Below are 70,680 nucleotides of genomic sequence, written 5' to 3' on the forward strand. Positions count from 1 at the left end.
CTTTTTTTCTTTTCTTTTCTTTTTTTTTTCTGAGACGGGGTCTCTCTCTGTCACCCAGGCTGGAGTGCAGTGGTGCGATCTTGGCTCACTGCAACCTGTGCCTCCCGGGTTCAAGTGATTCTCCTGCTTCAGCCTCCCGAGTAGCTGGGACTATAGGTGCCTGCCACCACGCCCAGCTAATTTTTGTATTTTTAGTAGAGATGGGGTTTCGCCATGTTGGCCAGGCTGGTCTCGAACCCCTGACCTCAGGTGATCCACCTGCCTCGGCCTTCCAAAGTGCTGGGATGACAGGCATGAGCCACCACACCTGGCCAAGAGCTAGAGTTTCTAACTGGCAAGTAATTTTCCTTAAGGGCAGGGACCATGCCCAGCATCGCCCCTCCCCAGCGCTCAAGCTCCAGGAGGACGGAGGTCCCCCAATAAAGTGTAGAGATCAAAACTGAGGAAGTGATCCCAGCAGTTCTTGTCCCGCCATGCTTTCACTTTCTTACCAGCTATGTGACTTCATCTCTTTGTCTTGTTTCCCCAACTGTAAGATGGGTATAATAATTCCCACTTTTTAAGGTTTACTATGAGAATTAAATAAGTAAAATCTTGTAGGCCTCCAGGAAAGTCGATCATAACTAGGGAATAGAGTGACAGCAAAGGAAAAGCAAATGCCCATTCCTGTTCTGTGGCCCACATTAGCTGGGCGGTCAGATATAACCTGTCCCACTTTGCACCTGGCAACTTGATGTGGGATCAGTTTTCTGAACCAAGGCAAATAATAAAATCAAATGGTGTGTGCCCTCCCAGCTAGGTGGGTTTGAGATTGGGGTCTCCGCTGAACATTTAACCTGCCCTCTGGGTTAATGTTGGACAAGATTTATAGCTGGACTTTAAGTCTTCTGACGCTATCCTCTAAATGGTATAAAAATAGAGATGGAGTTGGGGGAGGTGCCCAAAGGCGACACTGTAGGCACAAGTACAGCAGCAGGGCAGGGGTGCTGATGAGGCCAATGTGGAACCAGACTCTTCCCTATGGGGAACCTCCTGCTGACACTGCCAGGTTTGTGTGTGTGTGTGTGTGTGTGTGTGTGTGTGTGTGTCTGTTGTGGTTTTTTTTTTTTTTTCCTGAAATGCCCAGGCCTGTAGGCAGCTCTCTCCTGATCCCTCCAGTCTCTATAGAGAGGAGCTCCAGCACTGGGAGCCTACTCCAGGGCAGACCCAGCCCTCTAGGCATAGTAGGTGCTCAGTAAATACAAATTGGATGGACTAGGGAGATAGCCCCGAGGACACTGCCAAATAAATAACAAATTGTGCAAGCAGCAGGCCGCTGTAATTAGACCAAGGAGGACAGTCAGTTATTAATATCAGACACGTGGCAGGGTTAACAGCCATTGAGGGTGGGTACAATGAAGAGAGTCACTTTCTGCACCCTCAGGGACTTCCCTTGTGATGGCCTTCTAAAGAGGGCTGAACAGCACCAAGTGCCCTCGCTGCCTCTGGATCCTGCTGCCCTCCGCGTGCCTTGGTGCCCCACAACTAGGGCCCTGGTCCCTCCCATGTCCCCCTCCCTCCTACAACCCCTCAGCCCCTTATCTGCCCAGCCATTATGATGCCTATCAGTATGAAGCCCAGATGAGAGTTCTTTATACTCGAGCCTTATCTCCCCTGTGGGATTCTAAACTACCCAAGGGCAGGATTTATCCTGTGCCCATTACTGTATCCCCAGTTTTGGGAGCAGGGCCCCTGTCCTGTAAGGTCTGCTTAATAAATGGTTGTTAAAATGGAGAATTCCAGTGGGGAGGACAGGGAGCATGAGGGAGAGACTGGGAAAAAGAAAAGGAGGTTAGCTCGAAGAAGGGAGAGAGAGAGGAGGGAAGGGGGAAGGAGGGAAGAGAAGGAACAAAGGAAGGAAAGAAGGGAGGGAGGAAAGGGGTAAGGGAGAGAGAGAAGAAGGGAAAATAGCAAGGCTATATTATGTGTATTCATGGGATCAGGAACAGAGGCCTTGCTGTCCTCGGTGCTTAGAGTCTATTTGGAAAGATAAGGTGGCAGGTAAAGAGCCCTGCCCCTGCCCTGCTGCCCTGCATCTGCTGGGGCTGGCTGGTGTGTCCCTGGCCCGTACCTGCTCTCTGCCCTTCAGCCCCGGCTCCCCTTGGCAACTCGCCTCTGAGGAGGTACTCCTGGGAGCCTTCCAAGGGGTGGGGGCCGGGCAGGAACCCAAGCCAAGCCAGGGAGCATGGCCAGGAAGGAGTCAGCAAAGCAGATGCCGCCCCTCTCCTGCTGTCTTGATTAGAGAAATTGAGATGTTAATAATATTCTGAGATGCAAGGTGCTAATTAAAGTTAATTACTGTTTCCTTGTGAAGTAACCTCTCCTCGTGTTTACCAGGAACAAGGCTGCCAGCCGCTCCCCTGGCTTGTGCCAATCACGATGCCCGCTGCTTGGTGTACCCCTGCACTCTCACAGGTGCCCTCAGCTGCCCCAGACCAGCCTGGCCCAGTCCAGGCAGGCACAAGGATCTGAAGTTCCCAAGCTCTGCCTCTTGGCATGGCACCAGACCAGTCCTGCCAGGAAGCATGGGGACACATGGGCATAAGTGACCCCTGGGGCCTGGGGACAGGACTAGTGGCCTCAGCAGCTGGCACCCCTGTCCTGTGCCTCCTCCCCTCCTACAGAGTCTTGACCTGTCTCTTTCCAGTTCCTTGACCTGAAACAAGTTACTTAAACTCTTAGAACCTCAGTTTTCTCATCTGTAAATGGGGCTAATAGTTCCTACCTTGTACTATTGCTGAAAATCAAATGAGACACTGCCTGTAAAATGTTTACCACAACCACATAGCTGGAATTTAATAAACTCTCAATTAAAGACAACTGTGATTATTGTTGTCTTTGTTAATAATCATCCCTCCCAAATCCCTCTCCTGTGTGGTCTGACTGCAGGACTAGGGCTGGGTCACCTGGGTATATACATGTCCTCTGTGGATACGGGGACACCACCCAGCTACGCTGCACACATAATCCCACACCAAACCACACATTTGCGAAGCACACCCCCTACCCACCTTGTGGAGGGCCTCCCCCTTGCTGGCACCCTGACACATCCTCTTCCCACGGCCCCCTCCCTCGTGTCAGCCTCACCCAGAGAAGTAGAGAGAAGAGGGGCAGCTGAGGAGTAGAGAGAACCCAGAAGTAGAGTTCTGCAAAACCGTGTGTGTGTGTGTGTGTGTGTGTGTGTGTGTGTGTGTGTGTCTCCACTCTTGTGTTCCAAGCTTTACAGGGTTTTGGGGGAGAGGCCACCCCCTTGGGCCAGATTACCATGACAACCACTGCAGGTGCACACCTCCAGTCTCCTCTGCTCCCTCACCCCCACCCCCACACACATAGCCACTCTGCCCAATTCCGGGGAGACACTGCTTCTCAGGGGAATCTCCCCACCCCCCAGCCTCCAGGCTATCTCGCCTGTCCCTTGCCTGCCTTCTCAGGAAGTCCCTGGGCTGAGGAGAGGGCCAAGGAACAAGGTGAGGCCCTGTGAAAAGATTACCCCTCAAATCCAGTTTCCTCTAGGGGCTTAGTGCTAATGAGTTAATATTGCCATCACCTTTGATTTGGGAAGATGGAGGCTTCCGAAGGGGCCTCCCTGGGTAGAGCATGGGTAATCAAAGGGTCAGGAGCTCCTGTGGCTTTGCCTCCTTCCCAGCCAGAGGAGGATCCCTGGCTCTTTCTATAAGGGTGGCCTGGCCAGCCCAGCCTGGGGCATTTCCTGTTTATGGGCTTAGAAGGGCAAGGGGAGGAGATCTGGGGATGAGAGTGAGTTGTAGGGACATTGGTGGTACCAGCAGGCCCTGGGAAATCCTTATGACTCAGCTTCTCTTGGTGGGTCCCTGCACTCTACTCACTGTGGCCCCGGACCTGAATTTCAGGTTTCCCCTTGCCCTTGCCAAGGACACACTCTGTCCTTGACTCCCTATTCCAGGTTTGCCCTCCTCCTACCCAAAGCCCCTGCCTCTGGTGCCTCTGGGGACCTGAATCCCTTCCCCTAAAGTCCAATGCCTCCTGGTTCTAGCTCCATCTACTTCCATCCCAGGTCTCTCCTCTTCCCCATTGTCCCTCCCAACCCATCCCACCCACTCTCTTCACCATCTAACCCTCTTTCCCTCTTTTCACCACAGTTCTCACCTACAGCCCTACTCATCTGGAGCCTGCCCTCCTTCTCCCTCCCTTATCTTGCTCTGGCTACAGAATCTCTAAGCAGAATTCCTTCCATTCACTTATTCATGCAACAAATATTTTTGGTGGTGGTAAAAAAAGTTAAACAACGTTCTGGCCTCCTGCAAACTTTTATTCTAGTGGGAAGAGGCAGAAATTGAAGGCTCAAAAAGATTAAATAATCATAGATTGGAATACGGTCAAGGAAAGGGACAAGGGGGGCCTGTGACCAAGATTGAAAGGGACACCTTCTATTCCCTTACTTAGATATGTTGTCAGGAAAGGGTCATAGGCAGCAGCCCTACAGGAACTACCCTGAGACAGAGGTTTGACAGAGACAGTCCCCCAGCTCATCTGCAAGCAGGGGGCATGAAAGCCACTAGACTCGGATGCTATCCCCCTCATTCCCACCTGTTCTGCTGGACACCTTCCTCCTTAGTCAACCATGACAGAGACATAAATTCAGGAGACCTCGACCTCCTCCCTACCACCCCAACCTCTGCCTCTGCTCCCAACCCACCAGCTTTTTCCAGCTACTGGGGTCTCCTGATAAGGCAGAGGGAATGAGGGTTAAGGGTTCCAGTCCTTGGGAGTCATGCCTTTTTTTGTCCCTACAGAGGGGGGGACATTGAACACAGGGGCAAAAAAAGACATGACTGTGTAAACATACAGCCTAAAAGCCGTAGGAACTACTACAGCTATAAGAAATGAAATATACATGTGCTGGGAAGGTTTTGGAGGGATCTTGGCCAGGAAAGGGTTCACGAGAGCAGCTTTCCTGAGTGTAGCATTTTGAGGGTTGGGGGGTAAGGAGGGCATTGGGCATATGGAACAGCTCCAAGCCACATGGAGTCACGCGCATATGCACAAACATAGCTCAGGGACTTTGCCCTTCCCAGCGCTGCAGCCCCATGAAATATTTAGGTTTCTGGACGCTGCTCATCCCTTATTGTCCCCCTCAGCAAGTACGCTTCCCTTACATCATTTATGGCTGTCCCCTTTCCTCCCCTCTGAGGCCTGCAGAGAAGGGGAAAACAGACCCTAAACTGAAGAAGTGTGTCCCTCCAGACCTTGTGGGCAGAAGGCAGGATCCCAGCCTCATCCCCTACACGGGGACACCATAGTGAGTAGCCCTGGGAGCCAGGCAAGGGGGATGGGTCCAGGAACTGAGAGGCAATTTGGGCCCCCAAGAATGGAGAAGCAGTGGCAGGAGGAGGGGATTGGAAGATGCAGCTGTCCTGGCTCCAGAAGGACCCCGGAGAAAGGACAAGAGTCTGGAGTGATGATAAAAGCTGCCATTTATTGAGCCCTTACAATATACCATGCTAAGCAACTTACGTGCATTCTCACCTTAAATCCACACTGCATTTTTGGAATGTATTATCCTCATCTCATAGTTAGAAAAAGTGATGCACAGAGAGGTTAAGTAACTTGTCTGAGACAGTCAGCCCGTCCAGCTCCAGACCAAACTCACACACACACACACCCTGACCTGTGTGGGTATGTGGAGGGGAGTCGTGCCAGGCCAGCGTCCACCCTACTCTCTCTTTCTCCCCAAAGACAGGGCTCCTTTCAGTATAATCCCCTCCCCCTGCTCCTCCTCCACTCCCCAGTGGATTGGCCTAGATTAGCAATCCTATATCCTTTATCTGTTCCATACACAAATATTGGTGGCCAGAGGTCAGGAGACTCCCAGGAAGGGGAGAAAGGAAGGTGAGGAGCTAGACAGGGTGACCAGGAGAGAGTGAGAGTGAGAGCTAGAGCTAGAGACAGAGATACATGGAGACAGACAAGAAGGGGCAGAGTAAAAAGCAAGTGGGCGTGAGGGGGTGCTAGTGGCAGCTGGGAGGCTGTTAGAGAGACCCATCAGCCTGTATAGTCACAGACCACCCCATCCACTGGGTGGCGATGGAATGGATGGCAGGTGGTAGAAGGAACTCCCACCCCCACCTTCACCCAGCTTTGTCTCCACCCACCCTCCCCCTTCACACCCCTGCTTCTCCTTCCCCTCCCCCACTGTCTTCTCCGGAACAATTCTGATTAGACTAAGTGACTAAGAGGTGGTTTCGGCCCGAACAGCCAATTAGGCCAGGAAGAAGAGAAAGTAGCTTCCCCAAGTCTTCCACCCGTACCCACCCACCCCCATCTGCCTTTTTCACCTAGACCAAGTATTCCTATCCCAAGACTACAGACTGTCAAGAAAGTTCCCTTGATTCTGCCCACTCCTTACTGCCCACTGTGCCCCATTACCTGTGTCCAGACAGCCCCTAATCTACTGCTTAGTCCCCACCCTGAGCTCCTCTGTCCTCAGGGCCCGAATCCACTCACGTCTTCCTGGCAGGGTTGTAAGGAAAGGGTAGGGCTGTCCTTGGGAGGTTATCTTTCTAAGTCTCTTTATTTCTCTTTCTCCCTTCTCCCTCTCCCTCTCTCTCTCCTCTTCCTCTGGCACTTATTTCTAACATCCGTGGACCAGGCCTACTGGTTGCCATGGAGACGCACGGTGCAGCTGGATGGTGAGTGTGTGTGAGAGGAGCTGTGTGCGCTCTGCAGCAGGGGCGGGCGGCTGTGTGTGAAATGTATCCATGTTCCAGGAAGCATTCTTTGAGGGGGAATCAGACAGGGATCCAGGCCGCCTCCTTGAAGTGAGACCCAGGCCAAGGGGGAAACTCCAAAAGGCCTAAGCCCCTAAACCCCTTGGTCATCTTCATCTGGGAAACATCCACCCCTTGGCCCCTGCAGGTCAGATACTAAATTCTGTTTCATCCAGGATCTGGAATGGCAGATTCTGGAGGGGCCCTAACCTGTCCCTCCTGCCCAAGAGGACTAGGAACCCCAGAACCCACTGGGAAAATAGCGGGCTGAGACCTGTCCTGAAACTGGGAGGGGGGTTGGGGGCAGCTATAGAACAGGTGGAAGATTAAGCTGGACAGATGGGCTGACTGATGAAGCCCACATCTCCCCAATATTACTCCAGGGGATGGGGTTGGAGGGGAAGGGGGTTGGCCCAGAAGGATGGAAACTCCCCTCCATTTTTTTCTTTTTTCTTGAGACCGAGATTCAATCTTGTTGCCCAGACAGGAGTGCAATGGTGTGATCTCGGCTCACCGCAACTTCCGCCTCCCAGGTTCAAGCGATTCACCTGCCTCAGCCTCCCGAGTAGCTGGGATTACTGGCATGCGCCACCATGCTTGGCTAATTTTTTTGTTTGTTTTGAGACGGAGTCTCGCTCTGTCACCCAGGCTGGAGTGCAGTGGCGCAATCTCGGCTCACTGCAAGCTCCGCCTTCTGGGTTCAAGCCATTCTCCTGCCTCAGCCTCCCGAGTAGCTGGGACCACAGGCGCCCGCCACCAAGCCTGGCTAATTTTTTTGTATTTTTAATAGAGACGGGGTTTCACCATGTTAACCAGGATGGTCTTGATCTCCTGACCTCGTGATCCGCCCGCATCGGCCTCCCAAAGTGCTGGGATTACAGGCGTGAGCCACCACACCTGGCTGTATTTTTTTTTTAGTAGAGACGAGGTTTTTCCATGTTGATCAGGCTGGTCTCGAGCTGCCCGCCTCAGCCTCCGAAAGTGCTGAGATTACAGGCGTGAGCCACCACACCCGGCCAACTCCCCTCCATTTCTACTCACTTTGCCCAGAAGGTTAGAAGAAAAGAAACCCAGGTAACTGCCCTGAGGAAGCTTAGCATCTTAGAGTACTGTGGCTATGCTCTTTTCTCCCACCTCAGGGCCTTTGAAGGCAATTTCCCTGCAGTTTCCTTGTATCTGGAATGTTCTTTGCCAAGCTCTTCAGGGTTATTTTCTTTTTTTCTCTCTCTTTTTTGAGACAGGGTCTCACCTTGTTGCCCAGGCTGGAGTACACTGGCCAACCTTCAGGTTTCCTCAGGGAAGCTTCCCTGGCTGGGTAAAGCAGCCCCCTCCCCTCCCCCACCTCCAGTTATCCTCCTTCTTGTCCCACTGTTTGTTTCCTTCACAGCACTTTAACACAATCTATAATTATCTCATTTATTTGTTTATTGTCTGTCTTTTCCTCTAGAATGCAAGTTCCCAGAGAGAGAGAGTAGGCATCATGCCTGTCTTATTCAGCACCATAATGCTAGCACCTGACACAGTGCCTGCCACTTAGTAGGTGTTAGACGTGTGATAAATAAAAAAGTGGACAAATTATCTCATTGAAGCCCCACAATAACCTTTGGTGACGGTAAGCACTATTATCCCCACCTTACAGAGGAAGAAACTGAGGCTCAGCCACCTACCCAAGGTCATGCCACTAGAAATAAGTACAGCCAAATTTCTAACGTAGGTCTCTCTGACTCCAAGTTTGATGGAAAGTGGGGACCATTCTTTTGTTTGTTTTCCGAGATGGAGTCTTGCTCTGTTGTCCAGGCTGGAGTGCAGTGGCACAATCTCGGCTCACTGCAACCTCTGCCTCCCGGGCTCAAATGATTCTCCTGCCTCAGCCTCCCAAGTAGCTGGGATTACAGGTGCGCACCACCGTGCCCAGCTAATTTTGATATTTTTAGTAGAGATGGGGTTTCCCCATGTTGGCCAGGCTGGTTTCGAACTCCTGACCTCGTGATCGGCCCACCTTGGCCTCCCAAAGTGCTGGGATTACAGGTGTGAGCCACCGCGACCAGCCAGGGACCATTCTTAACCAGCCTAAACTGCACCTGGTTCCTCTTCCTGTCTGCCTGTGTATCTCCACTCCCAAGCCAGGCATCCCCAGAGAAACCTGGGGCAGGGAAGGGAGGAACACAGAATCTGGAAGAATGTAAATCTGACCTTTTCTTTTACAGGCTTAAAATCTGTAAATGGCTCCTCTCCAAACCCTCAATCCAAGCACTTTAAGTTGACCAGCAGGTCCTTAGTTCTGGCCCCTGCCTTCTTCTCCAACTTCTCCTGCCCTCCTGAGCCACCTCACCTCCTCCTCCACCCCCAGACCCTGGCACATACTCCTCCTCAGCCTGCAAGGCTGACCCCTTCCTCAGTAGCCTATCCCTCATTTGCCCTTTGAAACTCAGCTCTGGCACCACCCCTTCAGGAAGCCTCTAGACTTTGGAGAGGACAGCGCCTTTAGGTCTCCTGCCAGAATTTCCGGCTCAAGGCAGGGCCGAACACAAGATGTGGTCATTGTTTACCTGTCTGCCTTTCCCACAGAGACTGTGTGTCATTCTTGGGGTCCAGTACCCTGTGCCGGTCTGGCACATGGGAGGGGCTCAGGAAATGTTTGTAGAATGAGTTAATCAACCAGTGACAGGATTCTGGTACCCAGTCGGCCACCACATCTCCTCCAACTTCCTTAACTCCAGACATCTTTTCCTGGGCTAGGCCTTAACAGAAGGAACTCCTCACCCTTCACTGTGGGGTCAAGTCAGGGGTGGAGACAATGCGGGCCCCTCCCCCGCTGATTCAGCGCCTCTCCTAATGAGGTGAGGCCTCAGGTTTAGGAAGGGTTGCCACAGCCACTGGTAGGGGGAGGGTCTGTGATTCTGTAACTGGAGGATAGGTAGGGGGCTTCGGTTGTAGACTGAGTAGGGAGCTGACCTAACCCGGTAGATTCAAGTACTGCCCGAGAGATCTCTGCCTTTCCGCCCCACACCCCAGTCACCCCGCGGCCAGGCTCTCGGCGCGTCAGATCCCGGCCCTGCGTTCTTCATCTCCTGCCCCGCCACGCCCCCAACTGCAGATCCAACTCGGGTCTCTCCGAAAGCAGCAAGGAGCCTCGGGGTGGGCTCTATGCCCCGTGATGCTCCGCGTCTGGGAACGGATGAAGGGGTGCCAGCAACCCCCGCCGTCCCCGCTGTCGATCCGGGTTTACACGAGGCTCATCCGGGATTAGTCCCTGCGGTCGGCTAATCCCAGCGGCTGGACCGACCCCGGGGTCCGGAGCGAGGCCCACACAGTACCGGCCTAGGGAGCTAGGGCGCGGGTCGAGCAAAAGCGCGCGACGCTGGGCGGGTGTGGGGGTGGGGAGGGGCGGAGGAGGGAGCAGCGCCCCGGGAGGCGGGGCCAGGAACCGGCTGATCCGGTCTCTGTTTTCCGACCTCTCCGGAGCGGGTGTTTACCCGGGAGCCGGACGGAGGAGGCCGGGGCCGGTCGAGCCCGGAAGGGGGGAGGGGAGCGCAGTCGGAGACCGAGGCTGAGACCTTTTCGGTTCCTTTCCCCTAAATCGACTTCCAACCCTCGTTCCTGAGCGTGGGAGAACGCGGCAGACAGACAGATGTCTCCCGCCCCTTATCCTATCCAGTTCCGCAATTCACACTCGTTGCCAAAGAGTGGGGAGCGGGAATGGATACACCCGGGAACGACTGCACGTCCTGGGGGCGCCCGGGGAAGAAGGCAGCGCAGCACAAAACCTCTCCTGCGGTCACCTCCCACCCCATCCTGCACCTGAGTTCTTGCGGGGAGGGGGTGCCCACAGCAGGTCGGGCCCAGAGGATTCGGCAGGGGTCACTTTGAGGTGTACGGACTAGGAGTCTATCCTCAGAACGCGTCAGCTCGACCCCATCCCCGATTAATACCAGTGCAGGTCTCAGTCTCTTGTCCCTCGCGTCCCCCAGCCCTCTCCAAGGTCTCCAGATTTAGCTCCCACTCTCCACGGGACGCAGGCCCGAGGACCCGGAAGAAGCTGAGTGGGGTCCGGTTTTCACACTTTTATTGTAAAGCTCGGGAATAATTACACGGGTCTTTCATTGACAGCTCAGCAAACAAACCGGAAACGAACCGAACCGGAGGGGGGTAGGGGCGGTGCCTGCGCATGCTCGCGGCGGGGGTGGGGGGTGGCGGCGGGGGTGGGGGGTGGCGGCGGGGGTGGGGGGTGGCGGCGGGGGTGGGGGGTGGCGGCGGGGGTGGGGGGTGGCGGCGGGGGTGGGGGGGGTCAGAGAAAGACAGAGACAGAAATCATTACAAATCAACGGGATTGTGCTCGCAGCGCCAGGGATGGGGTGGGGTGGGGTGGGGTGGGGCGGGGCGGGGCGGGGGCCCTTCCCGGGAGGAGCGAGGCAGTGGGAAGTGGCACGAACCAAGAGAAACACGACCCCAATGTGGGCACCCGACGCGCCCAAAACCCCCCACCCCGACCCCCACCCCCCTACACACGAGAGAGACACGGCCCCCCTCCCCACTAGATAACCCGAGGAGACACAGTCTCCCCTCCCCATGGGCAGACACACCCGCCCGAAACCCCATGGGCGAGACACAGTCCCCCCTCCCAGAGAAGTCCCCAGTGGAGACGCCCCTTAAGAGACTTTCTCATGGCCAACATAAGCCCTCCCAACACCCGGAGACAGCCCCGACCCAGGGAAGAAATGGCTCCAGAGGCCCTACCCTCGGGAGAGAGAGGTATCCCAGGGCTCCTAGGAGAAAAGACAACTCAGAGATGCCCAGCCTCATCCTAAAGTGCTGCAGGGCAGAGAAACCCCCATAGGAGAGTTGGGGGCAGGGCCAGAAACATCCCTTCCCAGACGTGTTTCAGAGATAGCCCCCTTCCCTGGGAAGAGAGATGGCCCGAAACTCACTTGCCTTAAGTACTCCCAGGAACCCTGGGAGGAAAACAGGCTCCCCAGAGAGCCTGGGTAATCGGGGGAGACATGCTCCCGTGGTCCTCAGCAGGAACACATGTCCCCCAGAGACTCCCAAGGGGAGAGATAGGGCCTAGAGAGCCCCCAGAGGTGAGGGATGCCCAGAGAACTTCCCCCCACCCCGGGATGTGAAACATACTTCAAGGACCCTAGGAGAGAAATATGTCCCCATATACCCTCCCCCTACGGAGAGACATGCCCTGAAGTAGGGGGATGGGGACCGACTAGGTCCCCTCTAGGAAGACACAGACTGGGTCAGGCTGGGTTTGAGGGGGGCTCTCCTCTGGCCAAATGTCGCCTATTGGTACATAAAACTGTACGCGACACAGGCATTGGGGAGGGGCTTCACAGACCTAGGACCCACAGGAATAGTCCCCAGTGCTGTCACCAACCCCTGCCCACCTTTGGTTTCATCTCTCCAGTGCCCAGTTGGTGACAGACTCAGTGCCCTGGCCCCAACCAGGGGGCTGGGGGCTGTGTCTTTGCCTGTGGGAAGGGCTTCTCAGCTCTCCCAGCCATCTGGGCCACCCTCTTTCTTCTGGCTTCTCCATTGTGCAAAATGCTCCTCTGCTCTTCCGCTCAGTGCTCAGGGGTCTCTAAGACCAGGGCAAGGTACCCAGGCCACTAGGGGCTTCCAGTGGGAGTCCACTGACCCCAGGAATGCCGCCTGTCTGGACCACCTTCTCCACCAAGCAAATGGGCCTCATACAATCTTCTTGCCCGAATCCTGACCTCCAGGACCCAGGACAATTCTTGAGGCCACTGTTCCACCAGCTGGGCACCCAATACTACCAACTCCAAGACTATTGCACCTGCCCCATTTGTGCAGGGGAAAGGGGCTGTCTCTTTAACAAGCCCCCAGCCCATTTCCTGGGCCTCCCCAAGGGAAAGGAGCCTTTGGCCAACCCCTAGACCTGGCTGCTGCCACCCCATCCCATTCTACCCCTTCCCCTCTGTAGAAGGGCTTCGTATGCCAGGGCTACCAGCCTAACAATGCTCTCCTTCCTAGCACTGTCACCCCAAGCCAAGTTGGGGGTAAGGGACAGATAAATAGGGTGATTCTTCAGGCCCCTGGCTTTTCCGGGGTGGGGGTGGGGTCTCTGGGGTACAAGAGTCAAGACCCCAGCAGCACAGCTCCCAAAGGCACCAGACGACCCCGCAGCCTGTACCCACCCCTCGCAATCTTGGACCACCTCCCCAAGCTTAGACTAAGTCAAGCAAGGGCCATACCCTGAGTCTCCAGCCTCCCAGCCTGGGCCCCTAGGGAGCTGGAGAGGTATGGGCCAAGGCAGTGGGGGTTTCTGGAAGGAAGAGGGGCTGAGGCTTTGAGACGGCCACAGTGGGAGACGGGGGCTCTGCAGGATGCCCCTTACACCTTGGCCCCCTGAGGTGAAGAAGAGAACTTCACCTCATCATGGCTGACTGGGCTTCTCTGCCCCCCAACCTCCCTACCCCCTCCCCCATGGGACCCCTGACCCTGACAAAGGGAAGCCCAACTGGAAGAAGGGGGCCTGGAGCCCAGGGTGCCCTGAGGCAGCCCTCCCACCCCCTGAGATCAAGGCAATGGTGGTTTTACAGGCTGACGGGTCAGTCATGGCAGGGGCTGGGGGTTGAGAGGGCAGGGAGGGGGCAGGATGCAGGCCCCCTATATTGGGAGCAGCACCCAGCCACCCCCTGAGCAAACCTTCCTGCTCCCAACTCACCCAACCAGGCCAGAGGCACAGTCATCCCACCCCTGTCCAGCTGCCCCTCACAGCCTCAGGGCCCCTCTGTGATGCTCATCTGGATGTGGGAGGCCAGCCTGAGCGGGGATCCCCCCAGGGCACAGCGCAACAGTTCCAAAAAAATAGAGATTTGTATTTTTAAGAAAAATTAAATAAAAGCCCAGCTCTGCTGATAGGCAAATGTTACCCCCGTCCCCACCCCCACCCACCCATTGTTTCCCTGGCCTGCACCCCCATCCCACCATGGCCCCAGGGGTATTTACAACATGGAACAATAGAGGCCTGGGTTGGGGGGCACTGCGGCAGGGATGAGGGGGCACAGGGCAGGTCCCCCCCCCAGAGGGGTCCCCCAAGACAACACGACATCAACAAGAAAAGTTGCAAATCAGGCAGAAATGGGGACGTCATTCCAAGGTCCTTATATACAGACACTGCATGACCAGCAGGGAATGGGGGCCCAGATGGGACTAGGCGTGGGCATGTGGCAGGCAAGTGGGCCAGTCCAGGAGCAGCACGGGAAGACAAGGCCTCCGCTCCACTCCCACCCCCGTCCCTATCCCACCTTTGGTAACAAAAGCCCTTCAGGGAGCCACTGGTGGTCAAGAGTTTCCTCTGGGAGCTCCCAGGGAAAGGGGCTCCCCAGTTCAGCCCTGCTTCAGGGCTAAAATTGGGCATGCTATCCCCGCCCTGGTCGGCCATGAGGGAAACAATGAGTTAGAAGTACGCTGCCCACCCTTGACTCCACCATCTGCCCAAATCGAGGGGGTGCTCCCTGGAAGTCAAGGGAAGGAGCCCAGTCATTGCAGAGGAGCCCTCTTGGGCATCAGCTGGGGAAAGCCCCATAAAGGGGAAGGGGCCCCTGGGGGCTGGGAGATGGAAATGAGGGGAGAGGACCTGGACCCTGCATGGGAGAAGGGCCAGCGTGGTCATGAGGTCAGTGATACCCCCACTTGGGGCCCTGGCCAGGAAGTCCACGCTGAAGGGGTTGAGAGTGAGGCCCTGGAATGGGCCATTTGGGAGCTGGCCGGCGGCTGGGGGAGGGGGGCCAGCCGGCCAGTAGGGGGCTCACAGGTAGATCTCGCGCTTGGCCGTCTGGGCAGATGCCGGTGTGGCTGCGGGTGGGAAGTCCGAGGTCTGGGTCAGGGGGATTTCCTCCAAGGTGGCCGAGTCCTTGCAGGAATCATGGCTACTGTGGGAGAAGGCACTGTAGGAGGGCAGGAGGCGCACGGGGGCCGTTTTGGTGTTCCGGTCTTCCGGGGGGCTGGGGCTGCCGGCGCCCGCAGGCTCCTGCCCTCCTCGGTCCTGGTAAGGCACGAAGGTGGAGAGTTTGAGGGCGCTGCTCTTGGTCCGGCGGCTGGGAGATGACTGGCCAGGCATCCAGCATGTGTCAGAGTGGCCAAACTCACTGCACTCCCGGGTACATGTGCCTGTCATGGCAACATCAGGCAAAGGGCGAAGGTCTGTAGGAGGGAGCGAGGAAGGACAATTGTCAGACATACAGCCTCTGCAAAGCTCTGCTTCATGGCCTCCCACTGGCATCTACACCCCACCTCAGGACAGGAGTATGCGCCCCTTCCTGACCGCTGAACTCACAGGCACACACACCCTCGAAGAGACACATGCCCTCCCACCATCGACCTACTGGCCTACTGTACACACGCACACACACATAATCGATCTTTTTTCTTTTTCTTTTTCTTTGTTTTGAGATGGAGTCTTGCTCTTGTCACCCAGGCTGGAGTGCAGTGGCGCAATCTCGGCTTACTGCAACCTCCACCTCCCGGGTTCAAGCAATTCTTTTGCCTCAGCCTCCCGAGTAGCTGGGATTACAGGCACCCACCACCATATCTGGTTAATTTTTGGATTTTTAGTAGAGATGGGGTTTCACCAGGTTGACCAGGCTGGTCTTGAACTCCTGACCTCAGGTGATCCACCCGCTTTGACCTCCCAAAGTGTTGGGATTACAAGCATGAGCCACCGCACCTGGCCTTATCCTTTTTTTTTTCAAGACAGGGTCTCACTCCTGTCACCCAGGCTGGAGTGCAGTGGTGTGATCTTGGCTCACTGCAGCCTCAATTTCCCAGGCTCAGGCAATCCTCCCACCTCAGACACCCAAGGATCTGGGACTATAGGCGTGCACTACCATGCCTGGCTAATTTTTTGTATTTTTTTATAGAGATGGGGTTTAAGCCATGTTGCCCAGGCTGGTCTTGAACTCCTGAGTTCAAGCAATCCGCCTGCCTCAGCCTCCCAGAGTGTTGGAATTACAGGCATGAGCCACCAAACCCTAAATAGACACATTCCTTCCAGCATCACCTACCCCACAGTGCTCTTCTTACACACCCACCAAATCTGCCCTCAGACAGGTGCACAAACACACACTCATCTACACACTGCCTCATCTATCTCCAGACAGACTTAAATGTTCAAATCTATCCTCAGGTGGGGTTGAGGAAACCTCCATCCTCATTGAATTGATTGACACAATCAATCTCTCTCTCTCTCTCCCTCTCTTACACACACAGATAGGCATGGATACACAAATCTACTACAGTGGGCACCTCTATCCTCAGATGAAATTGGGCACATTGCTTCCTTCAGAACCCCCTCAAGCTTCACATGCTCCCGGTGGTCCTGAACCCACCCTCCTCCTGCGAGACCTTGCTTTAAAGCCAGGGGGAAGGGACGAGCTTCTATGTGGGGTATTCACATAGAGGCACACACTCACATCCACAAGCACGCTCATGCAGCCCCTCCCCACCTCACTCTGGCCCCTAAACCAGCCACCACCCCTGGCCTTGCCCCGGCTCCCTGCCCAGAACACCCACGGGAACAGGAGTTGGCTGCCTGACATCAGCAGTAGCCGGTGTAGTTGCTGGGCAGCGGGGGTCTCCATGGGAACGGCTGGGCCATGAGTACTTCCTGTCACAGCTGTCCCTGTCCTGCCCTTGCTCAGGGACAGCACCAGGCAGTGACCCCCCCACCCCCCAGGGACATGGCTAAGCAACACTGCCTGGGACAGGGGCTCCCCTGGCACCACCCACTCTGGCTTGGCCTCCTGCCAGTGCCAGGTGAGGAGGGGACAGCTCTGTTGTTAACCCTCAAAGTGCCAAGGCTCTACAGCTCAGAGCAGAGTTGGGGGACGCAACATGGCTCAGAGCAGAGCATGGGCACTGGGTGGGTGAGGCTGGGTGTTGGGCAGAGTCCCACAGACCCCAGACCCCAGAGCAGTTCCCACATACCTGGCACTCTGCCTCAGGGCCTGCTCCGGCCAGCCGGCTCTGCGCGGGCACAAAAAGGACGAGACGGGCATGAGATCGCGCATGGAGGGGCGGGGTGGGGGTGGAGGACACTCTGAGACCTAGGGCCTGGGAGGTTAGACAAGGGCCCTGTGCCTGAGGCAGGGGAGTGAAACCTCCCATCTTTTGTGGAGAGAGGAGGCTTTGAGTTGAGGGAGTGGGTGAGACCCGAGGACAACTCCAACTTAGAGAGTCTTTCCATCTCAGGGGTTAGCTCGTTCACTCTCCCCCTCCACAGGCTGCCATGGACGCCTTCACACATGCACATGCACTGCACACACACTTACTGACGGCACACCTCACCATCCATTCCCATGCCGACCTCTGCTCTGGCTCACACCTCCTTTTTGCCATCACCCTCCAAATCCCTCCCAGACAGGCCTTTCTCTTCACCAGACCTCCTGCCGCGCTCTTCCTCAAAGAGGTGCCAAACCTTCTCCCACTCCTCACCCCAGCATATCGTCACTCCATTCTCTGAGCCCCCTGTAGCATCCAGGGCCCAATCTCTATTCTCAAGGCCTTCCCAACCTTAGAGGACGACCACCCACCTTCTCAAGGTTTCCTCACCATTACGTGAGCTTTCTGGCCACCACACTCAGGGTCCCTGTTCCCAGGTGGCCGTGTAAACATGGTGCCGAATGCAACAGCTTTGGAGTCAGAGAAACCTGGGTTTGAATCCCTCCCAGGTCTGTCACGTTCTAGATGTATGACTTTGGGCAAGTGACTTAACCTCTCTAAGCCTCAGTTTCCTCCACTGTAAAGTGGGTGCCATAAAGTTCTCAAATCATAGAGTGGTTCTGGGGATTAAATGCGTGTATACCTGAAAGCCCTCAGCACGGTGATGACGACTGAGCACATAATAACTCAATACATAGATGATTTGTTTAAGGCCTTGTCACCATTCCCAGGCTTCCACTCATTCCTGGGGTGCCCTGACCATGGTGCTGCGCCTCACCATTCTCGGGGTGCTCCATCTCTCCTATGCTGCCATCAGGGGTGGTGCGCTCATAGTGATCCTCAGGCAGGGCCAGGGGACCGAGTCGAGGCCCTGAGGATGACTTGCTGGACGGCGTCTCAGACTCCTCCAGGCCACTGTCATAGTAACTGTGCTGGGATGGGTCCTGCAGCTCCTGGGCCTGGCTGGTGGCCGAGAAGGTGACGCGGCGGTGAGGTAACTGCAGGGAGACAGATTGTCACTACTGACCAGCCAGCTTGCCCACAGGGCCCACCACCATACCAGGCCCTAGTACAAGCCAAGCACCATCCTACTTAGGCCTCAACAGCAACCAAGAAGAGACCCAGGCCCCAGCACAGCACATTCCTCCCGAAAGCACAGGCCCCAGTGAAAGACAGCTCCTGAGTTCTAGGACCGCTCCTAGTACAGCCAAGTCTACATACTGGAAGTCCCAATACAGCGCAGGCCCCAGTGTTATTATAGCCCCTATGCTACCCCAATAACCCTCATCCAGTGCAACCGCTTGTTATAGCATAACCCTTCTAGTTCTAACCCAGCTTCCCAATATTGGCACAGCCTCCCTTTAATCCCAGAATGACCTGTAATACAGTGTAGAGCCCAATACCAGAGTAACATAATACCACCCGACTCCCCTAATTCCAGCTCAGCCTCTAAACACCAGCATAGCCTGCAGTTTCTAGAACAGCTTCCTAAAAGAAGTAGACTCCTAACTCCCAAACAGCTCACCAATACCACAACAGTTAGTTCCCTCATTTCCAAACAGCACCCTCCAAACTCCAGCTCCTCACCTGTCTCACTGCTCTTGCCACTGCCTCCTTCCAAATGAGGGGACAACCTTTCTTTTCTTATCCTGTGTTCCTCATCCCTGGTTTGTGATGTTGCAGCAGTCTGAAGACTCCCTGCTGTCGCCCCTCCCACTCAGCCCCCCCATCCCCACTTCACTCCCCTCCAGAGAGGCCTGGGAGTAGGAAAAAAGGGAGGAGCCTGATAACAAACCAGGGCACCTGGGGGAAGGGGACAAAGCAGAACAATGGAAACTCCCTAGTCCTCGCGATCAGGAAATAGAATATTCACTGGAGAGGGTAGGGCTCTGCCAGGAGCCTGGACATGGGGAGAGGGCATGGCACCCATTAGGGATTAGGAAAGCTGGTCTCAAAGGGAGACTCCTTCCAGGAAATAGGAAGGAGCTTCTGGGAGGGCTGCTGGCATGAGGAGCCAGACTTGGAGGCTTGGACTGGGGACTGGGGGTCGGGGGAGTGGAACCGTGACAGGCTGCTCCCAGCCAGTAGCCCTGTATGCCTGCCACAGGTTAACGATCAGCCCTGGAACCTGGCAACCTCAACTTGGCACTTGGCACAACCAGCCAGCCACCCAAATACCCACTTGGGACTGCCACAGATTTTCCTGCCAACCAGAAATTAGGAGTTGTGGAGGGCGCAGACCCAGGGCCCCTGGAGGCCAGGGGTGAAAACAGCTAAGCCCAGGGCCCTGCTGCTGAGTCTCTAAGCTCCTTCCCATCCTCCAAGACTTTTGGCAGTGCTTTGTCTTACTCTATAACTCTGGATAGGAGGTTATGAAGATGGCCAGGGGAGGTGGCCCTGGCTTTGTAGACTTACCCTCCTAATAGTCCCATTCAAGGCAGCTAGGGTGGAAGAGGCTGTCAGGACAGGAGTTTTGGAGCTGCTGTGAAGGTAGCCCAGAACTGCCTCCCCACTATCCCCATTCCTGAAGATGGCTCCCACCTCATCTTCAGGAATAAGCGACCGTTCTTGGAATCCTTGTATTGATCTAAAACACTGAAGGGTCTGGGTGATGACTGATAAGGTCCCCAAAACTAACATGGATGTTTGGGGCCGGGAGGCTATAAAGGAGTGTAGTCCACCTGGTGTAGGGGTGATTAGGGTCCAGGAGGGGTCTGGGAGGCACAGGGCAACATGGTTGTTGGTGCTTCTCTTTCCAGTTTTCTTTCAAGATACCGGCCAGCAGTCCCACCTCCCTGCAGAACCCATATCTGGTAATTGAAGGCTTTGGTCCTGCCTACTAAGCAAGTCGCTTGGTCTCTTTTCCCATGATTCTTTTCCATAAAATGGAGGGTTGGGTTATACCCAACACTTAATGTTCCCTCTAATTTTATGACTATCAAATTATAAAAGCCCAGATCAAAAAATCTCTCTCAAACTCTTTTGAGTCCTGAAGCTCTAGACACTTGCTGATTATTTCCAGTTGGCTCTGCCTACTGGCCCTTAAGATTCAACACATCTGAAACCAAATGCTTCTTCAATTAGCTTCTGTATGGGCAATGATCTCATCACTATCCTATCACCCAGACTCAGAAGGCTGATGTCTACCTGAGAATCCTGGTAGCTCTCCCCTCATTCCCTATCCCTACCTCATATCCAATTATCCCTTGAATCCTGTGGGTCCTTTCTCCCTAACCTTGGCCAAATCCATCCATCCATCACCCCCATTGCCACCATCATAGTCCAACTCTTAGAGGTTCAGTCCTGTACCTTCATCTCCATGCCCTTTTAAGCCCACCATATATTCCAGTGCACTTTCTAAAACTCAGTTCATCTAAAACACTCATGAGCTTTCAGGGACTAGTTCTTTCTGAAGAACTTTTGGTAAGGCACCTATGTCCTCTACAACCTACAGTTCTTCCAGTCTCATCTTTCAGCTTTCTCTTATGCCCCTCTTCTTGCCAGAATATTCCTTTTTCTGCCCTTTCCCTGCCTCCAACTTGGTTCACTTCTGCCGCAGGAGTTTGCTCACACGGTGACCCTGTGAGGAGGCAGGGCACCCTCCTGCCCTAATCCTGCTCATCATTGACAAGCTGACTTTCTCCTTCCAGAAGCCCATTTCCATGTCTTGTACAAGTTTTCCCATACTGTGCTCGTCAAAGGAAGGGAGGGGCAATATGGTGAAATAAATTCAGAAAACTCAAGAGGTAAACAAAATTGGGGCCGGGCACGGCAGCTCACACCTGTCATCCCAGCACTTTGGGAGGCTGAGGTGGGCAGATCGCTTGAGCCCAGGAGTTGAGACCAGCCTGGGCAACATGGCAAAACCCTGTCTCTACAGAAATTACAAAAATTAGCCAGGTGTGGTGGTGCATGACTGTAGTCCCAGCTACACAGGAGGATCGCTTGAGCCCAGGAGGCAGAGGTTGCAATGAGCCAAGATTGCGCCCCTGCACTCCAGCCTGGGTGACAGAGCAAGACCCTGTCTCAAAAAAAAAAAAGGTTAAACGAAGTCTAACAGGTTCCCCCTTTTTTGGAGGACTCTGCAGAGCCTTTAATAGGCTAATGTGATCATGAATTTCTTACTACCAAAACTAACTTCACCACAGAACACCTTTTTTATAGCATAATAGGTAATAGGAGACCCGCCTGCTTTGTGTTTGAATTTGGCTGCATCACTATTTAGTTTTCACTTCTGCAAAATTAATATTAAAATGACCCATATCATAAAGAGTTATGAGCACTGATTGAACTAATTCGCACAAAGTGCTTAGCATGGTACCTCACACCTAGTAAGGACTCAAAAAATGGAAGTGAGTGCCGGGCACGGTGGCTCATGCCTGTAATCCCAGCACTTTGGGAGGCCACGGCGGGCAGATCGCCTGAGGTCAGGAGCTCAAGACCAGCCTGACCAACATGGAGAAACCCTGTCTCTACTAAAAATACAAAATTAGCTGGGTGTGGTGGCACATGCCTGTAATCCCAGCTACTCAGGAGGCTGAGGCAGGAGAATTGCTTGAACCTGGGAGGCAGAGGTTGCAGTGAGCTGAGATCGTGCCATTGCACTCCAGCCTGGGCAACAAGAGCAAAACTCCATCTCAAAAAAAAAAAAAAAAAAAAAAAGGAAGTGAGCAGTAGCAGTAGAAGTAGTTTCATGGAATAAGTTGGGAAAAGCTTTAGTAGGGCACTTCTCATTCGACTCTTAAGACACTCAATTGCCTCATCGTTCACTTGTCTGTCTTGTACAAGTATGGCCATTTTTTCATCAGGGTCTAGTACCATGCTGAGTACTCAGTGGAAACTTGGCCTATGTGTGTTGATGATGACAACAGGTGTTGTGGTTTGGTTGTATCTGAATGTTGGGAGAAGACATTCAGTGTGGCTCCATGGATGGGTTAGGTTGGATTAGAGCTGAGTAAGAGACAATCCCTCAGATCATGGGAAAGAAAAAGACATGAAGACGCTAAAGGAATAGGAGAAAGACGGAAGGAATGCCAGAAAGGACAGAAAAGGAAGAGAAAGAATGGGAGGTCAGGAGTTGCTGGAGGTCACGATATGGTTAGATCTCACTTCCCCAGGCCCCACTCCTCCAAGGACCCCAGGAGTTTTTACTTTGGGGGCATTGGGGGAATTTGTGGATGGAATCAGAGGAGAGAGCTGGTGCCTTGGTCCTCTTGGGAGTGTCTCAAGCCTCTTTAGTCACCATGGAGATAGGTTGCCTCTGGCCTCAGAGACTCCCCGAGGGCCTGAGGCCCCTCAGCCACGATTTAGCCTTCCTCCAACTCAGGCACAACCAGAGACAGGGCAGACCCAGGAGAGCAAGAAGTGAGAGATGGAGAGAGAGAGAGTGCAAGCAAGCAACCCAGGGTGGCCAGAGCAAGGAGTGGAAAGTGGGGAGGGAGGTAGCATCACAGGCGGAAGGCAGAACTAGGAAGCCTATGCTCATGAGCAGGGAACCCCCTAAGAGTGGGGGTGCAGGGCAGGTCAATGCAAAGAACTTAGGAATTCCCCATGTCTCCCCCTGGGCCCCGCTCCCTGCAGCCCAGGCTGGTGATCATGGTGGGGAGACACAGGGGAGGGCCAGCGAATTGCTGGGTGTTGCGTGTTGTTGGGATGAAGAGGCTGGGGAAGGGACTTGAGGGAAGGACTTGCCCTGGGGGAAGGTGGCTGGTGTAATCAAGAGGTTCTCTGCCTTCACCTAAGGCAGGAAGGAAGGCTGAATGCTACTCCCTACCAGGTGCTCCAGTCTGAGGTCTGTCAGAAGCAACTGTTTGAGCAGATTGGAAAAATCAAGCCTCAGATGGGGCAGGACTTGGGTATAGCTCCACCTGCCCTTTCTGGGTCATTCTTAGGTAGAAAGCCCTATAGACATGGGGCAAGGGGACACATTGCCAGACACCTCCATTTGAAGGCTGGTCAGAAGGCCACTTTCCCAGACGTGGATAGGGACATGGGGGTGGATGGCAAGATGGTAGGCTAAGATAGTGTGTGGTACAGTGGGCAGGTCTAGGATGTGGCAAGAGGCAAAGAGAAGGGAAGGGGAAATTGAGGTAGGACCTGAGGACAAAGGGCTGCTTCCAGTCTCTCTCGCTGCTTCTCTCAGTTCCAGAAAATAAGAAACCAAAACTCCAAAAATAGAGAACTTTATTGTCAGGGTCAAGGGCATGTGGGACCCAGCCCCAGAAGCCTAGTGGTGAGGAAGAGGTTAATGCACAATACACACAGAAGGCACAATGGGGAGGTCCCCTCCCCTGGCAGACTCCCCACTCAGTTATCCACAGGACCCCAGGTCTCCCTGTTTCCCTCCTAGAGAAGCACCTAGGTCTGGTCTGACATAGAGACCTAGGTTTGGAGTAGACTTCTTACCCATTTCCCTCCCCACTTATGCTCACCTGCCCACCACCCCCAACCCATAAGGCCCAGTAGCTGGTCCAGGGTCCAGGGACTTGGCAAATCACAGGTCTCTCCCCAGTGGGGAGAGGGCAGGGAGGAGACCACAGAGCACACCCTCCCTTAATCTTCACTCAGCCTAATCCCTGTGCCTGGGTGAGGCAGCGGTGTTATTACTAAGGCCCCACCTCCCACTGCTGGCTCAGGCTGGCCCCCCACACTGGCAGGCACAGTAAACCTGCTCCATCACTCCCACACCTCGGTCCAGATGGCTCCGTGGTAGGGGTGGGGTAGGGGCTGGGGTGTGCTGAGCTGAAAGGGCTGGCCTACCTGCTTGCTGGGGTATTTGGGGGGGTTGGTGCGGTAGCTGTAGTCGGAGTACTGCTCAGAGCCCGTGGACGTGGTGTCCCCGGTGCCCACGAATGTGTTTGCAGGTGGCAGGTCCTGTACCACCTGGTGCTTCTTGGAGGCCGAGGGTGACTGGGGCTGCAGCTGGATGGAAGGCAGTGGGGAGTTAGAGCGATAGTGGCGGCCCAGGTCAGGGCTGCCTGGTGGGTAGTTGAGGGGCAGGTGGATGCGGGGACTGTCCCCAGGGGCATCGCTCATCAGGTTGAACTTGAGGGACTTCTGCAGCCCGGCCTCATCCTCGTCCTCCACTGGCTTCACGGGCTTTGGGGACTTGCTCTTCTTGCCCTTGCTTTTGTTTCCCTTGGAGGCCTTGCCACTGGGCTTGGGGGCATACAGGTCCTTGGTCTCCTTCTTACCAGCCTGGTAACCACTTTTGGCCTCCCGCTGTCGGCAGTAGCGCACAAGAACCGCCAGGGCGATGAGCAAGGCCACGGCCACCACACCAGCCACCACACCAAAGAGAATGTTGCCACGCTGCTTGGAGCGCTCATATTCTGGATCCCCAGCAATGTCAATATCCAGCGGTGTGTCCAGGCTGTGGCCCAGGAGGGTCTCCAGCAGCGTGCGGTTGGCCAGAGTCTCATTGACATAAAGATGGACCAAGGCTGTGCCATAGCGTGGGGGCTTGCCGCGGTCACTGACCTTCACCACCAGGCGGTGTAGCCCATGGTGGCGCCGCTCAATCTCCTTCTCCAGGGTGATGGCACCTGAATGTGACCCAATCTGGAAGAGTCCATAAGGGTTGCCACCTGCAATGCTGTAGATCAGCTCAGCATTGACACCAGAGTCAAAGTCCTCGGCTGCCACCTGGCTGACCGTCTCACCAAGACGTGTCTGGGGGGTCAGCAGCCTGTGAGAGGTGTTAGAAGGGGCAGTGATATACGGTGCGTTGTCATTCTCATCCAGCACATTGATGGTGACACCAACGTAAGCTGAGCGAGGTGGGACGCCACCATCCACTGCCTTCAGCTGGAAGGTGTAGGTGCTTTGTTGCTCTCGATCAAAGCTCAGGCTGGATAGGATGGTGCCTGTGCCATTCTGGATAACAAAGTCACCGTTGTCCTGCTCCACTGAGAGCTGCACCTGGGCATTCTCCCCCTTGTCTCCATCAATGACAGTCACCATGCCCACTGGACTCAGTGCTGGCATGTTCTCCATCACTGAGAAGTTGTATCCACTCAGCATAAATTTGGGGTCATTGTCATTGCAGTCCAGCACATTGACAAGGACAGTGGCTGTGCCCTGGAGGCTAGGGCTGCCCCGGTCAGCTGCCACCACCTTCAACTCATAGCTCTCCCGCTGTTCCCGATCCAGGGATGTCTTCACCTGGATCTCTCCAGTCTCGGGTGAGATGGTGAAGAGGCCCTTAGCAGCCGGCTCAGGCTCCAGAGAGTAAACCAGCTCAGCATTAGAGCCAGAGTCAGCATCACTGGCAGTGATCTCAGCAATCACTTCACCAGGCTTGTTGTTTTCCGGGAAGGCGACCTCAGTGACACTCTGAGTGAAGACAGGTGCGTTGTCATTGACGTCCACCACCTGCACCTTGAGGGAGTTGGTGCTGGAGAGTGGGGGGTTGCCAGAGTCCACAGCCACAATCTCAATGGTGTAGTCTTTGACCTTCTCGTAGTCCAGCGGGGTGGTAGTCTGCAGGAAATACTTCTTCTTGCTGTCACTGCCTGTCTCACTGGCCTGGCGCAGCTGGAAGGGCACATCACCTGCCACCACACAGGTGACAGCTGCATTCTCTCCCTCATCTCGGTCAGACACCTGCACCAGGGCCACAGCTGTCTCCTCTGCCACATCCTCTGAGATGTTAGCCATCCCATCTTGATGAGTCACTAGCCCTATGCCCCGGATCTCAATGGTGGGGGCATTGTCATTCATGTCCTTCACGGTCACAACCACCTGGGCACGGGCACTCTTGGGGTTGGTGCCTCGGTCCTTAGCAAGCACTGAGAAGCGCAGGGTGCTTAGGTCCTCACGGTCCACCGGGCCCTGAACAGTGATAAGTCCAGTGTTCCTGTCCAGTCGAAGAAGACGCCTCACAACTTCGGGCGCCTGGTGGAATGTGTATTCGATCTCTGCATTGGCACCTTGGTCTGAGTCATTGGCTTTCACCTATGGGGCAGGAGAGAAAAACAAGGAGAACAGAGATGGTTTAGATCAGGGATAGCAAATAAAGGGGCACACATGCTGCCAATGTCCTTTCCAACAAGCATGGCAGACACAGCCAATCCAACATCGCTCCCTTTCCAGAAGCCATGTGTGTACTGCCTTTTCCCAATTCGGACACTCTGGCAGGCATTACTAACCTATTTTCCTGAACAGCCCAGATGCAGCCTGCAAATCCTCAACAGTGCTACAGGCAACTATTGGAGATGGGACAGGGCAGAATTAAACCTCACTTGTCATTGCTGTATGGGTCCACAAAAATACCAGGAGAGGATGAGGATCCAATAGAACTAGGGAAGCCATTTCACCAATGAACCCTGCCTGAACACTCCTGAAGAGATGGAGAGGTGTGAGTAGTAGAGGCGGTGTGTGTGCCCGTGTGAATGTGCACTACATGCACGCATGCACATATGTATGTGTATGATTGTGTCAGAATGTGTGATTAAATGTGATATTTTTGTGTGAGAAGGTATATGTGTTTGTATGTGTATGATTGTGTCAGAATGTGTGATTATGTGTGATTTTTGTGTGAGAAGGTATATGTGTTTGTGCATATGTGTGTTTGCACACATGAGTAAAGACTCACATGCCCACCTGAAGGCCCCAGGTCGGGGGATTTCTTTTGAAAGAAGTCAGGTAGGGTTGTGGGTCAGAGAAGCCCTCCAGGCCGGGCCCCAGCCACCGCTCTGTCAAACCGGGGAAACCTGTTTCAGCAGCAACTTCTCCTCCCGACTGGCACTGGCTGGCGAGGCACCAATGCGAGGAATCCGGCCTGAGCCTGCAGCCAGGAGGGAGGGGTTGATGCAGGCCACAGAGCCTGCTGGCAGTGGGCTGGGCTCCCAGCATCAAACAATGAACTGTCTGTCCCTCTGCAGTCAGCGGGCACACCCTCCCACGCCAACTCCAACGCACACTCGACTCAACTCTATACAAACATGGTTGGTAATGGGGAAGAGGACCCAGGTGGGAATGGCCATGGGGTACTACTGGGCAGGGAGAAACATGAGGGCTGGAGTTAGGTCACAGCCAGACAGAATGTGACTGCTGTGGGGAGTTAGGGGAGAATAAGCATAACTTGGCAGAGTCTCTGGGGTAACAAAACAGAAGAGTCCTGGGTTCAAATCCCAGTTGTACCACTTCCCAAGTAACTATGTGACCTTGGGCCAATTATTTAACCTCCCTAAGCCTCAGTCTATGAATGTGTGAAATGGGGATAATAATGTAACCTATTTCACAGAACTGTGGTGAGCATCAAATGGGATAATACAGGTAAAAATGCCTGACATTGCCCGGCACAGGGAAAGTGCTCCCTAAATAGCATGTATTTCTTTTTGTCTGTCCAACCATCTACCCTCCTACCCGCCTGCCTCTGAAAAATCAGTGCTAATGCAGTAGTGGGCACTGCACCTAGTGAGCCCTCAAGCCACTGCCAGTCCTCTCCTCCTTGGGAATGGGAACTCCAGCTATCCCTGCCTGGGCTTTTCCTACAGTGAAGACTCCTGGGCAATGGTTCCCCAGGTACCCTGGTCTCTGCTCACATCTCTGAGTGCCAAACCCTAACAGTTTCTCCTCCCCTCACCCCAGTCTACCTGTCACCAACTTTATGATGAGGATCCCCAGTCTCCCTTGGCTCTAGATTGGTCTTCCAGCTTCTTATCTGTCTCTTGTCTTACCTCTCTTTGTCTCTGTGACTCTTGGCTTCTGTCTCCTTTCTATCCTTGCTCCGTTCTGATTCTTCCCCTTTCCCACAGCCTGTTTTCTTCCATCCTCTCTTTTCAGCCCTGCTGACCTCTCTGCTTACTCTCTGCCCTACTCTCCCGCTTCACCTCACTGGGAGGTGGTAAAGCTCTTACACACCTAGGCTCTGAAGCCAGACTCTTGGCTGCAGCAAAGGTGGACTCTGAACTCATTAGCTGTAGGATATCAGGCGAGTTTTCTAATCTGTTTGGGCTCGGTTTCTCATCTGCAAAATGGGGATAATGCTTACCTTATACTGTAAGGATTAAATGATATAATACACATCATGTGTTTAGAACGGTGCCTGACACCTAGGCTATTATTATTTGCTATCCCCGACTGTCTGTCTCTCTTTTCTTTCTCAGTCTCTTTTCCAGGTCCCAGTCCACCAGTCTCTAAAAAAAAAAAAAAGGCTGAAACTCCCACCCATCTCCCACTTTGGCTTGAGGACCCAGGACTAAGGGTTTTCCAGGATGGGTAACGGTGTCCAGGGCAGGTCGAGCCTCCTCAGCTCCCTCACATCAAAGAGAGAGGCATCTTCAGCCCATGGGGAAGGAGAAAGGAGCTGGGGCTGGCAGGAGGCCAGAGCTGAGATGACAGCGGGAGATACACCCACCTGTCTGCAGAGACGCTTTCTTTGCTCCCTCCCAGGCCCCAGCCCCACCAAGCTGCCCAGCGCCTGGGGCAGTTCCCATGGAGAGGGGTGCTGAGAACTTCAACAGAGGAAATTGACCCCCCACTGAACCCCACTGTACCAAGCACCCCACATCTATGGGGACCCCATGCCTAGGGGAGGAGGCAGGTATACAGACACCCTAGTATGTTTTTTCAGAACTCTGAGGGTCCCACCTGGCTAAAATGATCTCATTTGACTTTGTCAGGAAGAGGCAAAATGAGGCTATATCCTCCAGCTTCGGGAAAACCTCATCTGGCTAAAGGGAAACTGTCCCTGGTTGGGAAGATACTCTCATCTCAGGAGAGATTCTACCTGGATAAACGGTGATTCCTTTGTTCCAACTCAGCTCACCTGGCTGGCAGAGAAGGATCTACTTGACTAGGGCGGGAGTTTCACTTCTCAGAGGTTTCCCCAGCTTGAGTCTGCCTTAGGGGTCACGGGAAACTGTTCATATGCTATTTCACTGTCACCTAAGTAGCCTGATAGAGGAAAGTAATATCACCTGCTGGGGTGGGGTGGGAAAGACTCCCCTGGCTGAGTTTGGGGAGAAGGGGTCTCACTACAGTATTCTGGCAGTTTTTCCCCTAAGTGAAGGGAACTCTCACCTGGTTGGGTGGGCTCCCATTTCTAGTGGTGGGTCACCCTGACAGTTATACGGAGGGGGCCTCTCACCTGGATGACCGAGTGGCCTATGGGGCTATTCTCAGATAGTTCGGCCTCATAGGAGGGCCGCTCAAACTTGGGGGCGTTGTCATTGGTGTCGAGCACGGTGACACGCAGCAGGGCACTGCTGGCGCGTGGGGGGCTGCCGCCATCCTGCACCTTGATGGTGAGGTCGTAGGAGTCCCAGCGCTCACGGTCCAGGTTGCCCATCACAATGAGCTGTGGTTGCTTCTCCTCCTGGTCCTCTGCCACCTGCAGCCCAAATAGCTCCTGAGCCTCAGGCCCAGCCTGCAGCTCATAGGATGCCACACCGTTGGGACCAGCATCACGGTCTGAAGCCAGCGGGATGGGGAAGAGTGAGCCGATGTTGGTGTTCTCAGGGATAGCCAGAGTGATGACTGGTGAGGCGAAGTTGGGTGTGTTGTCATTGATGTCTTGTACTTCTATCTGGCCCTCTAGCAGCCGGGGGCTGCCATTCTGCACGAGGTCTGTGATAGACACCTCAAACTCCAGGATGCAGGGATCACCAGGGAGCTGGTTCTGGCATTCACGGAGCCCCTCACGGTCGATGGAGGTCTCGGTGGTGAAAATGTCACCTGTCTTGCCATCCACGCGAAGGTACGGGGCACCCACCTCTAGCTTGTACAGGTGCCCCACATCTGGAAAACCATAGTCGGCTGCGAGGCTCCCAATGAGGGTGTTGGGTGGCTGTTCCTCCGGCACCTTGTACACTACCCGAGTGGCGTGGCCTGGGGATGGAGCCACCAGGAGCAGCAGTGCTAGCAGCATGGAGGGCAGTAGTAGCCGTTGCCCCCCAGGGCCTGGGCTGTGCCTCAGGGGCCCCATCCTGGCAGGCCCCAGAATCAGGAGGGCTGCAAGGGGAAGAGGCAAAACAGAGGCCATGAGCTGGGAAGAAAAGCCTGGCCCTGAGCTGCCCAGAGCTGGCCCCATACTCACCCTCTCCCACTGACACACAATTCTCCACAAGAGCAGTCAGTCCCAGCACAGAACCCCGATTCCAGAAACTCAGATCCCTGAATCTCATCCACAGCTGGGTGTAGCAGCAGTGTCTGCCCCAGCTGGAGGAGCCAGTAAGAGGCCTGGCATGCCTAGAGCAGCTCCCGCCCATGGAACACCCTCACCCACCTGACGCTCCCTGGGTCCAAGCCCGGCTGCCCGCCCTCTTTCCTTCTTTTCCTCCCTGCTCTCTGCTCTGTGCTTCACCCAACACCTCCTTCTCACGAGCATCCTGCCTTAGTCACCGATGGTAATTACCTTGATACTGAGATAGGGAGAGAGAGCCAGTGGAAGGGTGAGACCTCGAGCATCCCCAGTTGGAGCACCCCTCCCCACATGCATGGTAGGAAAGAGACACAAGTACGTCCTTACACGCCCCAGACCCTGGGACCTTGACTTGTCACACTGGGCTCCATTAAGGTTGGCTGGAGGGAGAGGGGATGATGTCTCATTTCTCTTTATTCTGAGATGCCAAGTCAGTGCATATGCATGAGGTATGACATCTCAAATCCTCTTTTTCTGACAATCACCCACGGTGCCCAGTATTCTCCACCCCCATAAAAGGCCAGCTTGAATTGGGCAAGGCTTGGGTTGAGGAGTAGGTGTTAGCCTTCCCCGACTTTCCCCCAACACATATGCCCCAGAACGTGCACACAGGCCACAGAGTGTGCACACATGCCCCAGAGCATGCACACAGGAACACATACAGTTGCTAGGGCTCCTCTCCTCTCCCTCCTGCTGCCATGGGCAGGTGCGTACAAGGGAACACAGGTCAAGATTGGGGTCAGAACTGTGGTCAGGGCTGACTAGCCCTGGAATTGGCATTGGGAGCTGCCCTGGCCTGTCCTTAGCAACAGGGAGCCCAGCAGGTCTAACTGGGACAGAGCTGCCGATGATAATGACACCAGCAGCCTTTCCCTGGCCACTCCCCCACCCCACACCCTCTGGTCTCTGGATGAACATCTGGCTCTTATTTGACATCCATCTCCATATATCCAGCCCCTACCTCACACTAGCCTCTCCCAACCTCTGCCCTAGTCAACCAGAAGCTGCACCCCATCACAACAATAACCCCCTTCTTCTGCCCATCTCCCCTGGCTTTGAGGTCGTGCATTTGCAGATCCCAGCTAGACCCAGCTACTGTCTCTGTTTTGAATGCCCCCTCCTCTCCAACAAAATCATGGCCAGTCCCTCCTTTATTCAAATCCAAAATCTTTGGATCAGCAGTTTCTTTGGGGGCTTCTGGTTCAGTCTCCTTTCCCCACTTCCTCACTTTTACCTGGAATACCTGCCCCACACCTGGAACACCCACCTCACATCAATCCCACTGAGGGCAGGCTCTGGCCCTCCAGGAAACCTTCACAGTCCTCTCCTGCCCACGGTGACCTCTCCTTCCTCCAACTCATAGCCACTTATTGTCTGCTCCAATCCCAAGGCAATGAATCATGGGGCTGACTGGGACACTGCCCGCCTGTGTTGTTCAGCTTCAGTACTGTGCACCTATTCCTGAGTTCTCTGCCTTTCCAGGCAAACACAAAGCACTACGAAGGAAGGGACAGTACTCTGTACACTCACTCATCCCCTGCCCCCTAACAATGCACCTTTGCACATCTGGGTACACTGCAGGGACTCAGTCATGCATTCAACAAATGTTTATCGGGCATTTACAATATGCCAGGCTCTGTCCTGGGCACTGGGATGCAGAAGTAAACAAGACTGGTCCAATCTGCCATGACAGTGCCTCTAACTCAATGACTATTTGTCCATTTTGTTTGGTTGCTTCTGTATACCATTTGGCAAATGTAAGGCAGCAGGGTGGAGAAGAGCGAGGGTTGTGGCATCAGACAGTCTGAGGCAAACCCAGCTGCTCACTTCCTGGCTGCATGACCTGAAGCAAAGATTTAGTGCCTCAGTTTCCTTATCTGTAAAATGGGGATAATACTACCTATTTCCTAGGGTGTTTGAGATACTGTGGGCTAAATGTGGGTACTCAACAAAGGACTCCTTCAAAGCATTTAGCACAATTGTAGTTGTGTACCTGTTTGGAAAATGTGTTAATTGTCTGTCTTTGCTCCAAGATGGTGAGCAGAAGGCAGGAGAGTTTCTACTTTGTTTGCTCCTACCTCCTCAGGGCTTAGCCCTGGACCTGGCACACAGTGGGCACTCGGCAGCTCTTGAATGACTGTTGTTATTTTGGCTGTCTGGGCTTAGCCTTTCCTGGTACTTGCTGTGTGACCACTGCTCTTTTACTTACTCACTTACCCGATTCCCCTATGCCACTAAGAACTTCCTGGGGTAAAATGTAAGTCTTCTCTGTTTAGGGCACATAGTAGACTCTCAGCAAATGTTCACTGAATGCACAGAGTCCTTAGATAAATCAAACACATCCCCTCCTCTGTATGGCCTTCCCCAAGCACAGGCCCCTCCCTAAAGTGCGTGAGGCGTTATCAGATTGGTGTGAATGTTAATCTCTTTAAAGGAAGCAAGAATTTATCTGTACTCCATTCGGATCCACCCCCCACCCCCCCTCCACCTGCATGGACCTGGCACAAGGTTCATCTGACTACTTCAACCCCAACCCAAACACATTGCCAAAGGACCATCACCAGAGAACCTCATTTTCTTATGGGACTGTATCCTGCTGCCACCCTCCTCTGCATATACAAGGTGGTATCACTGTGCACCCCAATTCTCTACAAAAGTCTTGGCAGGTGAGGCGTTATGTGGGAAGCCCACGGGAATTACCCTAAACCTGATCAAGAGAATAAATAAGGCAGTCACTGTTTGCCTCTGTTCTCTCCAGATCGAGGATACTTAAGATAGTTAATCTTCTGTGGTCACATCCTCCTTCAAGAATTTTATAAAACCATGGTGCAGATTTTTCCAGGAAAAATGACTGTTCACAAATTTTAGCCGCTAATTCAGGGGGCCATGATCTGGCAGTCAGGGCGAATGATGTGTGGCTACTCCAAGAGCTACGAATTAAGACCCTGCCTCAGGCTTCCTCCCTCTCACAGTCACAACCTGAGGCCCTATAACCTTTCAAACCTCCTAGGCAGAACAGGCACACATGCTTGTGAGACTACCTCCACTCCCCACACGCTCTTTCTCACCCTGAGGAGTTGCCTTACCTTCAACCAGCGAAAGAACCAGTTAAGGACTGTGGTATCTAACCTCTGAATTGGAAAGAGAAGGAGAACCACAGGATAATATCCAGCTCAAGGAAGGTATGGGATGGCGGGGCTGGGGAAAGGTCCCAGAAAGTAGGAGGAATGTGGGGAAAACAGGGTTGGGGGAGAGTTGCTCACAGTGGGGAAAGGAGTTGAAGAGGGCTTAGGCCTTTCAAGCATCTGGAGAGTTTCTTCAAAATGAGGATTATCTGGCCCCACCCTTAGGAATCTTTATTCAGGAGGTGGGACCTAGAGAAACCCCCAAGCAATTGTGATGCAATGGTCAGACCATCTGGGTACACTTTGAGATAATTCCAGGGAGTTAAGAAAGAGCCTGAGGTCCTGTAAACTCTTTTTTTTTTTTTGAGACAGAGTCTCACTCCGTCGCCAGGCTGGAGTGCAGTGGTGCGATCTGGCCTCACTGCAACCTCCGCCTCTCGGGTTCAAGCAATTCCCTTGCCTCAGCCTCCCAAGTAGCTGGGACTACAGGCACGTGCCACCACGCCCGGCTAAATTTTTTTTTTTTTTTTTTTTTGTATTTTAGTAGAGACGGGGTTTCACCATGTTGGCCAGGATGGTCTCGATCTCCTGACCTCATGATCTGCCTGCCTCGGCCTCCCAAAGCGGTAGGATTACAGGCGTGAGCCACCACGCCTGGCCCGGTCCTGCAAACTTTTTTTTTTTTTTTTTTTTTTCTTGAGATGGAGTCTTGCTCTGTCGCCCAGGCTGGAGTGCAGGGGCGCGATCCCGGCTCACTGCAAGCTCCGCCTGCCGGGTTCACGCCATTCTCCTGCCTCAGCCTCCCGAGTAGCTGGGACTACAGGCGCCCGCCACCATGCCCAGCTAATTTTTTTTTTTTTTTTTTTTTGTATTTTTAGTAGAGACGGGGTTTCACCGTGTTAGCCAGGATGGTCTTGATCTCCTGACCTCGTGATCCTCCTGCGTTGGCCTCCCAAAGTGCTGGGATTACAGGTGTGAGCCACTGTGCCCAGCCCCTGCAAACTCTTATCACCTTTGCCATCATAATCACTCATCATCATCATCATCTCAGCAAACACTAAGATTTTATCAGTACTAAGCATTTTACACACATGATCTCTTTCCTCCCAACCCTCTCAAATGGGTAGTATTTATTATTACACTCCTTCCCATACTACAGATGATCAAATGGGGGCTGAGAAAGAATAAACTGTCTTAAGTCACAGAAGTAGTATGTGGAAGAACCAGGACTTGAGAAATAAGAATGCCTCTTCACATCCCAGAGTCTGGGGGAAAGAAACAGAAATATCTGAGGCTAGAATCTGATTCCTGTTATGTCACACCTGCCTCCCCACCATTCCTGGACTGCCAACCTTGCCCAGTAAGGAGGGAATAAGAAACGGTGGCCCTAAGGGTCAAGGAATGAACCAGCCCAGGCTTCCCAGGCTGCTGCTGTTCAACCAGGGGCCCGTAGAAATGCAGGGAGAGAGCCAGGGTGGCCTGGAAGGGCAGGAGCAGCAATAAGGAGGCCTTCCCTCACCCCTGCTCCCACCATCTCTGAACTTTGTCCCCAGCAGTTGGGCACTGGGAGTCATTAGTCCCACATGGCAGCCTTTGATACATGCAGCGCCTTATCTGCCCTTCCCTGGGCCCTGGCTGCCTTCCTGAGCAACGGTGCCCTACCTCCCCCCAGTGACATGGGCACCCAGGACCCTGAGAAGCCAGAGCCTGAGGGGGAACAGGCGCAGGGACCCATGTCCCTCAGATAGAGGAGCAGAAGTGCCATCAGGGGTGTAGGAGTAAGGGATAAGGAGGGGACGGAGTCCCAGAAAAGCTGAAGGAAATACCGTCTGTGTCAACATCTGGGAAGGGATGAGAACAGAGGTGAGAGTTCACCCGGAAACTTCACTTCCAGCCCACCCTGGGGACCAAGGTCCATTTTGCTGAGTGCTGTGGCCAGAGAAAAAACACACAGAGGCAGCCACCACTGTCCCAGTAGCCAGGTCAGCTCTGACTCCCCACCCTCACCCCAGCACTGTTACACAACGGTCACTGCCGCGGGCACAAAACACCAAGGGACAAACGGACTGTCGCGGGCAGAGGGGAAGCAAATGGGGTTGCGTGGGGTGGAGCTGAACAGAAGCCTCCCACAGAGAGCAAGTGTGCAGACCTCAGCTCCTCTCCCCTCTCTCCCACAACCCTCTATTAGCCTCTGCAGGGCTTCTGGGCACCTGCATGTCAGATCGTTGGGGTTAGAACCCTCGCTCCACCACTTCCTAGCTGTGTGACATTAACCAAGTGAATTTACTTCTCTGAACCTGTTTCCATACTGTGAAATGGAAATAATGAAACCTGCCTCTTGAAATTATTTGGGAGAATTAAATGAGATCTCATGCCTATAAGGTCTATTACATTAAGGTCTATTTCCATTACATATAAAGGACAAAACTTTTTTTTCTAAGTCTTCCAATTGCTGAATAGACCATTTTATTTCCAGCATCGGGCACACAGTGGGTGCCCCTTGGTTCGATGAATAAACAAGCCAATCCCTCGCTGGTTGGTAAGTCCTATGAAGGCAATGATGGTATGTCTCTTACTTCTGCATCCTCACCATCCACCATGGGCCCTGGCAGATAAAAGGTGCTCAATACATTGTTGAACAGAATCTCTGCACCAACTATCCTTGCTCAAGGCAGGGGCAGCCCTCACCTTCTTCTTTCCCTACACCCCTCCCTGAACCCTGATTCCCACTTAGCTCCTCCCCCACCCTCGCGGCCCCCTCCTGGCCCTTCAACCCTCTTCTCAGCAATTAGCTTACTATCGCTTGCCCAGCTCCCCTGCAGAAGTAGCCACAGCAGCAGCCCCTCTGCTAAGAAGATGGCAGACCAGCAAGACACCCACTTCCAGCTGAAGTCCCTTTTGGAATTGGGAATTGGAGGTGGGTAGGAGAAGGGGTAAAAACTAAATGCGGCCAGAACTGAATCCAGACTTGCCTCCCTATCACACTGCCTCTGGCCACCTCTGGGGGCCAGTCTGCCTCTCCCCTCGATTCCATCCCATGCCCTAGTCTAGTTGTAATTACAGGTTCCAATTCCCCCAGACCTTAACGTCAATAAAGTAACACCCACCTACTCCCGCGCCCCCCACCCCCCACAAACACAGCTAGACCTCCGGCTTGTCATAAAAACTTTCTGGGCGGCCCCTTCCCTGGCAGCTCCCGAGGGTTGACCCAGAGCAGGTGCTAGAAGCCTCGCGGCGTCTTCCTGCACGAAGCGACCCAAGCAGCCCCAGTCCGCACCGCCTTGGTCAGCGGGCGCTCCCCGCACACACCCAGCGCGCGGAGCAACTCCTCCCAGAGGACGCCGAGTGTGTATGTGTGTGTTGCGGGGATTCGGGGGTGGCGGGGGGGACGGCGGCAGTTTCTTGGGCTCTGGCGGCCCCACCCCCACCCCGGCAGCGCCCAGCCTCCAGGAACCCAAGGCAAGGCTAGGGCGCGGCGTGGTGAGAACGCGCCTCGGCTAGTGGGGGGAGCCCTTGCGCCCCCCGCACCCAGGCCACCGCAGGGAATCCCTCCTCCCCGGCATCTCCGGCCTCGGCCTAGGGTTCCCCGCAAGCCAGAGCCGGCGCGAGCAGAGCAGCGGGCGCCGGGAGGGGGCGGGGAGGGAGCCGGCGCCGGAATCACAAAGCCGCGAACCCGGCTAGGCGGGGACATTCTCATAAAACCGACCCTCTCGTGGCGAGCAGAGGGGGTTTTTTGCCCTACGCTCAATCCTCCAAGGCCTCAGTGCCGCCCCCAGTCTTTCCTGGCAGAAGAAATAGTAGCCGACCACTGTTGGGGAAACTGAGGCCAGAATTCTGACTTACAGAGGGTAGCTGGGGGGAAGGGGTGCGAGACCACCTCGCCTACAAATTCTGCTCCTATGCCTGCCGCGATCTCCGTTCTGGCTCCAGGGCCTGCCCGCGCACACACTGGCCTACAGCGGGGACCAGGCGGAGGGGGCGCCCAGGTGTGAGACGAACCCAGGTGTGCGGGACCCACCAAGGTGTGCGGGACCCACCAAGGTGTGTGGGACCCACCAAGGTGTGTGGGACCCAGGTGTGCTGGAGACCCAGGTGGCTCAGAAAACTCAGCTAAATGGCTGGAAGAGGGTCGCAATCACCGTCCCAGGCTAGCACCCTCTACAAAGGAACCTGGGGCCCCGGAGCTCCGGGGAGGCGGGATGGCTTGGCCAGCCAGGTCCAGCTTGTTCCCGGAACACCGGCCGGTTCGGCCCGGGAGTGGGGGTTGGGGAGGCGCCGACTGGGAAGCCGGCAGGCCGGCCCAGCCTTCCCGCTGTGCCGATATTTACAATAATAATGTCGCGATGAACGTGGCGGGGCGCTTGAGGCTCGCCGAGCGACCCCGGCGGCTTCTCCTGCCTGAATCTGGACTCCGAGGGAGAGGAACGGAGTGTGTGTGTTTGTGTGTATGCGCTGCAGGGTGTAATGTAATGTGACACTGTTGGTTTAAGGTGTGTGTGACACCCAGTGTTAAGATGGGTGAAGCACTGGATTCTGTGTTTGTGACCGTGAGGCGCTGCTGTAGGTGCCAATTCCTGTGTTAGTGTGTGTGCCATCAAGCGTGTGCTGAGATACTGGGTTGTGTGTTGTGTGGATGCAGTAGAGGGGTGCAAGGAGACCTGTGCTGTGTACCTATGTTCTAGCCAAGAAGTGGGTAAGATGATATATGCTAGGGTGTGTTCCTTAAAGGAATGTTGGGGGTGGCTAGGTTTTGAGGGTTCATGTAGTGAACTGTGGCTGTGACACTCGTACATGAGGGCACGAGATTGTGTTTGTGAGGGCACGAGATTGTGTTTGTGTGTCCACGTCGCGGGGTGTCACACCCGGTTGTGTTATTGCTCTGTAAAGCCACGGGTTGTGTGTCGGTGCTGCTGATCGTGCAGACACTGAAGCGGATTCTGAGCTGGCGACGGTGCCCCAGTGGGCGCTGGTGTGCGGGAGGTATGTCTGTGTGCACATATGCACGGATGTATGTGTGTGTGTATATATGTCCACGGTCTGGCCCTCTGGGTGCCCGCGGGAAGCTGGAAGCGGCTGAGTGAGCCGAGCTAGTTGCCCAACAAGTGTGTGTATGTATGTGTTGTGGACAAGGGTCCTTGCTTGCTCCGTCCTCCGGGAGACCCCCACCAAACTGGGGGCCGCGCGCTTCCCCAAACCCATCCTCCACGCCGCGCGCTCCTGGAGTCTCCTTATCCCCGTCTCTCCGAGCGCGCCCAGGTTCGGGACGCGGGGACTAGGGTTTTCTGCTCAGCACCCCCTCCCCTCCCTCGGCTTCTCGCCGCGGACCTGGGAGGCCGGAATCCCTCGGCCGCATCCCCTACTCTGGACTCCCAGCAGCCCCCACCTCAGCCCCCTCGCGCCGAGCTCGGGTTGGGCCCCCGCGGCCTCGCTCCACCGAGCGCCCCTCCCTCAGCTCCCGCCGGCCATGACCGCTTCGGGCCCCAAGCCGCTGCTGCCTCCACCGCCGCCGGATCCTTACCCGCCTCCGGGCAGCGCCGGCCGCCCGCCCTGCTGTCCATGAGCCGCCGCCGGCCCCGGCGCGGGCTGCGGCTCCGCACGGCTGGGGCTGGCGCTGCAGTTCGGGCTCCGGCTCCGGCTGGTTCTGGGCGCAGCAGCCCGGCGGCTTTGCGTCCGCGCCGCGCTCCCGCTCCCCGAGTGTGTGAGGCGGCAGCGGCGGCGGCGGCGGCGGCGGCGGCGGCGGAGCCAGCAGAGAGCGGAGCGCACAGCCCGGCCCGCCCCCTCCCTCCCCCCTCCCTCCCGGCCCGCCCGCCTCCCCGCCCCCACTCCGGCCGGGAGGTGGAGCTCGGGACCGCTCCGGTCCGGCTGGGAGGGGACCCCGATCACCGCTCCCCAAAGCCTGGACCCCTCCCTCTGCCATCTCTTCACTGCCCGAGGCCCAGTACACAGGCCGTCCCCTCCTCTTCGCTTCACCTTACACTTATCCCACCCAAGCCTCCATCTAGGACCGCTCCTGGATTCCCCTCCTTACCCTACTCAAACACCTGTCCCCAGCTCTGTCTGCCCCCTGGGAAGTCGAGGCAAGGGAAGTGTCTCCCACAGCGCCTTCTTCCCTGGGCACCTGCTCCTCCATATCCACCCTCTTCCCGCCCAGATCCCCGATCACCCTGTGTGGCCCTCCCTTCCCGCTGCGCTCGGGGAAAGTCCACCCCTCCCCCTCCGGCCGAAGCCGCAGAGCGGTCAGCCTCGGTGGCCGCAGCAAGTCGTGGGGGTGGGGCTATGGAGGGGACCGTGGGAGGAGGAGGCTAATGGGACCCGGGGGCTCTAGAGTGAGGATGGGGAAGATACACAAGCGTAAAGACGAAGTGCTGCTCCTGAGCTTAGGCTATTCGAGGGTCCCCTGATCACCTGCCCTCTGCGCGTCGTAGTGCTGCGGCCACACGTATTTGCCAGTGACTTACATTATACAGTCACCGGGTCCCTGCCCCGCGAGGCCGCGCAGTGTCACGGCCTGTGTCACACGCCCTCGCAGTGCCACACGCTCCCTATCACACTCACACTCACCAAATCACACACGGTGTCACACGCAGTGTCTCACACACTCCAATACTCGGGTTCTGCCATTCAGCTCTGGCTCTCTGGCGCCATCTAGAGGTCTCTGAGCAGCTTGGGAACTCCCTCTCCTACGCTTGCGGTTTGGTAACCCAGGCTGCCAAGTGTTCCAGTTCAACAGGACCTCCTGCCTTCTTCGCCTGCAGGCCCAGGCAGAGTGTTCTAGGTCAAAAGAATGAGGAAGGTTATCCCTAGCCAGGCCTAGTGCTGGGTGAGGAAAGGCTCTTGTTATGGGATGACCAGTTGCTGGGCCTCTTTTTGCCATAGCCTCTGACTCCCCATCTCTGTCCTCCCCCATTTTCCTGTTCCTACCACTCTTCTGTGCCTTTCCTCTTTCTTCTACTTCCTTCTCTTCTCAGCTCTGGCCTCTCTCGGTGGGATGCTCTTCAGGGTAAAAGTGGAATCTCTGGTTAGCTAAGAGGGCAAGCAAAGTCTGTCCAAGATCTCTCCCAGAGCAGCCCTGCTTAACTGGACTCCTTTTCTGACCTGGGCCCTGCTCTATCCCTCAGCCCCAGGAGCCCAGGGGCGGGGCTGTAGATGGGAGATGGGGTAATCTGGTGAAAGAGGGGGGTGGGTTTGTTCTGTAAGTAGTTTCTTTCTGTCTCTAGAAAGCTCATACTCTCCACATCATTGAGCACAGCTCCGAGGAGGGAATCAGTGGCCCAGAGAGAAGAAATCTTCCACAGAAGAGCTGCCCCGGTCTCCCTGCCCCCAGCGTGTGCCCGCTGCCCAATGCAGCAAACCCTCCCCGGTCTGCTTGCTGGGAGCCATTCAAAGGCTCCTCTGTTCTCCTCCCTTGCTCAGGGCTGAGCAGGATCAGCAGCCGCAGAGCTGGGCAGGAAATGCTAATCTCCCAGATGTTCGCCTCCATCCTCCCTGCTCCACCACCATCAAACTCAAATTCTGCACCAAGTGGTAGGAGCAGAACTGGGCCAGAGCAGCAGCACCAGGGTGTGCCTACTCTTCTCCCTGCTCCCCAGCCCCTCCTACCCCAGCTGCCAGGCTGGGCTCTGTGCCCCTGAGTCAGGGGCAATGTAGATATGAGAACTGGGGCCTTTTTCCCCCAGGAAAGAGGGCAGGTGAGCAAGCAGGGACTGGGAGGATGGTTGGGGAGCAAGGGAGGTGGCATTTGAAGAGGAGAGAAGTCAGACTTTTGGCCCTGTACCAAAGTGGGAGGAGGACCTGCTTGGCAAGTGAAGCATTGGGGGAGGCTCCTGAAACTGATGGTGCCTGAGTTCCAGCTGAGACTGTGGCCAGGGATTGGAACCAGGGTGATGCTGGGTATGGGAATGGTTGGGATGCTTGCTGTGATATCCATGTACCTGGGATGGGCTGTGGCTAAGTGAACTAGGATGCTGTAGGGCCTGGAACTGTAACACCAAGGCTGCTGCCTCTGATTGTACTTAGGACACTGTTGCAGTGCTCTGATGCTGGTGTGCCTAGGCTATAGCCAATAAGATTACCTGAGAAACTATCGCCAAGCTGTGTGTATATGGGTGTGTGTGTGCATGTTGAGGGAGGGCTGTAACTGATAAGCTGTTGGGCCTGAAGCTATAGATATGAGGCTGGCACACCTGAGACTGGCTATAGCTGAGAAGCTGTTCCCTGTTAGTATGATGTAGATGGGACTGTAACTGGATCCATTGCCTAGGTCCTAGGAGATGAGAGGCTGTTGCGAGGAGCCTGTACCTAGGAGACAGGCTGTTACCTGGGATAGGAGCAGAGCTACTGTTGTGTATAGGACTGTAGCTGAGCCGCTATTGGTCCTGGAGCTGTAGCTGTGATGACAGCATACTGGGGATTGGCTATAGCTAAGATGCTGTTGCTCAGGATTGTGGCTGGGCTGTTACTGTGTGCTGGACTCTAGGTGGGATGCCTGCAGCCATAACTTTAAAGCTTGGGTATAGCTAGGAGGCCATTTCCTGGTAATTTTGCTGGACCATTGTTGTGTGGGGGCTGTGGCTGAGACTCTATTGTTTAGGAGATGACAAGCTGTTCTGGGAGGCAGGATACTACCTGAGATGGAAGCTGATGTACTGTTGGAGCTGATCTACTGTTGTGCCTAGGGTGGTCCCCAGGTGGCTGTTGCTGGGTCAGTGACGAGCTGGGTGGGGGAAGCCAAGTGAGTCCTGCCTTGAGGTCTGGGAGATGCCAGGAGCCCTAGGCTGGGTGGGGGCTGCTGCTCTGGGGAGGCCTCAGCAGCTGCTCTGCTGTGGAGCTGGAAAGCCTGTTTTCATTACTGTTTTAACTCTTTTTCTAACCTTGTTTTTCTCTCGGCTGCACTTTCGCTCACTCATTAATTTTGGTATTTTTCTCACGGTGCCTCAGCCCCTGTCACGGCTGCCATGGCAACAGGAGGCAGTGTGCTCAGTGCCAAAATATCTGATCAAAAAATAACCAAAATAAGCAAACACCAAGACGACTGTTCTGGGGACTATGGTTGAGGGAGAGCCGATGGCTCAGATCCAGGAAACCCTAGGCTCCAGGGTACCTGTTTCACTACCCCTCTCCCCCAGGGAAGCTTTGCTGAACGTTCTGATAACCTAGAGGGCCCCTTTCCAAGGAATCCCCCACAGCACAATCTCCCAGGACTCTGAGATTTCCAATAGTTCCTGTCCAAGGGGCAGCTTTGCCTGAGGTGGGAGCATCGGGAGAGGGTGAGGGCTGGGGATCACTTCACAGGAGCTGGCAGATGAAGCTTCTAAGAAGCTCCCTCCCTGCCCTAGCCACAAACATCCGCACTCACTCATTCACCCACCCCTCTTCTGGCCCTTCTTGCCTTAGGCTTATCTCCCTTTCTCTGCACCCAACCCCCACTAGGCCACTTTTGTTTTCTCATAGCCAAACATTCTGATGGGATGAACAGAGGGGAGGAAGCTGACAGTCTCCAGCCCCCTACCAACTCCTCAGTGGAGGTGCCAGAGAGGAGTACCATAAAAGTAGCTGACATTCCGAGGCCTCTGCGCACCTCTAGCTCACCTTCCTAGGGGAGATTCCTGAACATCCCTGACCACTCACACCGCACTCCAATTTTCCCTCCCACTTCTTGGGAGACTTCTAGTTCCCTGGAGACCTCCTCTCAAGTGGGCATGTCCCCAGGAGGGGTAAAAGGATAGAGCCTCACATGAGTTAGAAGTGGGCAGAGCTCTTGGTACTACCTGTCTCTTTTCCTTCTTCATCCACCACTTTCCCCTCTGAGGAGGCTTGTCTAGATGTCTGGAGCACTGGGAATTGGGGGAATGAGGAGGAGCCCCTCAACTCTGTCTCAGTCACATCACTTAATCACACCTCTCCTTCTGCCCCACCCCTCTGGCAGTGAAGGCTCACTCCCAACAGATCTCTACCCGCTTCCGGGAATGGCCAGAACTCGCCTCCTGCGTCTCTCTTTCCATTTCTATCTTCCCCTCCCCCCAAGAGCTGTAGTGGCCTTGGCCTCCTGGCAGTGCCTTCCCAGCCTGTTTCCATAGAAACTGGGTAGGCTGTGCAGTGCAAGAAGTGGAGGGGAGACAGGAGCAGGAAGGAGGGACCAAGCCTTAGGGACAGCCCCCGATGAAGGGACCGAGAGAAACGGGGAGCTGCCCCATGCAAACTGAGGGTGGGACCCCGATTTGGGGAACCGGGCGGGATGGAGGGTGGAGTGCGGGGAAGAGGTAGCAAAAGCTTGGTAGCTGGCTTTGCTGCCTCCTGAGGAAGGGGCAGAGAATCTCCCCTTCCCTGCCACAGGTAGTGGGGGTTCCTCCCTCCCCACCCCCTTAAAATCCTTCTTTACCAGGAACTGCCTGATCCAGATGAATCTCTTCTCCGGGGCCCACTAGTCTCTAAGAAAGGGACCATGGGATTCCTTTCTTCCCCGAAGAGCTCCCCACTCTCCCTGACCAGAGTCTCCTTGATCCGCAGGCTGGGCAGCCCCCGGGGACCCGGTGGCCGCCGCTGACCCCGTGGCATGCGGCTCTCAAAGGCCCCATTCATCTCTGGGGGCTGAAGGCGCCATTGTCCCCAGCGGGGGGTGGTGTGGGGAGTGAAGGGGTCTGGACTCAGACGGAAGGAATGCGTCTGGAGAAGTTGCCCCCGGGGCTCCAGTCTCAAGGTCCCCACCAGATCTCCATCGGGACCCTTTCACGACCCCGAGCCCTTTCCCCAGGAGCTCCCAGCAACCTTTGCGCTTCTCAGGAGGGTGGGGACTGCCGCGGCGCGGGGGCAGCCTCGCCCCACCTCACTGCTGGACTCCGGAGAACCATTTCTGGGACCGGGAGCTGTCCAGCGCCTCGGGTCCTGACGGACCGCTGATTCGCCTAGGTGCCATCGGACAAGCGGGTGCTCAGAGCCAGCTCTGGTGGCTCGGGAGCTTTCCCCCAACCAGGCTAAGGCCAGTAAACCACGCCTGGCCCGGATGAGCTTGGATGCAGCTCCGGACGTGGGGATCCATCGGTGCTGAGAACTGACCTAGGGAGCACCTTGACCCCTGCCCTATCTGGGCACAATTGAAGGGCCAAGTGCCACCAGACCACTTTCCTGGAACCCTGTCTCAGACTTGGGCAGGAAGAAGAGCCATGAGAGGTCAGGCCTTGCCTCTCCCTGCGTTCCCCATCTTTCTCTGTGCCTCTGTTTCTGTTTTCCTCCGGCTCTCCTCCCTCCTCCTCTCTTTCCTTCCCTGCTGGGTTGGGGGCTGCTGAATTATCATTTCTCAGCTCTGCTAATGTGCTCCCCGCTGCGGGAAGGGATCATAATTCTGGGAGATGATTAAGTTTCAAATTGTTTTTCTTTGTGTTGTTGAAGATGAGGCTTTAATATGGTCCTTCCTCAGCCCGGGAGCCTGCCCCCATTCCTCCTCTCCTAGTACTCTCCTCACTAATAGGCTAGGTTTGGTACCATGTCTTTTGTGGTCCTTGCCAAACTTTTATGTGTATGGGGTGGTAAGCGAGAGAGACCTACCCTTTACTCAAAGGGGAATTTTTTTGTTTTTTTTTTTGAGACCGAGCCTCACTCTGTCGCCCAGATTGGAGTGCAGTGGCGCCATCTCAGCTCACTGCAACCTCTGCTTCCCGGGTTCAAGTGATTCTCCTGCCTTAGCCTCCCGAGTAGCTGGGATTAGAGCTGCGCGCCTCCACGCCTGGCTAATTTTTTATATTTCACTAGAGACAGGTTTCACCATGTTGGCCAGGCTGGTCTCGAACTCCTGACCTCAAATAGTCTGCTCGCTTCAGCATCCCAAAGTGCTGGGATTACAGGCATGAGCCACTGTGCCTGGCTAGGAATACATTTAATATAGTGGTGAGAAACACTGGTTTGGAAGTCAGACAAGTCAACATTTAAATCCTGACTCTGCCACTTACTACTCAGGTGACCTTGGATGAGTTACTTGAACTATCTGAGCCTCCGTTTCTTCATCTATTAAATGGGGATACTGTGAATTACCTCATGGAGTATTGGTGAGGATTTAAAGTGATAAATCATGTAAAGTGGTTAGCCGGGTGTACAGCTTATGGTAAAACTCAGTGAATGTTAGTAGTTATTACTACACGCATACCTTACCCTGTTTGATCCTGCTTCCCATAGCCTCCCTGACTTTGTTCTTCTGTTCAATGTTTATCTGATGCCTACTATTTTCCAGGTACTGTACAATAGAGAGTAAGTTATCCAGGAGTGAGGAAGTTGGCTTTCTTACCTATTTGTTCCTCAAACACCCCTTCCTTTACCTCTTTCCTTCCTTCCTTTCAACTGAAGTTTACTCTCATTTTACCCTCCCACCAGCTTCCAGTTCTTCCTGCATTGTTCCTACTCCATTTTTCCTTCTTTCACTGACGTCTTATCTCTTCACTTTGATTCTTATCCTCCTAATACACATACATTTTTTCACCTTCTAAATTATTCTTCATCCCATTTGGGGCCATCATAGTGAAAAAAAGGGCTGAATTTTCAAACTAGGAAAGAGAATTCTGTCATGCTGTGTGTATGTGTATATGTGTGTGTGTGTCTGAGGAACACACACATTAATTCACATTCAACAGTAACTCTATAGCTGACTTCTGAACTCCTACGTTTGAACTGTGTGCTTGTTTGCCTCTCTATCCCCTCTATTTAAGCTCTTAAAATACAAGTCTATTTCTTTGCCTGCCTACCTGTCTGCTCTGTCCTTGCCTCTGTCTCTTTTGGAATTTGTTGTTTTAAACATCTTTATTGAGATACAACTGATATACAAAGAACTACATGTATTTAATATGTATGATTTGATGAATTTGGATGTCTTTGTTATATTCTAAATGGGAATGCTTACTGGTTGTTAGTATGAGAAGCTGATTTATGATAATGTGTTTTTGTGTTTGCTTAACTGGCCTCCTACCTATCACCATACTGGTAATGGGTTCAGGATACACTACACCAAAATGTGGCAACTTGACATTTGAGAAAACAGCAGAAGCAGGAAGGTCATTCCCACCTGTCCCTCTCCCTTCTTCCCGGAAGTGGGCCAAAAACCTCTGACCATCTTCCTCCTTTTCTCCTGAGGTAGAACATAAAACCCTAATTCCAGAGGTATCCTCCCCATACCCAGAGGAAAGGAGCATCCTTGTCCTCAAGTTACACAGAGTTACTAAGTAGAATTTGAACAAAGAGACCTTGCTAAGTTTTCTCCAGTTTACTACCACTAGACTATACCTCCTTTGTCCAATCATACTTCTGCTTGCCTGTCCACTCTTAATAAGAATCCCAGTCTGGCCAGGCCTGGTGGCTCACTCCTGTAATCCCAGCACTTTGGGAGGCCGAGGTGGGCGGATCACAAGGTCAGGAGTTCAAGACCAGCCTGACCCACATGGTGAAACCCCATCTCTACTAAAAATACAAAAATTAGCAGGGCGTGGTGTTGCACACCTGAAATCCCAGCTACTCAGGAGGCTGAGGCAGGAGAATCGCTTGAAGCTGGGAGGCGGAGGTTGCAGTGAGCCAAGATCATGCCACTGCACTCCAGCCTGGGCAACAGAGCGAGACTCTGTCTCAGAAAAAAAAAAAAAAGAAAAAGAAAAAGAAAAGAAATCCCAGTCCATCCATTAGGGGCTTTCCTCATTTTTTTCCTTTTTTTTTTTTTTTTTTTTTTTTTGAGACAGAATCTTGCTCTGTTGCCCAGGCTGGAGTACAGTGGCACGATCTTGGCTCACCGCAACCTCCACCTCCTGGATTCAAGCGATTCTCCTGCCTCAACATCCCAAGTAGCTGGGATTACAGGCGTGCGTCACCACACCTAGCTAATTTTTTGGATTTTTTTTGGTAGAGGCAGGGTTTTACCATGTTGGCCAGGCTGGTCTTGAACTCCTGACCTCAGGTGATCCACCCGCCTTGGCCTCCCAAAGTGCTGGGATTACAGGTGTGTGAGCCACCACACCTGGCCCAGCTTTCCTCATTTTAATCTTCATTGTTTGGTTACTGCTGAGAAAGTTCCATCCCAGTAGCACCAGTTTGGTGTCACAGATTAGCGGGTATGTGACTGGAAGTGTCCTACATTTCTACATTTCATGGGAAATTGGAGAAACCATTTTCACAAACAGCATCCTTTACCACCTGTGGCTCTGAAGGCCTTTGTTTTCTTTAGGCTATCTTTGGGGGTGGTTCTGGATCTTGGGAGGACTGAATCTTTTTGTACCCTCTTTTGAGGATATCTCTTTCATCCATGGTTAAGTCATAAAATATTTATTGGTTTTGGGCCAGGCACGGTGGCTCATGCCTGTAATCTCAGCACTTTGCGGGGCCAAGACAGGTGGATTGCTTGCGGTCAGGAGATCGAGACCATCCTGGCCAACATGGTGAAACCTCATCTCCACTAAAAATACAAAAATTAGCCAGGCATGGAAGCGCGCATCTGTAGTACCAGCTACTTGGGAGGCTGCAGCACGAGAATTGCTTGAACCCAGGAGGCAGAGGTTGCCGTGAGCCAAGATGGTGCCACTGCACTCCAGCCTGGGCAACAGAGCAAGACTCTGTCTCAGAAAAAAAAAAAAAGAAAGACTTATTGGTTTTGGTTCTGAGTCAATTGATTGCTGTCTTTGATTAAAATAAGAGAAAGAATATTTGAAAGTTTTTAATTTGTTTATTTTTTAATTTTAATTTTTTTTTTTTTTTTTTTTTTGAGACGGACTCTCGCTCTGTCACCCAGGCTGGAGTAGCTGGAACTACAGGCGCCTGCCACCATGCCCGGCTAATTTTTTGTATTTTTAGTAGAGACGGGGTTTCACCATGTTAGCCAGGATGGTCTCCATCTCCTGACCTCATGATCCGCCCGCCTCAGCCTCCCAAAGTGCTGGGATTACAGGTGTGATTTAATTTGTTTTTTAAAGAGCTTGGCCGGGCGCAGTGGCTCACACCTGTAATCCCAACACTTTGAGAGGCTGAGGCGGGCGGATCACGAGGTAAGGAGATCGAGACCATCCTGGCTAACACGCTAAAACCCCATCTCTACTAAAAATACAAAAAATTAGCTGGGCATGGTGGTGGGTGCCTGTAGTCCCAGCTACTTGGGAGGCTGAGGCAGGAGAATGGCATGAACCCGGGAGGTGGAGCTTGCAGTGAGCCCAGATCGCGCCACTGCACTTCAGCCTGGGCGATAGAGTGAGATTCCGTCTCAAAATAAAAATAAATAAATAAATAAATAGCTCTATGGTGGAAAGTTGGTTTAATTGAAAGTTGGTAGGCTGGGTGTGGCGGCTCACACCTGTAATCCCAGTACTTTGGGAGGCTAATGCGGGCGCATAATGAGGTCAGGAGATCGAGGCCATCCTGGCTAACACTGTGAAACCCCGTGTCTACTAAAAATACAAAAAAAAAAAAAAAATTAACCGGGCATGGTGGTGGCAGGCCCCTGTAGACCCAGCTACTCGGGAGGCTGAGGCGGGAGAATGGTGTGAACCCGGGAGGCGGAGCTTGCAGTGAGCCGAGATCGCACCACTGCACTCCAGCCTGGGCGACAGAGCAAGACTTCGTCTCACAAAAAAAAAAAAAAAAGAAAGAAAGTTGATATTCAGAATATATATATATATACATATATATATATTTTGAGACAAGTTCTCGATCTGTCACCCAGGTTGCAGTGCAGTGACGTGATCTTGGCTCACTGCAACCTCCACTTCCCAGGTTCAAGCGATTCTCATACCTCAGCCTCCCGAGTAGCTAGGACTACAGGGGTGCACCACCACGCCTGGCTAATTTTTGTATTTTTAATAGAGATGGGGTTTCACCATGTTGGCCAGGCTGGTCTTGAACTCCTGACCTCAAGTGATTTGCCCGCTTTGGCCTCCCAAAATGCTGGGATTACAGGTGTGAGCCACCATGCCCAGCCCAGAATATATATATATATATATATGTATTTGTTGTTGTTGTTGTTGTTTGAGACAGAGTCTTGCTCTGTCACCCAGGCTGGAGTGCAGTGGCACAATCTTGGCTCACTGCAAGTTCCACCTCCCGGGTTCATGCCAGTGTCCTGCCTCAGCCTCCCGAGTAGCTGGGACTACAAGTGCCCGCCACCACGCACAACTAATTTTTTTTTTGTATTTTTAGTAGAGATGGGGTTTCACGGTGTTAGCCAGGATAGTCTCGATCTCCTGACCTCGTGATCTGCCCACCTCGGCCTCCCAAAGTGTAGGCATTACAGGCCTGAGCCACTGTGCCTGGCCCAGAATATATGTATTTTAAGGCATTTCTGTTCTGTCTATTGAACCCTGCTTTTCTCATGGGAACTTCTCGGTTGACTGACCCTTTGCCCCCTTCCCAAACTCCTTCTGACTATATTTTCTGTCAACTCTCTCCATCTCCCTCTTTCTTGAGCTTCATTGCCTCTTTGGGAAGCTGAAGATCCCCCCAGACTAGCTCCTCTAAGACCTCTTCTTTCCATTTACTTCTGCTTTTCCTTCCTCCTTTTGCTTTGGTCTTCTTTCAGTTCCCTTGAATTCTTGATATGCCACCTTTCTCCCTTCCCTCTCCAGAACCTCAATTACTTGAACTTTAGGTCTCCGGCTCTCAAGATACTCAGAGACTCCTGAAAGTAACCACTTGAGGCTAAAAGAGAGAAAGAAAAATAGTATTTGGAAACAAAAAATGGATGTTTGTCTACTTGGGCTTTGGAGGCCGATAGCCACTAGATGTCTCCTCAGTCACTCACCTAAAATTAGTCCACAGCCTCCATAAGATTAACCTCTGATAATAGACAAATATGCCTCCAAAACTTGCATTCTTTTTCTGTGCCATTGAGTTGTAAATTTTCTACCCTGTCTTCTTTAGAACCTAATAGTTACCTTTTGGAAATACAAACATCAGGGAGGGAATTGTCATCAGAAAAAAAAAAAAAAAAAAAAAGGCGCTATTTGAAACCAGGTAAGTAAAAAATCTTAAAAGTCTTTCCCACAAATATTGGTAAAAAAACTTTAGACAGCTGAGAAGGTAATCTTAACTTGTTATACCTGCCAAAACACAATTTAGATCTAGCCGTTTATTTTATAAATTAGTGTGTTTTGAATTATTGTACCTGGCACATGGCTAACATGTTAAAAGCTGTAAGATCGGCTGGGCACAGTGGCTCACGCCTGTAATCTCAGCACTTTGGGAGGCCGAGGTGGGCAGATCACGAGGTCAAGAGATCGAGACCATCCTGGCCAACATGGTGAAACCCTGTCTACTAAAAATACAAAAATTAGCTGGGTGTGGTGGCATGCGCCTGTAGTCCCAGCTACTCGGGAGGCTGAGGCAGGAGAATCACATGAACCAGGGAGGTAGAGGTTGCAGTGAGCCGAGATTGTGCCACTGCACTCCAGCCTTGTGACAGAGCGAGACTTCGTCTCAAAAAAAAAAGCCTGTAAGATCTTTGCCATCTGTCCATATGTTTACATATGTATATGTATTTGTATGTTATGCATAGCTGGTATTTTTCCTACCTCTGGATAGTATTATCACATTTATTTATAAAATTCCTTAAAGGAATTCTATTCAAATTGGTCTGGAAATAAATGAGTGCTTGTATAAAGTATTCCTAAAACTCTCAGAAATGTAGAGTCTAAGCCAGGTGTAGTGGCATGATCCTGCAGTCTCAACTACTTCAGAAGCTGAGGCAGGAGAATCTCTTGGAGAATTCCTTGAGTCCAATAGTTCAAGACCAGCCTGGGCAACATAGTGGCCTCATCTCTCTCTGTCTCTGAAAAAAAAGAAAGAAACAGAAACTAACCCCAAGCTTTTTTGAGTTTAGATGACTTGGATAAATTTTCTTCCTTCCTTCCTTCCTTCCTTCCTCTCTCTCTTTCTCTTTCTTTCTTTCTTTTTTCCTTTCTTTCTTTTTTTTTTTTTTTTTTGACAGAGTTTCACTCTTGCTGCCTGGGCTGGAGTGCAATGGCACTATCTCAGCTCACTGCAACCTCTGCCTCCCAGGTTCAAGCGACTCTCCTGCCTCAGCCTCCCAAGTAGCTGGAATTACAGGTGCCTGCCACCAAGCCCAGCTAATTTTTTGTGTTTTTAGTAGAGACATGGTTTCACTATGTTGGCCAGGCTGGTCTTGAACTCCTGACCTCGCGATCTGCCCGCTTCAGCCTCCCAAAGTGCTGGGATTACAGGCGTGAGCCACCATGCCTCGCCAACTTGGGTAAATTTTCAAGAAATAAGATTAGTTTTTAAATTGTTCGTAAAAGAAAATCAGAAACGTCTTCACAATTGTTAGCATTAAATATAATGCAGACATACATTTTTTTTCCACTTGGGTTTACTAGTCAAACAAGCTTATATTATCTCCACTTATATATTTAACTTTTAGTTTCTTTGCTTCTGTGGTATTTTTGATACTTGCCTAATTTGTCAACAAGAAAAATAACTTAAGATGGTGGCTAGCTTTGTTTAATGTCTCATGAAATTTTCATGAGCAATTTAATTCAAGCATAATTGTTAAGAACAAGTGAATTAAATGAGATATAAGTGGGATAAAAGCTTATAAATAAGCTTTTCCAACAATTATGTTTTATAAAACATTTCCAGTTAAAAATAATTCCAAAATTTTTTTGGCAACTTCAAGCTTAAAGTTATACTAAATTAAAATGAGTAACAAACATTTATCAAATGGGTCATTTCTATGTAAGATATAATGCTGAAACATTAATCGCTGAACATGAGTTTATCTACTTTTGCTTCTTATTTCAGAAGAACGAAATATATTTGGGTCTCAGTAAAAATGTTCTGTGCCACATTGAAAAATTGTATTATGGAGATGCATATATTTCTAGAAATTATGAAATGGTGTTAATCTACAGAATGTTGGTATGTGACAGTTCACAATTGCTTACTTCTTAGTTTTCATTAGAAATTAAGGATACTAACATTTTAAATTCAAATTAATATATGGAATTAAAACTATTAGAAATTATAAGTGTAACAACTCTGTATGCAAATAATGCAAGGAAAATAAGATACATTGTTGGTAAGGAAAATTATAAGGCATGAGGATGTGTTTTTCTGTTAGGGGAAAAACGAGTAATTAATTCTGCCATAAAGTAGAATGACTGATCTTCCCAGAATGAGAAAGAGAAAAATGTAGGGAAAGAAATGTTGATGGATATATATATTTTGTTTGTTTGTTTGTTTTTGAGATGGAGTCTCACTCCGTCATCCAGGCTGTAGTGCAGTGGCATGATCTCAGCTCACTGCAACCTCCGCCTCCTGGGTACAAGCGATTCTTCTGCCTCAGCCTCCCAAGTAGCTGGGACTACAGGTGTGTGCCACCACACCGGGCTCATTTTGTATTTTTTTAGTAGAGATGGGGTTTCACCATGTTGGCCAGGTTGGTCTCAAATGCCTGACCTTGTGATCTACCCACCTCAGCCTCCCAAAGTGCTGGGATTACAGGCATGAGCCACCACGGCCAGCTTGATGGATATTTTTAAATGGTTGTAATGGGTTTGAGGAAGGAAATCTTAGGAAAGGAGTCTTATCTGGTGTGATCAAAGCTATCTGAGACGGGATAGATTTATTCAGAAGACATTTTTAAAATTAGCCTTAGCATTAATAGTACACTGATGCAAAACTAGAATTTGGTCTCCTCTGTCAAAGACAAAGTTTTGGCCGGGTGCAGTGGCTCACGCCTGTAATCCCAGCACTTTGGGAGGCCGAGGCGGGCAGATTACCTGAGGTCAGGAGTTCGAGATCAGCCTGGGCAACACAGTGAAACCCCATCTCTACTAAAAACACAAAAATTAGCCGGGCGTGGTGACACATGCCTGTAATCCCAGCTACTCGGGAGGCTGAGGCAGGAGAATCGCTTGAACCTGGGAAGCAGAGGATGCGGTGAACTGAGATCACGCCGTTGCACTCCAGCCTGGGCAGCAAGAATAAATCTCCGTCTCACCAAAAAAAAAAAAAAAAAAAAGAAAATAAAGACAAAGTATTTTTGATGGGGGGTATATTGGTTTGCTTTTGATAAGAGATTATGAAAAGTTTTTTCTTTACCTTTTAAGTAATTGACATAGAAAACAAAGGTTTTGTGAGCTATCAAAATAATTTTTGGTGCTTCACATGGTCTCCACTAGGTCTTTGATTACTTAAGAAAATGGAGTTCTCTCTATTAAAAGAACTAAAGGTTTGTTTTTAAAACTATGTAACCTTCTGTACTTGCCTTTAAAATATTTTGTTGCCACTTTGATTAAATAGATAACAAATAACCTGATTTAATCAAGAGTTTTACACCTTTTGATATTGTTGACAAACTTCCCCAAATCAAATTCTAAATTAAATCTTTTTGACCTGAGTCTAAGTTTGGGAACTTTTAGAGGGCCTCTGGAATATTTCAAAATAATTTATTTTCTCTCCTTATAAAAAGAGAGATATTAAACTAATTTGGCTTATTTGTGTTTTTTTGTTTGTTTGTTTTTGTTTTGTTTTGTTTTGTTTTTTGAGATGGAGTCTCACTCTGTCGCCCAGGCTGGAGTGCAGTGGCGCTATCTGGGCTCACTGCAAGCTCCACTTCCCGGGTTCACGCCATTCTCCTGACTCAGCCTCCCGAGTAGCTGGGACTACAGGCGCCCGCCACCTCGCCCAGCTAATTTTTTGTATTTTTAGTAGAGATGGGGTTTCACCTTGTTTGCCAGGATGGTCTCGATCTCCTGACCTCATGATCCGCCCACCTCGGCCTCCCAAAGTGTTGGGATTACAGGCGTGAGCCATAATTTGGCTTATTTGACATGTTAAATTTACATGGGAAACATTGTCAACTAAGAAATGATGTTTAACGTTCTTTGAATTATATCTGTATGGGTATATTATTAATGTGTGTTCCAAAAACTGTATAAAATTCTTAAAAATCTGATATGTTCTCATATAATGTTTTCGGTCATAATTTTAGTTATGTTAAAATGCTTTATCCCACAGGAATAATCAAATTTCTTCATCAGGCCAGGCGCGGTGGCTCATGCCTGTAATCCCAGCACTTTGGGAGGCCGTGGCGGGTGGATCACGAGGTCAGGAGATCGAGACCATCCTGGCTAACACGGTGAAACCCTGTCTCTACTAAAAATACAAAAAATTAGCCACTTGCGGTGGCGGGCGCTTGTAGTCCCGGCTACTCGGGAGGCTGAGGCAGGAGAATGGTGTGAACCCGGAAGGCAGAGCTTGCAGTGAGCAGAGATCGCACCACTGCACTCCAGCCTGGGTGACTGAGCAAGACTCTGTCTCAAAAAAAAAAAAATTCTTCATCAATTTTGTTATTATTATAATGAACTCTCATATTTTTAACCATGGCCAGTTTTGTTGTTGTTGTTGTTATTCACAGACAGTTGTTTTACTTTTATTCTTGTCTGAAAGTATTTGCAATCAACTATTGTCCAAAATTGCTTCTTCTTCAAGGACATTCATGAAAAAGATTTTGACAAGTACCCTGGAATAGAATGCAGGTTCAGGTTTCTGATAACTTAAAAATCATACCACTGCACTGGGTAAGAATTTTCAAAACTCTAATGAAGAAACTGATAAATTCATGAAACTGCTAAGCAAGATCAAACAGAACAAGATTTGATTACATGGGACTGAATAAACTAATGAGGATGATTTTGGGGGATGACTTTTTGGCTGAAACATTGCTGGTTCTTTAATGTTTTGTTTTCCATATTTAAGAAAACTTTTTTTTTTTCACTTTTAAGCTATCTATAGCTTACAGCCACTTGGTAAAGTATACTTTTATAAGTATACTTTATTCAGTTTCAATAAGAATTGAATTCAATAATTCAATTTCAATAAGAATTGAAGTCATCAGTTTTTCTCCTTACCTGATTCCTCCAGAATTCAGAAACTATTAGTATCCTTTCCTGATTCCTCCAGAATTCAGAAACTATTAGTGAGTATCCTTATTTTTATGGCAATATAGTTATCTGCATACGTTCAAAAAGAATCTGTTCCCCTTGTAGCAGAACACATTGGAATTATTGGCTATATTACCAAGGCTTTGACTGGAATGCCTATTTTCAGATATAACCAGAATACTTTAAAGAACTAAGGCTGACTTTATTGATCTAGTAAAGCCTTTTAGGAAAAACTGGCTTGGTAGTCTGCATACATGGTTCCCTTACATGGTTCCCCTATGTGGTTGCCTTACAGGTAAGTAAGTAATGCCACTTTTCGACAGGCCCAGGAAACTCAGGGTATTTTGGGGACTTCAAGAAGAGAGGAATTCGGCCAGGCGCACACACCTGTAATCCTAGCACTTTGGGAGGCCGGGGGGGGCAGATCACCTGAGGTCAGGAGTTCGAGACCAGCCTGGCAAACATGGTGAAACCCCATCCCTACTAAAAATACAAAAATTAGCCAGGCATGGTGGCGGGCGCCTGTAATCCCAGCTACTGGGGAGGCTGAGGCAGGAGAATTGCTTGAACCCGGGAGGCAGAGGTTGCAGTGAGCCGTTGCACTTCAGCCTGGGCAACAAGAGCGAGACTCCGTCTCAAAAAAAAAAAAAAGAGAGGAATTCACCCAAATCTATAGGTATTATAGGCAAAGTATGATGAGAAATCCTTGGTTTGGCTTCCTACACTTGAGTCAGGTTTTAAAAGTCCAATGTGAGATTCCTTATGAAAAATTCCAGCAAAGCAAACTTAAATGAGCCTTTAGGGCAATCACTGTTTTGCTGCACTTATGCAAATAATCAGGTTAAGTTTAATGAGATTGGGCCTATTTTGCAAACAAATTCATCTTATTTTGATCATCTTTGGTAGAAACAGAGGTGACTGTAGGTTTAAAAATTACATTTCAGAAGAAAACTAAAGTTTATCTATTATTGAATTCTAGTCATGTTCATGTTTTTGAGGTTTTGTTTTGTTTTGTTTTGTTGTTGTTGTTGTTTTAATGAAGAAGTATTTTATTATTTTGCTGCAAAGCTGTTGCTTCACTATAAAAATAGCACCACCAAAAATGCAGTGTATTGTAAAATTAAGATAGCGGTGTTCCCCATCTGACACTGTACAAGCAACAAAAACCTCTTCACTTCCAGTTATTTCCAATGGAAAGATCATTAAGTATTTCATCCCAAATCCAGGTATGGATACATGCAAGTTACAATATTATTAAGGCTTAAGAATAACAATGTTATCTTTGAATTATGTAATGTTTATAACTAGTTTTTACCATGGATAATTTCATGAATTCTGAACACTAGAGCCTAGTCTAAAAATCACAGGATATTGTGAAAAAGACGCATATTCTATTTATCTATAATCATTAGAAAGTTAAAGGGCATTTTCTTTCATTAGCAGTGTTAACAGTAGTTTTTTCTTCCCCATCGGTAATGCTAAAAGTTGCTATTCTAAGTCTATCCACCACTAATTTAAGACAACTCTGCTGGGTTGCGTTATTTCATACTAGTTTATTTAGGAGTTCCATTTTCACTCCTCAATAGATTTTATGTATTTCTCATAAGCTTCTTCACTCATAAGTTCATCTAGTTCTGAAGGGTTACTCAGTGTCATCTTGATCTGCCAACCATCTTCATAACAAGATTTGTTTACAAGTCCTGGATTTTCTGCAAGAGCTTCATTAATTTCAGTTACTTCTCCTGATAAAGGAGAACAGAGTTCACTAGCAGCTTTCACACTTTCCAAAGCACCAAACTCATCTTGTTTGTTCAATTTTGTCCCAACTTCAGGCAGACTATAGTAAACAACATCTCCCAACGCTTCTTGTGCCAAATTGCTGATTCCCACTGTTCCAATGCCATTTTCTGTTGTTACCCATTCATGTTTCTCTGTGAATTTACGCACCCAGAGCAGAGCGGGTCCAGTGCGCAGCGTACGGACGGCGCCCACACCCAGCTGCCAGGGCCTTGGCGGGCAGGGCATGGCGGGTGACGGGACCGCGTGCAGGGTGCAGAGCAGGGCCAGCACGCTCCGCACCACTCACAGCGCCATGTTCGCTGTTGCTGTTGTTTTTTGAGACGGAGTCTTGCTCTGTCGCCCAGGCTGGAGTGCAGTGGCACGATCTCAGCTCGCTGCAAGCTCCACCTCCTGGGTTCACGCCATTCTTCTGCCTCAGCCTCCAGAGTAGCTGGGACTACAGGTGCCCGCCACCATGCCTGGCTAATTTTTTGTATTTTTTAGTAGAGACGGGGTTTCACCGTGTTAGCCAGGATGGTCTTGATCTCCTGATCTCGTGATCCAGCCGCCTCGGCCTCCCAAAGTGCTGGGATTACAGGCATGAGCTACCTCGCCCGGCCCTGAGGTTTTGTTATCTACCTATAATCTGGACTGGATCTTAAATTCTTCTAGTTTCCTCCAATATCTGCTTATCACTCTCCAAACAATTTCCAATTTTTCTCCCACCTTATGACTGAGAATCACTAAAAATTAAAACTGCCCTTTTCCCAAAGCCCTGCAAGCTAAAGCCGGACAACTTCATATAGACTTTAGAGAAATCACAACAGCCATATATGAACAATTTTTGTACGTGTTGCTCTATGTGCTACTCAGAAAGTTCCCCAGAACACCTCATGCAAACTGCAAACCAGGAAAATCTATCAGCTTGTCACTACCTGTCCTCATTCTACCATCTCAAGATGCTTTGAGCTCAAATCTAGAAATTTTTTTGACTGGCTGTCTTCCGGACTCAAAAACTAAGTTTATGGATTGCTCTAATTGTTAATGTTTGTTTTTCTATTGTTTGTCTGGAAATGCCTCTTATTAAATGCCTGATTGATTACACTACATAGAGGTCTAACTTTGGTAGAAGCCTGACTGCAATACCCCCTAACAACTGGAATAAGATACAACTGTTAACTATTCAACTGGACTGAGTTATTCCTGGAACTGAGAGATGGTTCAATGGGTTATGCAATAATCTTCCAACTCAGTTTTTGGGCTGTGAAGCCTCTTGGGAAGTTTCAGACAGGAGAATGATGGGGTTCAGGATACTGTACTCCAAAATATGGCAACTTGGCATTTGAAAAAACAGCAGAGTCAGGAGAACCACTCTCACCTTTCCCTCTCCCTTCTTCCCTGAAGCAGGCCATAAAACCTGGGAAGGTTGGCCGGGCACAGTGGCTCATGCCTGTAATCCCAGCACTTTGGGAGGCTGAGGCTGGTGGATCACCTGAGGTCGGGAGTTCAAGACCAGCTTGGCCAACATGGTGAAACCCCGTCTCTACTAAAAATACAAAAAAAAAAAAGGTAGCCGGGCATGGTGGTGGGCACCCGTAATCCCAGCTACTTGGGAGGCTGAGGCAGGAGAATTACTTGAACCCAGGAGGCAGAGGTTGCAGTGAGCTGAGATCGCGCCACTGCATTCCAGCTTGGGCGACAGAGTGCAACTCCATCTCAAAAAAAAGAAAAGAAAAAAACCTTGGAAGGTTACTCTCTGACCTTCTCCCTCCTTTCTTTCCTGAAGTAGGTCATGAAATCCTCATTCCAGAGATACCCTCCCTATACTGAAGAAAAGGGACTTCCTTGTTCTTGAAGGCAGGAGAATCTGAACAGGACTTGCTAAGTCCCCCACCACCAGTTTATTACCATTAGATCACACCCCTTTTGTCCTATCATACTTCTGCATGAGTGACCACTTCTGCTCTTCCTCAAACCTAAGCCTAAATAAATACACAAGTTTTCCTGTTTTGGGGGGGTCTTCATTTCCTTATGAAGGCTCCTGTGTCATGTAAACCTTATATTAAATATATTTGCATACTTTTCTGTTCTTAATCTGTTTTTTATTATTGGAATCTTGGCCATGAACCTAGAAGTGGATGAGAAAAGAAATCTTTTCTCTCCAACACAACACTGACTTTTTTTTTCTTTGTTTCTCCAAGGAGTCAGTCATTTCACAACTATTTGAGGGCCTAGTTCAGTGCAGGAAAACAGAAACTACTCTAGGTATTTTGAACTGAGGAGAACTTAGTGTAGAGAATTAGTGCTTACACAATCACTGAAAGGAATTGTGGAATGGACTTCCCAAAACTGCAACAGGAGAGCGAATATGTTTGCCATGATTAGTAAGATGGGGAATCAAAAGGCCACCACTGTAACTGTTGAGTTAAAGAACACATTGTCAGAGATCTGCCATCCAGGAACTAGAAAGCAGAGATCAGGAAGCTGAATGGCTGTTGCAGGAGAACCCCATGTCTCCAGGATCCTGCTTGCCAACAGAAAGCCCAAAATAGCAGAAAGAAGTCATCTTCCTCCTTTCTGTCTTACAGTCATACAAGTGTGCCTAATTGTAAGGGAGTCATGGAAATGTATTCTAGCTTCCCGGTCCCTGTAACACATTAGAAGAAAATAAGAATAGAGGATGCATGCCAAATGACCATATTCAATACAAACCCGCCCTTTAGGAGTCCACAGATTAGAGAGATAACACCACAATAAATGCAGGTTGAAAGGATGAGCCAGGAAGTATCTGTTTCAGACCGAGTTTAAGTGGCATGAGTCTGGGACCATTTTTTTTTTCTTTTTGAGATGGAGTTTTGCTCTCATTGCTCAGGCTGGAGTGCAATGGCGTGATTTTGGCTCACTGCAACCTCTGCCTCCCAGGTTCAAGTGATTCTCCTGCCTCTGCCTCCTGAATAGCTGGGATTACAGGCATGCACCACCACACCAGCCAATTTTGTATTTTTAGTAGAGACGGGGTTTCTCCATGTTGGTCAGCCTGGTCTCGAACTTCCAACCTCAGGTCATCTGCTGGCCTCGGCCTCCCAAAGTGCTGGGATTACAGGCATGAGCCACCGTATCCGCCCCATAGTAGTCTTAAAATGATTCCAGACCTAATTTGAAGCCATGGAGGTCAGACTCAGAATCATTAAAGGGACAAAGCTGAAGTCAGTGCAACAGGGAAGAGAGGGGAACAGAAGACACCATGACCTGATGTCAAAAGCTTGGAGCTCTCACTTCCTGCAAGTGGCTGTACACAAGGCCGCGAGTGCAGCCCCAAGTAAATAGGGCCCACCTTCAGTGGCAGGTTCTCTCTCACACTGGCTGGTTATGGTTTATGTGGCCCTTTGCGGCTTACTTGTCACCTGCCTCAAGACCATCATCATTCAGAAATGAGCCCGCAGGATCACCACTGGGAGAAGAGAAATACAGAGGGAAAAGATTCAAAGTGGTCCCATCTTCCAAGCAGGAGGGCCAGGGACTCAGGAGTATTTTGCTGTAGAAGGCCGAGGATCAGGTGCCTTCCAGCTGCCTGTATTTGCTTCCTCCTGCAATTTCAGATGTTTTGGCACCTCTCTTCTGTGACTCCAGGAATTAGGAGCCAGATCCTGGTGGTTCTAAGACAAGGGAATAGTGGCAGCTTCTAAGATTGCAAATAAATCCCAAGTCCATTAAAGGGCACCACTTTATATCTGTTGAGTGAGTATGAGGTGGTCTGGTAGCTCCTCGGGGCTTAAATAGAAGGCAGCCTATCCTGCTGGTTCAAAGCTTGGCCTCAGAGTCCTGTCCTGGCTCAGTTGCTTCCTAGTTGTGTGATGTTGGGCAAATTACTTATTCTCAAAATGGAAACAGTGGTACATTTTTCTCTCAAGATGGTTGTGAGGATTAATTAATTATGTGTAACTATATATAAAGTGCTTAGCCCAGTGCCTGGCTTATAGTAAGCTTTCTATAAATGTTAGCTGATAGTATTTTTGTTATTATTATCGATACCATATGTTCTCGGCAACAAACATCTCCCATCTTAATTACCAGAAAACATCTGGAATAGGAAGTTCCTCACACAAAGCTTGGTCTAGAACTATGAGCTCTTAGTCACATTCTGGAAAAGTGCAGAGCCAGACCAGGCCAGGATGCCCCTCAGGCCTGTTTCCTCCAGCTGAGAAGTTTCTGTCTGCTTCAATCCTAGTGCTGTCCCTGTGTAGTTCTACTGGGCATCTTTTTTTTTTTTTTTTTTTTTTTTGAGATGGAGTCTCATTGTATTGCCCAGGCTGGAGTGCAGTGGCATGATGTTGGCTCACTGGAACCTCCACCTCCTGGGTTCAAGCGATTCTTGTGCCTCAGCCTCCCAAGTAGCTGGGACAACAGGTGCATGCCACCATGCCTGGCTAATTTTTGTATTTTTAGTAGAGGCGGTTTTGCCATGTTGACCAGGCTGGTCTCGAACTCCTGACCTCAAATGATCCACCTGCCTCAGCCTTCCAAAGTCCTGGGATTACAGGCTTGAGCCACTGCACCCGGCCTCTGCTGGGCATCTTAACATGCCCCAGGAGAGTTACATGGTGTCACCCTGGCGGGTGAGAAAGGAAGATACTGGTGATAGTCAGAGGCCCAAGATCAGAAGGATTTGGAATCATCTGTTCTGACATTTTCTGTCTGTTTTCCTTCTTCTCTAATGTCCTTTCCCCAAAGCATTCAACTTCATTTTTTTTAATTAATTAATTTTTTTTTTTGAGATGGAGTTTCGCTCTTGTTGCCCAGGCTGGAGTGCAATGGTGTGATCTCGGCTCACCGCAACCTAGGCCTCCCAGGTTCAAGCGATTCTCCTGCCTCAGCCTCCCTAGTAGCTGGGATTACAGGCATGTGCCACCATGCCCGGCTAATTTTGTATTTTTAGTAGAGACAGGGTTTCTCCATGTTTGTCAGGCTGGTCTTGAACTCCTGACCTCAGGTGATCCACCCACCTCAGCCTCCCAAAGTACTGGGATTACAGGCGTGCACGCCCAGCCATTTAAGTTTTATTGAACATCAGTTCTGTGCCAGGCATTGTGCTAGCACTGGGGGTATAGTGAAGAACAGAGAGAAAGGCAACTCCTAACCAACTGGAGTTCTCTTTCTAATGGGGCCACAAACCATATAAATGTGATCACATAAATAATCATTTAATTACAGGTTTAATCAGTGCATGGAAGGAAAATGACAGAGAGTAATGAGCATGGATAATGGGGGAACTTACCATCCCTCAACAGTAAGGGGTCGGGGCTGAGCAGGGGAGGTTGGGTCAGACCTGAAGAATGAGTAAGGGTCAGCTAGTCAAGGAGAAAGAAGTTTCTGGGTAGAAGTGGGCTTCTGCCAGAATGTTGGATGAAAACTTTATGGTGTGTTGCCTTGACTGGAGGTCTTAATTCTTAGCTGAGTACTCCCAAAATGATAAATATTTAATGGTGGAATCTTTGAGAGGCTTGTGACCAGCAGATAGGATCAGGAGGCTTTCTCATTAGCCTTCAAACCAAGCCATATGGCTAGGAGGCCTGGCTCTGGGTATGTAGTGTGTGAGTGTGAGCGTGAGCGTGTAGGAGTGTGACTGCATGTTTGTGACTGTGAATGTCAATGCGGGTGTATATGGATAGATGCAGAGCTATAACAGATAATTTTGGCATCTGGGTCAAGCAACAGAAATATATCTTGAAAGTCAGGCATACATCAGTTCAGGAGGGAGTTGGAGGGGAGCAGAGAAGAAAGACTGCTCTCCCACATGCACACAGGAGCCTCCTACAAGTGGGTTCCCTCTTCATGACCTTAGACATTCCAGGTCAGCCATCTCTGCCAAGAGTCAGGGGCAAGCTAGCCAGCACTTCTAGGGAAGGACTGGTGCTGAAGATTGGGGGAGGAGAAGGCTTTAAAATGTGCATAATCTTTGAGAAAATAATTCTTTAAAATGTTGGCACCCTCCACATTTTTGTTCCTGGGCCCCTGGTGAGTGTGCCTTTAAGACTCTGAATGTATATGTGCATATATGTGTGTATGTGTGTGTTGACTGTGCTTATGTGTATATGAATAGGTGTTGGGGACTACCATGTAAATTGTGATAACTAAGAGCCCCTGTGAGTTTGGAGCCAGCAGATGTGTTCCTGCACTCCTCCCCTCCCACTTTATGTGCTCTGACACTTCCACTATGCTATCTCTGTAGCTCTCATCAGAAGCAGGGGCTGGGATTATCTGCCTGCCAGGGCTGAGTCCCTTCATATTAACAACAGACTGAAGATGTACTGACTGCAACGAGACAAATAGAAATAATATGGTCACATTCACCTCCATTTCATAAAGCAAGTGGAACCTGGGCTCACTGCAATGAATGAGCTTCAATAATTCATCCCAGCTGCTGGTGTGGTATTGACATAAAGCCAATTTAACACTGGGGGAGCCAGGGGAAGTAGGGAGCAGTTAGCCCTCACTTACAGCATGGTCACTCTGCTAGCACTCTGGTGCTATGCTGGAAAGCAGAACCCCAGAGTAGAAGCAAACCCCAAACAGAACCCAAACAGAACCCCAAAGCAGAACCCCAGACCTGGGGAGGTCAGTTGCCCCCTTCCCTCCTTGTAGCCAGTTGACTTTCTGAAGTTGTTAGGATGGTATTTTCTTCTTGATGATACTCTTGATCTTTTGCGTCAGGAATAGAGACTTCCCACCCCTGTCTTCAGATCTGAACTTCTCAACAAAGAGATGTTTCTCAGGTCAGTCAGACTCAGGTCAGTCTCTCCAGGGAATCAAAACAAGGTTGAGGGTTTTTGTTTGTTTTGAGACAAGGTCTCCCTGTGTCACCCAGGCTGGAGTGCAGTGGCATGATCTCGTCTGACTGCAGCCTCCACCTCCCTGGCTCAAGCGATCCTGCCACCTCAGCCTCCAAAGTAGCTGGGACTACAGGCCTGTGCCATCACACCCTGCTAATTGTTTCTGTTTTGTTTTGTTTTTCTAAAGAAGGAGTTTCGCCACATTGCCCAGGCTGTCTCAGACTCCTGAGCTCAACCAATCGCCTGCCTTGGCCTCCCAAAGTGCTGGGATTATAGGCATAAGCCACCATGCACAGCAACGTTGAGGTTTTTGCTAGAGAAAAAGGGAACCTATGGTTCATATCTTAAATGATATTCAACAACCCATTTGATTTTTTTCTTTCTCAAAAATAAAAGTCACTCATTCAACATCCAAAACATGTTTGAGTTCCTATCTTTCTTCATTTATTCAACAAATACTTAGGCCAGGCACGGTGGCTCATGCCTGTAATCCCAGCACTTTGGGAGGCGGAGGTGGGCGGATAACTTAAGGTCAGGAGTTCAAGACCAGCCTGGCCAACATGGCGAAACCCCATCTCTACTAAAAAATACAAAAATTAGCTAGGCATGGTGGTGGGTGCCTGTAATCTCAGCTGCTCGGGAGGCTGAAGCAAGGAGAATCGCTTGAACCCAGGAGGCAGAAGTTGCAGTAAGCCGAGATGGTGCCACTGCACTCCAGCCTGGGTGACAGAGCAAGACTCCGTCTCACAAACAAAAAACAAAAGACAAAAAAACCCCCACATATTTAGTAAGCACCTCCTGGTACTAGGTGAACCAGACAGATTGGATCCTTGCCTTCATGAAGTTGACAGTACAGCAGGAAAGATAGGCATTAAATAAATAAATGCATGAATGAGTATATAATTGCAAATTGTTGCTAAGACTGTTTATTTATATTTATTCATTAATTTAGCCTTCAATGCAATGAGAGAGAATAACATTAAGGAATAGCTTTGGAATGGGAAGACCTCTCTGAACCCTGAAGGATGAGAAGTCTGGAAAAGAGAGTGGGAAGAGTAGACCAGAAGGAGGAAAAGCCACATATTTAAGGTTTTGCTTCTTGCTGCAAGCAGGTGAATAAAATTTACTGGGGCCTAGTGGGAGAAAAGGAATCAGGAAAGAAAGACCTAAGTTCAAATTTGCTTTTGCCACATTACAGTTGTGTAGCCTTGGGCACGTTACTTCTTTCAATTCTGTTACCTCTTCTATAAGATAGAAATGATCATATTTTCCACTTTATAGGATTGTTGTGGAAAATTAAGTAAAATAATGTTCTAAAGTGCTTACCGGTGCTTGGCATATGGTAAGTGTCAATAAATTACTATTACTGCTATTATGATTATCCTTAAATGTTCCAAGTTCTTTATTACCCCCAGGCTTTGGCACAGTTTGTTTCCTTTGCCTGGATCGCACACTGTTCCTTTTACTCACTCATGCACGTCTTTCAAGTAACAGCTGAAATGTATTTCCCTGGAAGGACTTTCCTGACCCCTAGATTAGTGGCTCTCAAACTGTAGTGCAAGTAAGAATCACGGCCAGGCGCAGTGGCTCATGCCGGTAATCCCATCACTTTGGGAGGCCAAGGTGGGTGGATCCCTAGAGCCCGGGAGTTCGAGACCAGCCTAGGCAACATGGCAAAACTCTGTCTCTACAGAAAAATACAAAAAACTAGCTGGGTGTGGTAGCATGTGCATGTAGTCCCAACTACTCAGGAGGCTGAGGCAGGAGGATCACTTGAGCCTGGCAGGTGGGGGTTGCAGTGAGCTGAGATCACACCCTGCACTCCAGCCTGGGTGACAGAATAAGAACCTGTCTCAAATAAATAAATAAATAATGAGTATAAGTGATGTGCACGTGTGTGTGCACACGCACGTGCTTAGTACAAAGCAGATTCCAAGTTTTGTCAAAGTGCCATTGTAATGTAAGATGATAACATTAGGGGAAATGGAAACCAAATGAAAGATGTGCAGGAACTCTCTGTACTATCTTTGTAACTTTTCTGTAAATCTAAAATTATTCCAAAATAAAAAGTTCATTTAAAAAGGCAGATTCCTATGCGAAAATCAAAACCACAATGCAATATCACCACACACTATCCCCCCCTAAAAAAAGAGAAAGAAAGAAGCTGGGCACTGTGGCTCACACTTGTAATCCTAGCACTTTGGGAGGCCAAGGCAGGTGGATCACTTGAAGTCAGGAGTTCAAGACCAGCCTGGCCAACATGGTGAAACCCTGTCTCTACCAAAATACAAAAATTAGCCAGGCATGATGGCGGGTGCCTGTAATCCCAGCTACTCAGGAGGCTGAGATGGGAGAATCACTTGAACCCGGGAGACCGTGGTTGTAGTGAGCCGAGATTGCGCCACTGTACTCCAGCCTGGGTGGCTGAGTGAGACTCCATCTCAAAAAAGAAAAAGTGAGGATGTGGTAAACGGAAGCTTTTGTGGGAGGATAAAATGGTACAGCTGCTATGGAAAATAGTACGGTGGTTCCTCAAAAAGTTAAAAATTGAATTACCATATGATCCAGTAATTTTACCTCTGGATATACATTCAAAATAATTGAAAGCAGGGCCTTGAGGAGATATTTGTATGCTCATGTTTATAACAGCATTATTCAACAATAGCCAAAGTGGAAGCAACTCAAATGTTCATTGATAGCTGAATAGGTAAAGAAAATGTGGTATATCCATACAATGGAATATTATTCAACCCTAAAAAGAAAGGAAATTCAAACACATGCTACAACATGGATGAAACTTGAGGACATTAGTGAAATAAGCCAGTCGCAAAAAGACAACTACTATATGATTCCACTTATATGAAGTACCTAGAGTAGTCCAACTCATAGAGACAGAAAGTAGAATGGTGGTTATCAGGTTCCAGGGGTAGGAGGAAAAGGGGGGTTGTTTAATGGGTATAGTTTCAGTTTTGCCAGATGAAAAAGTTCTGGGTATTGACTGCATAAAAATGTGAATGTACTTAACTGTACATTTAGAAATGGTTAAAGTGGTAAAATTTATGTTGTGTGTATTTTACTCACAATCAAAACTTATTTTTTTTAAAAAAAGCAGATTCCTTGGCTTTACCTTCAGAGCTTTTGACTCAATGCAAAAATGGAAAAGCAGATCCTTAAATTCAAATGGAATTGCAGCGGACTCCAAATAGCCAAAGCAATCTTGAAAAAGAAGAACAAAGCTGGAAGACTTACACTTCCTGATTTCAAAACGTATTACAAAGCTACAGTAATCAAAATAGTGTGATAGTAGCATAAAGGATAGAGAGATATATATCAACGAAATAGAATTGAGAGTCCAAAAATATACTAATACAGCTATGGGGTCAAATGATTTTTGACAAGGGTGCCAAGAGCATTCAATGGGCAAAAAATAGTGTCTTCAACAAATAGTGCTGGGACAACTGGATATCCACATACAAAAAAGGAAGAAGAAGGAGAAGGAGAAGAAGAAGAAGAGGAAGGAAGAGGAGGAGGAGGAAGAGAAAGAAGGAGGAAGAAGAAGGAGAAAGAAAGAAGAACAAAGAAGAAAGTTGGACCCCTTACCTCATACCATATACAAATATTAACTCACTTAAGGAGCTTCTGGATAGCTGAACACATGAAGATACTTGGAGGGAAGGTGGCATGCCTAGAGATGTATGAAAGCTCTATGCCCCTTCCCACATGGCTTGACCTATCCATCTCTCCATCTGGCTGTTCATCTTTAAAATACCCCTTATGATAAATGGGTAAATGCTACATGTTCACTTGGCATCCTAGGTCAGGCATTTGGTCTCCACCAGAGCCCAGGAACAAGCCCAGGAGCTGTATATTTTATTTTTTCAAAGTGTGAATGAGTTATTTGTGTAAAAAGGCATAGCTGCAATACAAAACTTTAGGAGTCTACATCATGATTCCTCTATCAGGGATTCCCAGATGGTTCACCAGCATTCCTATCTGCAATAGACGTTTGGAGCACTGTTGAATCTGCTGGGTCATAAGGCCCAAGCAGGAAAGCAGCTTATATCGTACCTGCAATAGCTTCAGAAACTTTTCTTGCTCTGGTCCTGTATTAGCTTTCTATTGCTATGTAACAAATTACCACAAACTTAGTGGCCTAAAACAAAAACAAAAAACAAACAAAAATTTTGAACTCATTATGTATCAAATACCTAAATGTAAGAGCAAAAAGTGTAAAACCTTTAGGAGAAAACATAAGGGTAAATATTCATGACTTTGGATTTGGCAATGGTTTCTTTTTCTTTTTTTTCTTTTTTGAGAGAAGTCTTGCTTTCATCCCCCAGGCTTGAGTGCAATGGCTCAATCTCGGCTCACTGCAACATCCGCCTCCCGGGTTCAAACGATTCTCCTGCCTCTGCCTCCCAAGTAGCTGGGAACAAAGTGCCGGCCATCACGCCCAGCTAATTTTTATATTTTTTAGTAGAGACAGGGTTCCACCATGTTGGCCAGGCTGGTCTCGAACTCCTGACCTTAGGTGATCCGCCCGCCTCAGCCTCCCAAAGTGCTGGGATTACTGTCATGAGCCACCACGCTCGGCCTGGCAATGGTTTCTTAAACATATCAAAACCACATGCAACAAAAAGTAAGTATGGATACACTGGACTTCAGCAAAATTAAAAACTTCCATGCATCAGAGAACATCTTCAAGAAAGTGAAAACACACTTTTCATTTCATTTGTCAATTTGCAAATCACATATCCAATAAACTTCTGGTATCCAGAATATATAAAGGACCCTTATAATTTGATAACAAAAAGACAATCCTTTTTTTTTGAGACAAGGTCTCACTCTGTCACCCAGGCTAGAGTACAGTGGAAAGATCACAGCTCATTGCAGCCTCAACCTTCCTGGGGTTCAAGTGATCCTCCCACCTGAGCCTCCTGAGTAGCTGGGACTACAGGTGCCACCATGCCAGGCTAATTTTTTGTATTTTTTCGTAGAGATGGGGTTTTGCCATGTTGCCCCAGCTGGTCTCAAACTCTTGGGCTCAAGTGATCCACACTCTTTGGCCTCCCAAAGTGCTGGGATTGCAGGTGTGAGCACCCTGCCTGCCCTAGATAACTCAATTTTTTTAAATGAGCAAAGGACTTGAATAGACATTTCTCTAAAGAAGACATATAAATGGCCAAAAAGTACATGAAAAGATGCTCAACATCATTAGTCATTAGGGAAATGCAAATCAAAACTACAATGAGATACCACTTTATACCCACTGTGATGGCTATAATTAAGGAAAAGAACAAGTATTAGCAAGAATGTGGGGACACTGAAACCCTTGGGCCTTCCTGATGGGAACATAAAATGGTACAGCCACTGTGGAAAACAGTTGGTGGTTCCTTAAAATGTTAAACATAGAATTGCCGTATGACCCAGCAATTTCATTCGTAGGGGTATACCCAAGAGACTTGAAAGTAGGTACTCAAATACTTGTATATAAATATTCACAGTAGCAATATTCACAATAGCCAAAAGATGGAAACAACCCAAATATCCATCAATGGATGAATGGATAAACAAAATGTGGTATACCCACACAATAGAATATTATTTAGCAATAAAAATAAATGAAGTACTGATGTATGCTACAACATGGATGAACCTTGAAAACATTGTTAAGTGAAGGAAGCTAGACGCAAAAGATCATGTAGTGTATGATTTCATTTCTATGAAATATCTAGAAAAGGTCAATTCATACAGATAGAAAGAAGGTTAGTGGTTACCAGGGGATGGGGCAAAGGGAGAATGGGAGTGACTGCTTAATGAGTCAGGAGTTTCTTTGGGAGATGATCAAATGTTTTGGAACTAGATAGAGATGATGATTGTACAACATTGTGAGTGTACTAAATGCCACTGAAGTGTATACTTTCAATGGCTAATTTTTTGTTATGTAGATTTTACCTAAATTTTTTTAAAAAGCAAGTTCCTTAGGCTCCACATTCAGAGCTTTGGATTCAGCATATCTGGCATGATGCCCAGGACCTGAATTTTCAACAAGTACCTCAGATACCCCTGATGCAAGTGGTCCAGGGACCATATTTTGAGAAACATTGCTAAACAATGTTAAACTTCGAATTGATTCTCTTCCATTCTCTTTTACTTTTTGTAACATACATCATAATTGCATGGCTTATCCTGCACCTCTTTTCCCATAGACTGTAAACTCCATGAGGGCAGGGCCCATATCTTCCTTCTTCATCATCATAATGCTAGCATTTGGAAAAAGCGCCTTGAGGCTGGGCATGGTGGCTCATGCCTGTAATCTCAGCACTTTGGGAGGCTGAGGCCTGGGCAACATGTCAAAAACCCATCTCTACAAAAAAATAAAAAATTAGCTGGGTGTGGTGGCGCATGTGCCTGTAGTCCCCGCTACCTGGGAGGCTGATGCAGGAGGATAGATTGAGTCTGGGAGGTTGAGGCTGCAGTGAGCTGGGATTGTGCCACTGCACTCCAGACTGGATGAGAGCGAGACTCTGTCTCAAAAAAAAAAAAAAAATAAAGAAAAGAAAAGAAAAGAAAAAGCACCTTGACGTTACACGTGCCCAGTAGATACAGGGTGAATTTTTTTTTTTTTTTTTTTTTTTTTTTTTTTTGAGACAGAATCTTGCTCTGTCACCCAGGCTGGAGTACAGTGGTGTGATCTTGGCTCACTACAACCTCGCCTCTAGGTTTAAGCGATTTTCCTAACTCAGCCTCCGGAGCAGCTGGGATTACAGGCGCGCTTCACCACACCTGGCTAATTTCTTATATTTTTTGGTAGAGGTGGGATTTCACCATGTTGGCCAGGCTGGTCTTGAACTCCTGACCTTAGGTGATGCACCAGCCTCAGCCTCCCAAAGTGCTGGGATTACAGGCATG

The 70,680-nt window shown here is 50.5% G+C and overlaps 1 protein-coding gene and 1 pseudogene across 5 annotated transcripts; both read right to left on the minus strand.

Moving 5' to 3' along the window:
- Positions 1-11,041: 11,041 nt before the first annotated feature.
- On the minus strand, positions 11,042-38,987 carry PCDH1 (protocadherin 1). Of its 5 annotated transcripts, XM_055389256.2 has the most exons (6): positions 30,019-35,980; positions 29,071-29,933; positions 23,736-25,931; positions 17,755-17,974; positions 16,743-16,781; positions 14,878-14,960 (listed from the first exon to the last, which is right to left on the minus strand). In XM_055389256.2, exons 1-5 carry the CDS (start codon positions 30,188-30,190, stop codon positions 16,756-16,758), a joined length of 3,477 nt encoding a protein of 1,158 aa, XP_055245231.1. In that variant the 5' UTR covers positions 30,191-35,980; the 3' UTR covers positions 14,878-14,960; positions 16,743-16,755. The 5 variants fall into 5 exon arrangements, with proteins under 5 accessions (XP_018883757.1, XP_055245228.1, XP_055245231.1 ...); XM_019028212.4 differs by lacking the exons at positions 16,743-16,781; positions 30,019-35,980 and adding an exon at positions 38,767-38,987 and having other exon boundaries at positions 11,042-14,960; XM_055389253.2 differs by lacking the exon at positions 16,743-16,781 and having other exon boundaries at positions 11,042-14,960; positions 30,019-35,979.
- Positions 38,988-56,692: 17,705 nt separating this feature from the next.
- Positions 56,693-57,253, minus strand: LOC101138468 (glycine cleavage system H protein, mitochondrial-like; annotated as a pseudogene).
- Between the last annotated feature and the right edge of the window lie 13,427 nt (positions 57,254-70,680).

Source organism: Gorilla gorilla, chromosome 4 (assembly GCF_029281585.2).
Source record: "Gorilla gorilla gorilla isolate KB3781 chromosome 4, NHGRI_mGorGor1-v2.1_pri, whole genome shotgun sequence".
NCBI lineage: Eukaryota > Metazoa > Chordata > Mammalia > Primates > Hominidae > Gorilla > Gorilla gorilla.

Excerpts from the sequence above, each read along its gene's own strand:
- PCDH1 (XM_055389253.2), bottom strand. The coding sequence starts at position 30,190 with ATGGGCGGGAGCTGCTCTAGGCATGCCAGGCCTCTTACTGGCTCCTCC. Across the intron at positions 29,934-30,018 it reads TTGTGTGTCAGTGGGAGAGG|CCCTCCTGATTCTGGGGCCT; the intron begins GTGAGTATGGGG and ends TTCCCCTTGCAG. Across the intron at positions 25,932-29,070 it reads TAGGCCACTCGGTCATCCAG|GTGAAAGCCAATGACTCAGA; the intron begins GTGAGAGGCCCC and ends CCTGCCCCATAG.